The sequence below is a fragment of the Acomys minous genome (assembly GCF_964271855.1).
Source record: "Acomys minous genome assembly, chromosome: 10".
NCBI classification, from domain to species: domain Eukaryota; kingdom Metazoa; phylum Chordata; class Mammalia; order Rodentia; family Muridae; genus Acomys; species Acomys minous.
In genome coordinates, this window is record NC_140491.1 from 87,440,652 (window position 1) to 87,512,740 (window position 72,089).

The 72,089-nt window shown below is 40.8% G+C and overlaps 1 long non-coding RNA gene and 1 pseudogene across 2 annotated transcripts; one reads left to right on the forward strand and one right to left on the reverse strand.

Moving 5' to 3' along the window:
* Positions 1-18,795: 18,795 nt before the first annotated feature.
* Positions 18,796-19,354, forward strand: LOC311607212 (high mobility group protein B3-like; annotated as a pseudogene). The gene has a single exon. The product of its transcript is annotated as a high mobility group protein B3-like (transcript).
* Positions 19,355-37,405: 18,051 nt separating this feature from the next.
* LOC311607217 lies at positions 37,406-56,551 on the reverse strand. Its single transcript, XR_014782559.1, has 3 exons — positions 56,525-56,551; positions 38,225-38,399; positions 37,406-37,523 (listed from the first exon to the last, which is right to left on the reverse strand). It is a non-coding gene; the product is annotated as an uncharacterized lncRNA (long non-coding RNA).
* Between the last annotated feature and the right edge of the window lie 15,538 nt (positions 56,552-72,089).

Consider the following 72,089-nt stretch of genomic DNA (forward strand, 5'->3'; position numbering starts at 1 on the left):
AGAGTAATGAGCCAATGGTAGTAAGAGAAAATAAGATTCAAGTCAATGTTTTCACCATGTACTCAAAACTGTCATTATATAACTTCAGCTTTATTTAGTGAGTGAAACAAACAACCAGAAATGAGAATTGTACAAGGCTTTTATTCTTATTGACTGAAAGCATGGCATGTCATAGAGGGTGTCTGCTGTAAATGTTTTTGGTTTTTTCCTCATATGACCTCTGAGACGAGAGCCACTCCCAAGCCTTTCGAGCTCTCTTTGAACTCTGGCTGGCCAGTTCAACTTAGCTGCTCTATCCCAAACTCTTCTCCATGATGACTGATTATAAAATGCTTCTCTTGGCTTCTGACTGAATTGCTCTGTTCGGCCTCATACTAACTTTGGTAATATGTTTTACTCCGCTGGCTCCTTCTCACTCTCTGGTTTGTTCTGTCTTCATCTGTGGCTAGCTTGTTCTCTGTGCAGCCTGTCTCTGTAAAAACATCCTGGTTTTTTTAAAAAAAAAAAAACTCTCTTCTTTCTTCCTTGTTGCTTTTGAGTAGCCTCTCTTTCCTGTGCTGTTATCTTGAGAGTTAGGCATATCCTATCTCTAACTCATTCTGTCAAATCTTTCTCTGACTCGTCACTTTGTCTGCTCCTCAATTAGATGTCACTTTTAGACATGGCTGCTTCTTTCTATAAAGTAACCTTAACTTCATTGGTTGGGTTTAAAGGTGTGTACTAAGGGTGTGTTGGCATTCCAGCTGGATCACATAGACCTAGATGGTCTTTGGATGTGATCCGATGTTAGAGCAACCATGTTGCTGGATTAAAATTCCTCTACAGCCTGCCTTGCCTCCATGCATAAGGCAAGTATAATCAAAGGGAAGTCAGAAGGGGGAAAAGATCCTAACACATTGGAGTCAATATCTCTCACATTTGAAAATCTCCTTATAAAGTATGTTTTTAGTGATATTAGGGACTTCAAGGAGGCACACATGAGGAACCCTGGCAGGACATCCTTGTTATTTTCATGGCTAAGGGCACCCCTTGGTGGCATTCTCTTAGGACAATAGCTATTTCCTTTTGAAACATGCAACTGATATATACTTACTGCTAGTACCTATACACTTTTTAGTCAGATATGAATACCATTTAAGATTAAAATATTTTGTTCTAATTTTTCTCTTCTCTTTATATACCTAACTATGCCTGTGCTGTGTGCTCCTTGGCAACTTTTCTCAATGATGTCACAAGTTATATTATAAATTGTCTACATTTTATTAGAAATTCTCCTTAGGGTGAAAAACTGCACAAAGCACTCAGAGTTATGATTTTAGGAAGTTTAGATGAACCAACTGTACTCATCTAAGATTTCCCACAATCTCTTTTGGGTTTTGTGAAAAGTGACTAGAGGCAGGAAGCATGTAAAAACATGAGGAAGAGCTCATGCCAGGATGCAATTCCAAATGGGCCTCTGGAAATGCCCTCTTAGGTGTACTTACTGACGTAGTCTTGGTTATTCCAGCATCCATTTGCATACCAATTAGTAAGTTATATACTCTCTAGCTATACCCTTGCGACAGTTCAATGGACTGTGAATGATTTTATCTCCCAAAATCAACATGCTGAAATTCCAACCCTCATGGGATGGCTTTAGGAAGTACATCTATTGGGAGGTAATTAGTATCCTGGGCTGCTTGCTCATGGATGGGATATCTGTCTTTATGGAAGACACCTCAGAGAACTTTTGTTTTCTATTTCTAGAAAGTCAGGACAGAGCAAGAATATAGCAGTTTGCCACTGGCAAGAGGGCTTCAGCAGAACCCAACTGTGCTATACTCTGATTCCAGACTTCTAGCCTTTAAAAGCAAAAGAAATAAATTTCTGGTTTTTTAAAAAGATTTATTTATTTATTTATTTATATAGTATTCGGCCTGCATGTGAGCAGAGGGCACCAGATCTCATTATAGATAGTTGTGAACCACCATGTGGTTGCTGGGAATCAAACTCAAGACCTTTGGAAGAACAGCTAGTGTTCTTAACCTCTGAGCCATCTCTTGAGCCCATTTCTGTTGTTTCTATGTCACTCCATCTATAGTACTTTGTGATGGCAGCCTGGCCTGACCAAGTTCACACAGCAGTCTGTTAAAGATTATTACCATTATCTATATTTTTAGATAAAGAACTGGCTACTTAGATGAATAACTTTCTCACCATCCCTTTCATGCCATCCCTATTCATTAATAATTGTACATATCTATAACAGATCCAAGCTCCAAAAATAGGGATGTGAATGCAGTGTGCCAATTCCAAAATCCTAAATAAATAAAACAACTGTGATGCCAGCACCATCATTCGTGTTACAAACCTGAAGGATTCTGAGTCAGTCTATTACATGGCTCATATACTTTTGGAGCCCATGCTCCCAGCAGAAGTCAAGGGATTATCATAAGGACCAGTGTCTTACTCATTGTTCTATTGCTGTGAAGATACACCAAGACCAGGACAACTCTCATAAAAGAAAGCATTTAACTGAGGTCTTACTTAGAGTTTCAGAGATTAGCTGGTTATCATCGTGTTATAAGCATGGTGTAAATGCATGGCACTCAGAAATAGCTGAGAGCTAAATCCTGAACCCCAGGGAAAGGGAGAGAGAGAGAGAGAGAGAGAGAGAGAGAGAGAGAGACAGACAGACAGACAGACAGACAGACAGACAGACACAGACACAGACACTGACACAGAGACACAGAGGCTAGGCCTACCTTGAGCTTTTGAAACCACAAAGCCCACCCCTAGGAACACAATTTATCTAACAAGGCCACACCTAACCCAACAATGCCACAGCTCGTAATCCTTGTAATCCTTTCAAATAAATAGTTCTACTCCATAGTGAACTCAAATATATCAGCCAGTAGAAACCACTTTTATTCAATCCACTGTAACCACATTCCAGTTAAAGGATGATCAGCAACTTGGAGCTTTTGTCAAGTGAAATGTCCAAAGTTCTCTCAATGGTGCATTTTCATCAAAATGTATGGTATAGCTTCTGTCTTGACAACTTCTGAATAACGCCTTCTGTTGCCCCCTCACCCTCTCAAGAGTCTGCTTTTTGAGTAGCTGCCTCCTCAAGCGTCTTCATAGAAAACTAAATCACTTAATTCTTCTTTCTATAAAATTATTTCAAAACATGAAACACAAAATAGTCCACTTAAGCGCTTGAGATTAGAAGAAAGGACAGTCTGCATTATGCCTGAGGCCCTGAGATTTGCAGGGAAGTTGCTCCCTGTTGTCCACTTAGCGTCTTAGCCAATCTCGTTGTATCTTAACTACTTGACCAAAATGATCTGCACTTAAATAAGTGAAATGTTGTAAATTTCTATGGAAAAGTGAATCTGGAACATTCTCCCTCTGTGCTTGAAGACCTGTCTTTGCTAGAAACATATTCCCCCTAAGGTAGCTTGTACCGGCTCGTGACATTTCCGAGAAGAGAACTGAAGCAGAAACCAAGCCATTTTTGTTTCCTCCCCGCCCCCCCCTCTGCCCCCCTTTCCTGGAGTGTGGAAGTGAGATCTCTTCCATGGTTTAAAAGACACTAGAGAAATTCGTATATAACTGCTAATTCTGACTATTTTCCACGAATCTCTGAGAAAACACAGGGCAAGTTTTCAGTGTGGTCCTTGGGGATACGGAACTTGGAAGCCTGAGGTATCATGAGATGCAGCAGAGATGTGTTGGCCCACAGGACCCCTTTTCTCATACGAGCTCCCTGATGTGCCAGCTTCACGCTTCCTTGGTGGCCCTAGGGTGAAGCAGACCTATCCCAGGAGACAGACGACATAGCACTAATGCCTCAGAAAGCAGACTCTAGCTCTCCATTTCCCCTGTGCTGTGACAAACCAAGATGACCCTTCCAGGCTGTTCTAACACAATTCATTTCCGTTTGGAAAGCGTCAGTTTTTAGAGATCCTGAGTAAAATTTCTTTTTAGTTGTCTATTTCTCATGAACGTGGGATATTTAATGAGATCTCCTTAGCTACTACTAAAACCATATTGATGAAAACAATATGACTATCTTTTTATACCAAGTGCACTCTGGAAAGACTACCCCTTCTGTGAGGTGCAGACTGTGCCTCTCATGGAGCACCCTTGGCTGCTCGAATTTCTGGGCTCAGATAGCTTGCTTGCCATTCTTCCTTTCTCAGTTTCTCTGCTGCATCACATCTGTTCCTCTTTGTGTTCCAGACCCAGAAGTGGCCTCTCCAGAAACAGACTTGCTAAGTGTGACTCTGTTTTCATGGATATAATACTGAGGATCTGTGGCGCTTCATTACATCCCTACGGTATTTTTGCCCCACCATTATCCTTCACTTACTGGAAATGTGCTTGTTTCTTGCACACAGAAAGACTTTTAAAGCTACAAAGTTGGGAACCATTAGCCCAATAGTTATGTGGGTAAGGAACTTGGTACTAATTTAAGAAGACACATTCTTGGTATCTATTGTCTACGCACTCTGCTGGTTTTCATGATAACAGTTTATTCTGAACATATCATATATTTTGATCATATTCTGTCTATGATCCTCCCTTTTTCCTCCCTCTTTCTTCCTCCACTCTGCTTGTCTCTTTTCTTCACCTACTCTCTAATTTCATGTCATTTATATACATTAATGGTTTTACTCATCTATTAAAAAATTCTAGGCATTATATGTGAGAATGTAAATTAGTCCATCTGCTGTGAAAATTTTTATGGCAATTCTTTTAAGGAAGCTAAAAATAGAATGACTATGATCCAGCTGTCTCACGTGTGTGTGCACATGTACATGCATGTGTGTGTGTGTGTGTGTGTGTGTGAGAGAGAGAGAGAGAGAGAGAGAGAGAGAGAGAGAGAGAGAGAGAGAGAAGGAATTTGACTCAGCATATCACAGAGATACACTCACTTTTATTTTGTTGTAATAGCTAAGGATTGACATCCATGATGGCTGAGTCGAACACACATCTTATTTTATCAGCAGGACCGTGACTGTACAGCAACCTAAGGACCAAAATGAGAAAAAAAAAAAAACAATGCTGTTGATTCCCCAGGTGAGAAGGGTGCAAACTATGTGGAGCACAGGAGGCTCTGGCCTCAGGCCACCCAGCAAATCCACAGAAAACTCCCTGGGTTTTTTTTGGGGGGTAATTAATTTTACTCCTTCTCAAGTCTCTGATGACATTGAAGACCAGATAGTTTAGTTTTACAATTAAGCCTAGTTGTTTAAGGGTTAAGATGTTTTTAGGTTTAGACAGATGTTTTAAGTTGATAAAGATGAGATATGATAGATATTGATTCAGATTCAGAATTTTAGTCATACCAAGATAGGAAAGATGTTTTCTTCAAGGTTGCCAAATACAAATGGCCAAAATACTATGAATATAACATTTATATAATTCCTGATTATTTTGTGTAGGTAGTTTATTGTATATATGTGTAATAATATAAATGTACACGTAAAAAAAAAAAGAAAAACAATAATACTTTTAATAGGCAAGGTCTGGAATCAGCCGGGGCATCCAGTATTGAATTCTAACAGTAGAGCAGTTCTGAGCAGGGGAGGAGGTTGCTGTGGAAACCAGGTAGCACATGGAGTGAGGTCTGAGGTCTGAGTTAGCTGTAAGACTTCCTAAATGAGAGACATTCTATCAGGCAGACTTATCTGAGCCACAGGTGCTACTGGGGGAGTCCAGACAAGGCAGACTCAGTACCTGGTGGACTGGTAGCTCTCTAGTGTTTCAAGCTTTCCTTTAGTGCCAAGAGAAGATGGTAGCCACCACAATTCATAGGCCCAGAGCCTAAGGAGTTGGGGCCAAACTAAAGAAAGTTAAATTCTGAAATACTAAAGCCTTAACATTAAAAGAGGTAACAGAGATGTTCACCACACATACTCTGAACTGAACACAGTTAACTGTTAGAGCAGCAACTCACAACCTGTGGGGTCACGACCCCTTTGGAAGCCGCATATTAGACATCCTGCATATCAGATAGTTGTATTCTGATTCACAACGGTAGCAAAATGACAGTTATTAAATAGCAATGAAACTAATTTTATTGGTGGGGATCACAACAGGAGGAACTGTATTGAAGGGTCGCAGGATTAGGGAGGCTGCGAACCACTGAAGCAGAGGAAGCAGGTAGCACGGTGAAAGAAGGCACAAAAGATGAGAGATGAGTGCACACTCTCAGGAGCAGCACGGCTCATGATTTCTCACAGCTTCCCTCGTTCACTTATTTATTTACCCCACAGAAGTGAATCCACATCAGAAGACTCACCCACTCCCTGCAGTGTTCTAAGGAATGCATTAGAGACAGGCAACTGTTTAAAGCACTCAGAGCTCCCCTGTGCTGCCTCTCCTGCTTTCAGTAGCACTGGCTTTTGCTCAGAGTTGTTGGCTGGGGTTGCCAGGACAACCTTCCACTGTGGAACTTAGCCCATGGGATGGACAAGGACAGGAATGCCTTAAGGAAGATGGAGTAGCAGCAATGGCACAGGGAATTACCTTCCCCAGGCCATAGGCCAGACAGCTCTTGGGGGGGATGGGGGGCAGGTGTCTGACTGAAGAAGTAACTTTTCTCCTCTTTCCATTCTCACTACCCAACTGTTCCACACCTGGGGGTCTCCAACCAGCCAAGGAAGTGTAAAAAAGGAATTTAAGACCTGTTGAGTGGCTTCCCAGTGGGGAAGAGGAAACGGAGGTTGGGAAACCAGGACTGGAACAAATTGTGCCTTTTCAAGGGGCCTGAAGGGCTGCATTTATCTGTGAGTGGTCTCGTGTGGAGGAGTTTGCGGGAGAGTTTTAGCCAGCTTTGTGTGCTCTAGGGTGAATGCCTGCATCCTTGTAAGTGTCTGTGCCATTCCCACATGTTTACAGCTGCTGTGCCTCCACACTGGGGTCATGTGATGCATATTAACACATACACTGGGAGTGTGAGCCCAGAGCAGCTGCCCAGCATTCGCTTCCAACAGTCTAGGGAAAGGTTTAGCCAAAGGGTGAGCACAGGAGTCTAGTGAAACACTCCACCCTTCTTTCCTTTCAGTCGCTGTGGATACGTGAAGGTGGGACTTGTGAGCTGCCTGGGGAAGAGGGGTGGTGAAACGAAACCTGCGTGAGGAGAGATGCGGGCTGTTCGGATGTCTAAGAGGAGAGGGAAACTACCCATCTTCTAGTGGGGCGGGGGGCCAATGGGCCATTTAGTGGAGGTTTGTGAGGCTTGAGGAACGGCCACCAGTGCCTTCAATGGTGAGACTTTTTTTTATGAGTAAATTATTATTTTTTATTAATTTATTCATATTACATCTCGATTGTTAGCCCTTCCCCTGTTTCCTCCCATTCTTCCCTCCCGCCCGCTTCCCCCCTTCTCCCCTCCCCTATGTCTGTGATTGAGGGAGACCTCCTCCCCCTATATATGCTCTTAGGATATCGAGTCTCTTCTTGGTAACTTGCTATCCCTCCTCTGAGACTTTTAAACGTTTGCTTGGCCTGTGACTGTGGTCGAACCCCAGTAAGTATTAAGTTCTCTTCCTTTTTCTCTCCTTCCTCCTTCTTCTACAATTTTTTATCTCTTTCCTGTCCTTTACTCCAACCCCCCGCCCCCGCCACTCATCCACTCACCCCTACTTTGGGTCCAGACTCATGTTCCAACTCAGGAGTGTGTCAGAAAGTCCACGTTGCCATGGAGCACCTGCCTCTGCTAAGCTTTACTTCATCATGAAGGCAAAATCATCCAATTCCCTCTTGCACCGCAGAAACAATCAAGCTATTAGCATTTATTGAAGTTGTTTCTTTTTTTTAAAAAAAATCCTTTTTAACATTTATTTTGAAATACTTGTTGAGAAAAGCATCAACTTCTGTGTGGCCACTAAACACAAAGTTGTGGTAGTGGTGCACATTGCTAGCCTCTCCTTGCTACTTCAGATCTCCTAAGATTTTGTTAGCCTTACTGTCCTCCCCACCCAGGATTGCTGCCACGTGCACAGGCATCACGCTTGCTTCATCTCGAATGCCATCTAGAGTAACTGGTATGACTTACAAATATATTCCCAACAAGTTAAGCTCTGGAGTTATTGGACTGTGTTGTCATGCCCTATGCATTTAACAAACTGTGTAAAACAAATCTTGTTGGCTTATTTCCCAAAACACATCTTACTGATTTTGTCCGTTAATAAAGGCATATCTGTTTGCAACAGGAAAGGGGCATTAAAGACAAGACAATTAAAATATGATAGATCAGGTTGGGGAGGTGCTGCAATCAGAAAAAAAAAATGATTGCTTTGCTAACTTGAGTTCCTGAGCTCTGTCCTTAGAACTCATGCAGCAGTATCTGTGTGGTGTCACGTGCTTGTAATCTCACTGCTGGCAGATAGAGACTAGCAGATTTTTGCAGCCTTCTAACAAGCCATTCTAGTCCACTTGGTGAGCTACAGACTAATAAGAGACCATTAATAAAAAATAATGTGACCTAATAAGAGACCTAAAAAGTAAAAGTAAGGTGGGCAATGCTTGAGAAAAGACACCTGAGGCTGTTCGCTGGCACATTCATGCACATACTTACACATGCACCTTTTCTTCACCACACAAATTCATACACACATACACATACACATACATGCATATATACACAATTACATGCAAATACACAATAGGTGGATGATAGATAGATAGATAGATAGATAGATAGATAGATAGATGATAGATAGATAGATAGATGATAGATAGATATATATATACTTAAAAGATACATAGATTATAGATAGATAGATAGATAGATAGATAGATAGATAGATAGATAGATACCTGAGATCTCTAATACTCTGCTATTGCTGTGGGAACTAGCAAAATGTGCACACATTGTTCTCTTTGAGACTTTACAAATTTATTTTTGAGTGTCAAAATAATTCTTACATAGGGACTGGGGATGCAGCTCAGTGGTGGCGCGCTTGGCTAACATACACAGTGGGTGCTAGCCAAGTGATCTACTGTGAATCGGTCCCTAGCATGACAAACTAGAGGAAAACTATCATTCCTGTTGTTGTTGCAGTTATTAAAGAGTAGCAGTGTTATTTAAACATGGTAGTTAAGAAGTTCATGCTACAATATCAGCCAGTCATGAGTAAACTGAAGTCAGCAAACAGGAAAGTCTTTTGCTTTCTTTCATATATTGTTTGGCATTTTCACTTTCAAGTTCTTTATGCCTCTCAATTCACAAAGGCTGTGAGATTATCTAATACCACAACACTACAGCATAGCATAGTAGAGTTAAAAAGGAACATATGAATTATTTCCCTAATGATTAATTCATAATTAATAGTCCCATCTTACAGATAAACTGAGCTCAAGGCTTCACAAGTGGATTGCATGAGGCTTGTTCTGCTTCCACCCTGAAGCAACAGAGTGCTGGACCTCGTGGCCCTAAACACAGGGCTAATCTAGGGCTTGAGGTGATTCGTCTTGGGTAATTTGTATTGCAATGCCATAATATCACTGACTGGATAACCATCACAATGAGAAGTCCAATATGGAGCACTGGTGCCAGTGTTTTCTGACAAATGCTGAGTCCTTAAATTCTGAAGGAGAAGGGGAAGAGGAAGGAGGAGGGGGAGGGAAAGAGGGAGGAGGAGGAGGAGGGGGGAGCGGAAGGAGAAGAGGAGGGGAGCATGTTCATTAGCTCTTTGGTAGCACATCAGTGTGGCAGAGCTTGCATGGCCTGAATGCTTCCTGTTAGGCTCTGCCACCCAGCACCAAGGCAGTGTGGACTAGGTTTCCAGAGATGGGGATGTTGAGGAACCATACAATGTTTGAAGTGCCCATAGCTGTGAAGCCTCCTTAAACAAATAGAACATCTTAATCTACAAGCAAAACAGTCACATTTATTAGATAGATAGATAGATGATAGATAGATAGATAGATAGATAGATAGATAGATAGATAGATAGGATAGATGGATGGATGGATGGATGGATGGACGGACGGACAGACAGACAGACAAACACCAGGAAGGCCCTTATGCAGACATGGCTCCAAGGCCTTTTGTGACTTAGTAAGCAAGTCTCCAATAACAGAAACAGCAAACCTCACTTGAAGTTCCGTCAATCAGAAACTGCCAAATGATCCTAAGCTAGGAATTAGCCACATCATCCAGTCATCCTTCTGCTATGAAGACACAGAATGTCTTCCTCTTCCTGTCTTGCCTTTGGAGTGTTCGTGTACCTGTGGCCTGTGTGCCTGCCCAATTCATGAATGGCTGGTTCTCAAATAAACCCTTCAAAAATATTTCCATACACAGACCCCAAACACCCTTATAAGAGTCTAGTACATAAGTCAGTGCCCTGGGATTACCTTCCATTTTCTGAAATCTAATAAATTTTCCTTTGATTAATACCCTTCTTTAAACATGAGCTGAATTCTTTTTGGACTTGTGTTTGAATGACAGTCACCTCTACCTACCTCAGATGAAAGCCCTTGCTATACCCTTTTCTCAGAAATCCTTTTAAAAATAATCTTTATGAGTCATTTCCCTTCAGATGTCTTAAGAATGTTCAGAAGTCCTAGAGCAGAGGCAGGCGTACCTGATGGGAACTAAGAATTCCCACTGCATTCAAGGCCATGGCCTCCTTGAGTCATCGTACTTAAGGCTCAGGGGTAGGTGAATGCAGTCCCCATCTGCTGATGTGTTCCCATCTCCATTCATCAGCCCCATGTCTCTCCTGTCCATTTTTATCTCCGAGAAAGGCAAGGCTACCCAAATAAATAGCAGAAGAGCCCATTATTTCTTTTCACTCTATAATAACCTCTACAGTGAATTAAGTTTCCTCTGACATTCCAGACAATATATGAGTCCTCAAACAACAAAAGGATGTGCTCCTGGCTTTTGTGCAGAGGAGAGGCTTTAAATCCAGAGACCAACCATTTCCTCGGCTACAGGAAAGAAATAAGTAGGCATGAAACATACATAACCCCCATATAGTCTCATTCCTACCCTCTGCATATATGAGTGTGAGTGAAAGCTGAATGTATAAATGTGTGTCAATGTATATAAGTATGTTGAGTATATGTGTATGTAAGTATATATAAGTGTGTGTGTAGTGTGACAGAGTACATGTGTGACTGTGTATGAGTGTATGTGTGAGGATGTGATTATGTCTACATATAAGGAGTACATACATTTATGTGTATGTGTGCACACATAATACAAATGCATTATATGTACACACATATAAATATACAACACATGCATATAAACACACACATATACATGGAGAGAGAGAGAGAGAGTTTACTATATTAACAGAAGAGCAGGACAATTCTTATCCATGGCAAATAAATACTTCCATGTTCACAAATTAGGTTAATTCCTAGAAATCTGTACCTTATACTTCCCACAGAACTTTCATAATGAAATTATGTATTTTGGTTTTTTGTCATTCTAAGTATTTGGTTTTTCTTCATCATAAGACAGCGTTGACTAAGGGTGCCATTGGATCTGTTAGGACCTTTGCCCAGAGCCACTTTCATTTCTTATACGGTTTTAAGAAAAGAAGATAACATGGCAGAGTGAAGAGATGGCACACTGAGGAAAAGGTGGCCTTGTGTTGAGCGCTCTCTGCTATTCACTTATATTGCCAGGAGTATGAGCATTTGCTGTGAGGTGAGTTGGAAAGAGCACCCACAGCTGCTGACACACACTAGGCTCTTAGTAATGCCGCCTCTGTAACCTCAGAACCCTTGCTCAGGGTTTTCGAGACAACTAAGTTCAGGGGCAGATTAATTAATTCTTCTTACCCCCGCTGGACCAGTGTCCTTCCTGAATATATCCCTCAGCACGGATGGAAGTCGCCAACGTAACAGTGTTGGCGCTGAGGTACACAGCTGTGCACCTGTTCCTCGAGCTCATCAACTACCCGGCAGGGACTTTCAGGGGAGCACTGTGCTGCCCTAACAGCCCCTATCTGCAGTGCGTGTTCTGAGACCCCTGGATTTGAAAGGTGCGATGCAAGGAGAATTGACAGGTAGGAAGGGAGGGGCAGTTGTCATAGCTCTTTAAGTTGTAACAATAGCACCTAATATAAATGTGTTCTTATGAAAAATACATTCTTGGTGCTTATGACAGAAGAAAATAAGGCACTGGGATACAGAAATAGTGACATGGATAAGTCCAGAGAGTGCCAAGAGAACAAGAGAGAATGAGAGAGAGAGAGAGAGAGAGAGAGAGAGAGAGAGAGAGAGAGAGAGAGAGAGATTCTTTTCATTTTAACAAAAGATTTATTTGCTACTGCTTTGGTTTATTGATTTGTCTGCCTGTGAAAAAAATCAGCAGGACTCAAAAGAATACCTCATCACTCAGGTGGATGCACTCAGCTTCATCCAAAGCCAAAGACGTTGTGGAGAAAGGGGAGCATTCCAGGAGGTGCCTTCATATGGGGCATAGCAGCTTACAGCTGTTCATTGTAGAGGCCCTCCTCTTGTTGCACTGGACTTGCCTCCAAGCCTAAGCTATTCTCCTGGAGCCAACACACAGCCTGGCCAGGCGTTTTTTATGAAGACACTCTCCCAGTCTCTGGCACTAAAGCCTCCTTTCGTTCCAGCCCATATCTAGTGCCTAAACCAGGAGCAAGGGCATACATTTATTTTCACCTATTTCCCACCATGGCTTCTGGCTTAGTTAGGGTTTTTATTGCTATGATAAAACACCATGACACCCCTAAACTAGGGGAAGAAAGGGTTTATTTCATCTTATACTTCCATCATGGAAGTCAGGGTATGAACTCAAACAAAGCAAGAAGTTGGGGGTGACTGCTGAAGCAGGGGCCCCCCGCACAGAGGAATGTTTTGTGTGGGCTTTTTTCTTCATGGATTGCTCAGCCTGTTTTCTTATACACCCCAGATCCAGCTACCCAGGGGTGGCACCACTCACAAATGGCAAGGCCCTCCAACAGCACTCACGAATTAAGAAAATGCCCCCACAGGCTTGCTTACAGGTCAATCTGGGCGTTAGAAAGTTCCTCTTTCTAAACAACTCTATCATGCTTCAGGTTGACATAAAAACTAATCAGCACAGATCTTTTCTTTCCTACTTCCAGCCAACCCACATAGGCTTACAAAAAGCTCCCCTTAGCAAAAGGGGAAAATAGCTGGACAATCTCCTTTTGTGTGTAAAACTAAGGAGCAACCAGTAGACACATACTTGAAAAAAATGTCACATGGCCTATGTGTGTGTGTGTGTGTGTGTGTGTGTGTGTGTGTGTGTGTGTGTGTGTGTGTGTGTGTGTATCCAAGGGAAGCTTGTTTGGGTTTTTCCTCAATATCATCTCACAATTATTGTTTGCTTGTTACTATCAAAGTGTGTGGGCTCTCACAGTAATCCACTCTAAATTGTAGTATAGTGTGCCATGCCAGACTTGCATATGGAAGCATACCTAAGGATCTTAGCAACATCTAGGACTGCTGGGGGTTGGGGAGTGAAGGAGGGAGAACAATTGCCACTGTGGGAACAGATTATATAAGACAATGGTCACCTTCTCTTTGAATGGAACCCCAGAAAGGAGGTAGTCACCGTGCTTCCCTGTGGAAGAGGAGTGTGGCTTCCCCAAAGTGGCTTGAGCCATCCAGAGCACAGGAGCCTTTCACCACCAAGCTCCCACTGCACCGGAGGGGGGAAACCTAGGCAGCTTTCCTGGCTCCTATTTGACCTTCAGCAACACAGGGTATGCTCTCATGAGCTGTTGCTTTACACCTGACTCCTAAGGGACAGGCTGAGGCGCTACCATGAATAAAGGGAGAAAATGCTCTCCTTTCTGCATTCTCAGAGATAACATTCCTGAGCCAAAGAGGAAAATTGAGCTCATTCAGAGGAATATTTAACAAGAACTACATTATTCCCCCAAAGGCTACATTCCATTTCCTTAGAAAAAGGCTTAATCCATGATATGATTGCTCTCGGAGCAATGTACGTTTTGCTGACCATGGCACATGAATCAGAAACCTTATACACTGCAAACTCAAATTCCAACAAATTTGACTAGGGATAGCAACAGAATTTGACACTACCTCCTTATTCAATAGAGGCCATTTACCTTCTGCTTGGAACAGGAACCCTGCCTGAAGTGGGGGAAAAAAAAGAATTGGCAATATCGTCTCAATAAAGCTATTTTATAAGAAGCAGAGAACAGACCCAGTGGGGTTCCTTGGATGTCTCTGATCATAACAACTATAAATACACAGTGGAGTGTATTTGTGCATTAGAAAGCTTCCAGAATCAAGATAATAGAACGGCTTTTTCTGTCTGGGCCGTCTCAGTATACAGGCACTGAGTTCATTCTTGGTATACTGTTATATGTTGAGGCATCCTTTAGACTTGTTTCCTCAGGATAAGGGAGAAAGTAACAGGTTATAGGATAGACAGGTTTTGAAGGTGTCTTATTGACAGGGACCCCCCCCAAGAACTTTTAAAGATCCAATCAATTATTCGCCTGTCAACTTATACTCAACCTGAAGTTATTGCTAGTGCATTGGAATTCATCAAAATGATTTACAGAAAACATTATTAATGGCCTGTGTTGACTCTGAAATTTTAGGTGTGTAATTAAGAAAAAATTTTGATGTGCTTTAAAAGAAAGATTGAATTCCTGACCACATGGTCTGCTTGGCTAAAGAAAACTATCTCAGTGCCTTTTATAATGAGCCCCTTGTTTTAACAAGGAATCTTAATCACAGTGCCTAGAAATATCCCTGGCCTGCATGTCTTTGTATTTTGATGAGCTTGAATTAAATTATTGGTATTTTTTATCACATTTATACATGTATGTGCACATGAAAATAGAGGGTTTTTTTTAAAGCAAGATCCATTTTTTCAAAGAGGCCACTGGTCAGCAGTCTCAGAAAAATCCATTTTGGGTTATGTGGCAACATTCTCAATCAACTTTGCAGTCAATTGATCCAGTGCCCAAAAGTCCTTAGTCCTTTGATGAAACACCCAAGTTAAATGGCCATTTGATTGAAATATATGGCTGAAGCATTAGGGATTTGGCAAAGTCACAAGACTGACAGCATGACACTCTCAGACACATAAAAGAGGCAAAATAAAAAGATACATGTGTGTAGATTTCTATCCAAAACAGAAGTTTAGTCTCAAGTGGAAGGATAGCCAAGGGTTTCCCAGAGATGCAAAAAGTCCTGTAAATGGGGCCATTGTTTAATATCCACAAATGCAACCAGGCCGAACACATGCCAGCAAACACTCAGGCCAGCAGAGAGATGATTAAACTCTGCCCCGAGGACACAACTCACACAGCTTCTTATTTCTATTTTATTTATTTTACACTGGTTGATTTCGGCTTTGTAACACCATATCCCTGAGTCTTCCATGTCTTTCACACACATACACACACACATTAAAAAATAAAACCTGCTTAAGTTGGTGATAGCTGTGACGCCTTGATAGTGGTAATTTGTTCATTCAGTTTTTTTTGTCCTATGAATGGCTGATTGCCAGGAATCAATCACCTCACCATGCAGCCAACCTAATATCGTAATTATTTCAAAATAGAAGCTACGTGATTAGTTCATTAGTTGCCAGTGTGCAAATGGTCTGTGCTTGTAGACGTGAGTGTGTCCCCAGCATGGAGAAAGTGCTGGGTGGATTATGAAATTTTTGTTATTTGAAAAACTTATTTAGTTTCATTTACTTATTCAACCTGGACTTTCAATGAATGCTACTTTAGCTTAGCGTCCTTTGCTTGTTTGTATGTCTTCAAAGCCATTGGTTTCTGCGTACTTTTAAGCAGTCCTCTGAAAGTAAGATGGTTTGGCTTCTCTTGCTATTATTAGTTTATCATATCTCCTCGAACACTTAAAGTATTTTTACAGTTGTTTCAATTGAAAGAGACCACGAAGATGCAGCCAGTTGTACCTATAAAATCATAACTCATGTGTCTTCTCAAATGTTGGTAAGGGCTCTTCTCTACGTTTTTTAGGGGCAAGCATTTTCACTTAGTGTTACATTTGTAGGAAGAATATCTTCAGACTGAAATATCCCTTTTATAAAGGAAATTTGCTGGTAATAGACTTCTCAGCAGACAGTTGCTTGCTTCGCTTTCTGATTCTCAACCTGTCATCCATCACCTTTGATTTCTGTAGTTTCTGTTAAGTGGTGGCCTCTTTCATCTCCTCTCTAGAGGCCTCCTCTTCTTATTTACTCTTTCTCTAGCTCCCACTCAAAAAATGCACATATTAAATTATCTCTGATAAACTCTTTAGTTTCTATTTTACCTATTAACCTATGGTCTGGTGTTGATGGTTACTTTAAGCTGTGCAGCTGATTGCTCTGAGAGCTTTACTTGATCCTTCTGTTCTGTACGAGTGGTTATTTTCCTTTGACGGATGATGATAAGTCTTATCGGCTTTGAAAGCCATACAGTCTCTGCTGTTAGTGCTCGAGTTTAGCACTGTAGTGTGAAAGTTGACACAGGCCGTAAGCAAATGAACAGAGGAGTCTGGAATGTTTCAATAAATCCTCATTTAAAAAGCATGAGTCACCTAAATTTGGGGTCAGAGATCACCAGTTTCATGGGATGGGTCACAACTACCATACAGCCGGAGCTACTGGTCTACAATGTAGCCCATCAGGCAACCTGTGGGCCCTTCAGTGCTTAGATGAACACTGTCTTTCCTCTCAAGGGCACAGGCCTGTGAGCTTGAAAGCTGTGCCTCAGATCTCAACTTCCAGTCACTTCTTCAAAGCAAGATAGCAGCACTCACATAAGCCTCCACCTTCCAGAAGTCCCTTTCCTCTGTGATCCGAGCCAACAGCTGGGTGAGTTTCTTGAGCATCTTTCCTGCTTTCTACTTTAGATCATATTTAAGTTTAATTCTCTCTTACTAGTTTAGGTAAAACTCTCAATATATAATGGACTTCTCCTTTAAAAGCATAGGTAGTTGAACACAGGGAAAGGGTGCTATAATTTCATGAACTCTATTCAGGTTTGCCTTTCATTAAATGTAATTTGCAATGGATATAAAAAAAAGAAGTACTGATTAATTTTTCAATATATTTAAAAATAGATTCTAGTTATACTAAACATGAAGTTGCATTATAGAACTTTTCTATGCACATTAATTAGTTAATTCTGAAGTTATTATCAAACTTAAAAAATTAAATTATTCAATTTCCTTGGGAAAGATGAAGAGCTATATTCCTAAATTGACTTTAAAAAGCCTACATTTAATTGAATCTTGATATAATTTATTTGTTAATCATAATTTAGTATTAAATAAAATATCCAGCTCATTTGAGAGTATATTTCAATGAACAAAAATTACTTAAGTTAAAATTTTTAAGAAAAATTAAGCTTTTGGATTTTTTTCCCTTAGGATAATGTTATTTGATTGTGTTAAAGAGTTTTAGTTATGCAATTGCAGCATTTTTCATGTATCTGATTTTTTAAGTGAAAAACTTGGTGGCCATGATCTGGTTACTTGGGCTTTCTCTTGGAAGCCCAGTTTTATGCCTATTAAAGTCAGTGCTAATAAAAATCTTTAAAATATTTAATTCATGCACTGTTTGATATAGTTTATATTTATCAGTGAGTACTTCTGATAGTAAGCCACATAAGGTTAGTTCCATAACTATGTCTATTTGACAGACAAGAAATAAAGTCTTTATATTTATGATCATATATTATATATATATACCTTTTATATGAAACAAAAGATATATGTAGATAAAGAATTACATAAAGATACATAGATAAATACATAATATATTATCTATGTTACGTATAGATAAGATATATTATATAACATATATATTTCTTTTGCTTCATATAATAGGAATAAAGAATAGAATCAGGCATTGAGCACAATGGATTCCATGTAACTACTAAGCAAATGTTAAATATCTGTAGAACTGTATGTAATATTGTGAAGTCTCATCCTATATTTGAAAAAGAGCCTTGAAAAGTACCTTGGCCGACGATAGCTTGGCCCACCATTGTCCTTAAACACTTAGTTATACCCACACTCCTTTAATCCTACTCAAATGTTACTGCCTGTAAGGAAAATCTGAGCCAATATATGTCAAAGTAGTTCCTATATAATAACCTTAATCATTGTGGTGGCCTGACTAAGAATGACCCCAATAGCTCATATATTTGAGAGCCTGGTTATTGGGGAGTGGTGCTGCTTGACAGGGTTAGGAGGTGCAGCCATGTTGGAAGAATCGTGTCACTGGGGGGGGGGGGGTTGGGATTTCAAATGCTCAAGCCAGGTATAATGTCTCAGTCTCTTTCTGCTGCCTGGTGATTCAGATGTAGAACTCTCAGCTACCTCTTCAGCGCCATTTTTGCCGGCATGCCGCCCTGCTTCCCACAATGACAATAATGGACTAAGCCTCTGCATATAAGCCAGGCACAATTAAATTCTTCCTTTTATAAGAGTTGATATGGTTATGGCATTTCTTCATAGCAACTGACTAAGACAATAATGAGGCTTTTTTGTTGTTGTTGTTCTTGTTCACATTAGAGATTTTGACTAATATATGACAATTCATCATGAATATTATTTGAACATGTCCTGTGATCCTGTGAATGTGTTTCAAATGATTCCAATTTTTTTTTCTTTCTTAGTCAATTTTTTAGAAATAAGTTAAAGTTAGAAAATTATGTTTAGAGGTGGCTCTCGTGGAGGCAGCTAGTGCGAGGCTGGGGAATGCTGAGTTGCATGTCGTGCCCTGAGCTGGCCAGACTAGAGAACAGCAGTCAGAATAGCTAAAGGTGACTCCAAGAAACCAAAGGGCAAGATGTCTGCTTATGCCTTCTTCCTGCAGACATGCAGGGAAGAAGATAAGAAGAAAAACCTAGAGGTCCCAGTCAACTTTGCTGAGTTTTCCAAGTACACTGAGAGGTGGAAGACAATGTCTGGCAAAGAGAAATCCAAGTTTGATGAAATGGCAAAGGCAGATAAAGTTCCCTATGATGGGGAAATGAAAGACTATGGACCAGCTAAAGGAGGCAAGAAGAAGAAGGACCCTAATGCTCCCAAAAGACCTCCGTCTGGATCTTTCTTATTCTGCTTTGAATTCTGCCCCAAGATCAAATCCACAAGCCCTGGCATCTCCATTGGAGATGTGGCCAAAAAGCTGGATGAGATGTGGAATAACTTAAGTGACGGTGAAAAGCAGCTGTGCGTTACCAAGGCAGCAAAGCTGAGGGAGAAATATGAGAAGGATGCTGCTGACTATAAGTCTAAAGGAAATTTGATGGCGCCAAGGGTCCTCCTGCTAAAGTTGCCCAGAAAAAAGGTGGAAGAAGAGAAGGAGGAGGAGGAGGAAGAGGAAGAGGAATAAAATTTGTCTCCTTGTGAATACCACAGTGATGGACACATCTCTTATTTGAGCTGTGTCTATTGCTTTTGTTAGGTTTAATTACAAAATTTGATCACTATTATATTGTAGTTTCTCAAAGTATCAGTGATTTACATGAAGTGGCCCTGGGTGTCTGGAGCGCCCTGAAACTGTATCAAAGTTGTACATAGCTCCAAACATTTTTAAAATGAAAAAGCACTCTCCTATTCTCCTCACTCTGTGCTCTTTGTTGGTGTGACAAGGCATTTGAAGATGTTCTGGCATTTTGTTTTCAACGCATAAGGCAGTGTTGACTATATGGTTATTGGCTAGAAATCCTGAGTTGTCATCTGTTCATATCTATAGTTTGTAAAGAGAATAAAGCAACCCAGACAGATGCTCAGTGTTCCTTGTTTGGTGTGGAGGCTGTGAGGGAGAGATGACTTTTGGAGGGGACTGTAGCTCAGGGCATGCACTGTGAGGCTGGACCTGCTGATACCGTGGTGGGCATCCATTTACCTTCAGGCTGTCTTGTTTTTGTATATAGTGGCATAGCACTCTGATATTCTTAGTGGTGGAAAAGGGGGTAGAGATCAGCTGGCATGAGAAGTGTTTGGATTTTTTCCTTAGTTAAGTGTGGTAGAGTTTAAACTGTTTTTAAACAAACTGTAAAACTCATTGTTGTCAGAAAAAAATAAAAACAAAAAAACAAAACAAAACAAAAAACTACTGCATCCATGAGAGTTCAAAAACCCTCTGTACTTAAGCACAATTTGCAACATTCTGTTGTTTTTTGTACGTTTAGAATGCTGAGATGTTTTTGAAGTTGAATAAACAGTATTACATTTTTTAAAAAAAAAGAAAATCGTGTTTATAAAAGTATACTTATTATCATTTCATAACAAAAATCATCAAAATTAGGTATATAGCTTAAATATATGTATGTTCAGGGTACAGCTTTTTTTAGCTATCCCGTGAAAAGTAAATCTACTCTTGTATTTCCCTGAAAGTAAACACCTGAAATAAGATAGTCTTTTGAAAGCAACCTGTTGTATGACTCAGGTGGCCCATCAGCCAGAAAAATAAAGATACCAAGACCTTTTAATATTTCAAAGCTTAGGCCTTTGGTGGGCAGACTCTCAACTAGCTCATCTAAGTTAACTCCACGACCTAGCCCGATCTAGCCACATGGCTAGCAACACATCCCAGGCCTGTAGTCATGTCAGTCTTCTCTACTGTCTCCTCACGAAAAAGATCTTCCTCTTTCTTCTTCCCAGAATGCCTTTCTCCATCCCAGGAAGTCCTGCCTCCCCTTCTCTCTCTGGCCAACTGTAGGTTGACAGCATCTGTTACTATCGAATCGGAGACTATTTGGAAGGCAAGGATCCACAAGTCATCCTGAAATCATGAGAATCTGCCCATAGGACAACATGGATCCAGGAGGACAAGGAACCAACACTTGAACACATAGTAAGTAGCTCCAGATCAACCCTAACAAAAACTAAAGAAAATGAATTTAAAAGACTAGTTTTTTTAGAAGAATTTTACACCATCTTATGTATAGTATACTTTTAGCTCAGTGGCTTCCTTTCAATGGAACTATTTGTGTGTTTATGGGTACGTCCATATGTGTGTTGGCAGGTGTGTGTGTGAATGCATATCTGTGCTATTGGAGTTATAAGCCCAGCATTGATGCCAGGTGTCTCCTTTCTAGCCTTCTCCATTTTCCTCCTCCAGGCAGGCTCTCCCTCTGACCCTAGAGCTCATTGATCACAAGTGGTCTTAGCTCTATAGCTGATGCAGAGATTCCCCTGTCTGTGCCATGAGTTCAGGTGCCACCATGTCTGCTCAGCTTCTACCTGGGCTCTAAGGATTAGAACTCTGGTCTTTGTGTTCCAAGAGTCACGTTCCCAGTCCTCATATTTTATGACTTTGCTCAGGGATTGTTCTTGCAGTGCTTCATGGTTTCATGGCAACATTTAGCCAGAGAAGTTTTTAATTCGATGCATACTAGATTCAAAAAGCAGTTTTCACAAATGACTTTAAATATTACTTAGGGGGAAAAATTCAAAATCTTGGCAATCAGCTGTCCATGTAACTGTTGACTTCTTTTCTTTTCAAAATGCCCCACAGGTTCTAATGTTCACCCGCTTGAGTCCTGTACCGTACACTGTGGGATATACAATAGTATACTTGGTACCAGCTCTTTTCTCAAACTCTGATAGTAAAGTGGTTGAAAAGCCTTTGGGGTATTATAAATGCTTAAAAACCTGGCTATCTGAAAAAAAAAAAAACCAAAAAAGTATATTTTGTAGGATTAGCCAATTTCACTTTGGTCCTTCGCAAGCCTGCAGCACAACTCACCAACCACAGAGTTGGGGAGAGATGTGACACAGCACTCCACCACCCAGTACCGTGCTTCTAATAGACACCCAGCAGATTTAAACTATCTAAACAGCACAGGCATAATAAAATATAGTAAAGTAATTTTAGCAAGCCATGTGTTTTGATTGTGTGCCACACATATTTTAGCCTAATTTATTTAGTTTTACGTTTACATAACTTAATCCTCCATAATGAGTGTGTGTTTTACAGTCAGATTGTGATATCCTTGAAAGAGCTTACAAATTAATTCTTGTGAGAAGGGCAGAGTCCCCCGCAGCACCCCTCCACATGTGATTGTGTATTAAGCATAATAGAAAACTGGAAGTAAATAGGCAACGGGAAGGCCACTGCTTCCTTTACTGCTGAAAACTACATAACAAAGGGGAAGAAGCACACATTGTCCCCTTTCATCCTGCGAATATAAAATCTTACAGACATTCCAATTTGTACACTCTTGACTAAGCCACAGACCTGAATCAGTATTTAGTCATCGGTTTCCACTCAGAGCCTGTCTCAGTGCCTGACCAACAGCAAATCAGACAGGAAAGAATCTGTCTAGCTTACATGTCTACCTCACTGTAGACTACATCCAACTCATCACTGGAGGAAATCAAGATAAGAACTTTAGTAGGGCAGAAACCTGGAGGCAGGAGCTGATATGGAGGCCATGCTTATTGGCTCCCTCTGGCTTACTCAACCTGCTTTCTTCTGGGACCCAGGAACACTGGCCCAAGATGGCCACATACACAGAATGGGCCAGGCCCTCCCCCAGCAATCAGTAAATAAGAAAATGCCCTACAGGCTTGTCTACAGTCTGATCTTATAGAGGCATTTTCTTCTTCTTTTTCTTTTTTCCTTTCTCTCTTTTTTGCATCTTTATTTGCTTGATTGTTTCTTTAAATTTATTTATTTACTGTACATCCTGATTGTAGCCCCTTCCTTCCTCTCCTCCTGATCCAATCCTCCCTCCCTCTTCTCCTTTCCACTTCCCTGTCCCTCAAAAAAGGGGACTTGCCCCCACTACCAACCTACCACAGCACATCAAGTCGAATCAAGACTGAATGCATTCTTGTTCCCTATGGCCTGGTGAGGCAACCTAACCAGGATAAAATGATCAAAAAGCAGGCAACAGAGTCCATTTTGGAGACAGACCTTGCTCCCCTTACTAGGGAACCCACATAAAACCTGACCTGTCCACTGGCTACATCTATGTAGAAGGCCTAGGTCCAGACCAGGTATAGTCCTTGGTTGGTGCTTAAGTCTTTATGGTTGGTGCTTAAGTCTATACAAGCCTCCCTATGCCTAGTTAGTTGGCTCTGTTGGTCTTCTTGTAAAGCTCTTGTCCCATCTAGGTACTTCTATCCTTCCCCTCACTTTTCCACAAGACTCCCTATGCTTCACTCAATGAGTCTCAGTATCTGTTTTGATCTGTGGCTGGGAAGAGGAGCCTCTCAGAGGGCAGCTGTGTTAGATTCCTGTCTGCAAGCATAACAAAGTATCATTAATAGTGTCAGAGGTTAGCTCTCCACCATGGGGTAGGTCTTAAGTTGGGCCAGGCATTAGTTGGACATTCTCTCAATCTCTGCTCCATCTTTATCCCTGCATATATTGTAGGCAGGGTACATTTTGGGTTGAAGTTTTTGTGGGTTGGTTGGTTTTTCCCATCCCATCTCTGGAAATCGAGTGACAACACATGCTGGCTAGGATGCGAAGAAAGTAGAGGCATTTTCTGAATTGAGGTTATTCTCCTTTCAGAGAACTTTGACTCATGTCAAGTTGCCATAAAACTATACATTGCTTCTATGGATATGCCTTTTGAGATCATCCAAGAAACAAAAAAACACATTTGGAGAACAGTTTTGAAAAAGGATTTAGTTACTAACTACAATGAATTAGACCTTAAATGTCCCCAAAGCCATGTGTCATGACTGTGATACAATTAAAAGATGGCACTACCTTTAGGAGATAGGCGTAGCCCAAGGATGCAAATTCATTGGATACATTCCTTTTAAGGAAATTTGGAGCCTGGCCTCCCTTTCTCTCTCCCTGGCTGCCATCCATTTTGGCTTCATAAGTTCAATGTCATGGTGTTCTGCTCCATGGTCCAAAATATGGCAGGCAAAGACTGCGATGAAAGCTCTGAAGTTGTGAACTGCTATCAACCTTTCCTCCCATTGTTTGTCACATGTATTTTGTCATAGCAACAGATGACTCCCACTGGAGTCAAAAGTTGTTTGAGCCAATCCTAAATGAACCTAAAAATGATTTTCTTGCTATATTCATTTTGGGGATAATATTTCACTCACAGTCTGTCTATAAGAAAAATAATAAATATTCTATAATAACTCCACAGGGGGCTTCTTCTACAACTGCAAGGACCACTGATAGAGTGCAAGCTTCAGTCTCTACACTCTGAAAAGCTTTTGTTTTTGTTGACCTCTTAAGATAATGAAACAGAGCAGATCAACTCAGTGCTTTGAAATGAACCTGCTAATGTACTGTAAGGAAGCACCACCTGTCAATAAAAAGCTGGTAGTGGGATGTCTGGCAGACAGAGATGAATTCTGGAATAAAACTAGGAGGAGATTCACCCTGGACTCTCAGTAAGAAGGATGCCTGAAACTAAGGAAAGGTAACCAGCCATGTGGCACTCATAGAATAGAATAAACTGGTTATATAAGTTATGAGCTAGTTGGGGAACAAGCCATAGCTTAGGGCCTAGGCATTTATTCATAAATAATAAAGTCTCAGAGGTGTTATTTCAGGAAGTAGGGTACTGGTGGAAAGCCCATGGTTACAGACTAATTTTTGATAGAAAGGTAAACGTGTAAGTCAGAGAATGTGCAAGAGGTCGCGTTTAACAAAGGAGAGGGGACATGAGAAGCACTTCTAAAAGGGCTATCTGGGGCAGCTGGGGATGCTTCGTTTCCTTCTTCCTCATACCTGACAGTAAATACTGTAGACATTGAATTCTGGTATAGCCCTGTCTGGTATCTCAGTTTTGTTCCTGGTCTGAGTCACTGGGCTTTTTGTAAAACAAAGTTGAATATCTGTAAGCTAAAATTTCCCCTGCTTTCTTTCACCTTGTTAAAAGAGCATTATCTAATGAAGGCCTCCTTACTGTGAGGACTGAGTCCAGTCTTCCTGTACCTGCCTTTTCACCTCTGTTTTTAACACCTTGTCTGATTTATGGTAGGCATGTAATAGTGGTAGACACAGGAAACGGTTTGGGATCAATCAGAAAAGCCTAGCTCCAAGGTACACATAAAGACAAAGAACCAGATCACCAATGAATATTTGAAAGTGTGAAAATGATTCAGGTTTTGAAAGCTAAGCCATCATCAAAATACCAAATACGTATCCTATGATCTCAAGCTGTTACTCAATTATGATAACCAAAATGCATTATATTTCATATTCCTTAGCTATTGTTATTCACCTTATACGTCATCCATCCTAGAAATAGTCAGTTTAATCAAGCATCAAGTCAAACCTAAAAGGTGCTGATCTCTGTATTAGCACAGCCACACACATACACACACTCACTATGCACCCAGGAGTACAGTAGGAAGCAGGAGCTACATTTTGTGTACTGAGTCAGAGTGACCTTTCCATTATTATAGTTAGGCCGTCTGCATAGTCCTTAAGAGCTCTTTGATCAGAGTGATAGAAACCCAAGTTTATTACTGATGTATCAGCTTAGCAATCTTTTAGTCATGAACAAGTTAACTGATGTTCTGAAGCTTAATGTTATATGAAAGGGGAAAAAAAGCAGCAGAAGAAGAAGAGTTGGAGTTTGCCATGGTAATTAATGCAAAGTATCCAACATTTAATGTGCTTATTAAAAATCCATATGTAACTAAGTATATAAACATAACTATATACGAAATGTAGCAGAAGCAGAGCACACAAGAAACAACACAATTTCTCAATGAAGCAAGGAAGTCAGCCAACAGTAGATTCAATGAGAACAGGAGATAACTGTTTTAAAATAGCTACATTGTATCTCTCGGAGACTGTGCAGTAAAAGAAAAACCAATCTGAGGGTTGATCATCAGGAATTGAATAGAAACAGTGCTTTAAACTGTGTGTGAAGAATGAGAAAGCAAAATGGGACCTCTGGAAGAAGGATGCCCAGAGAAGTGGCTGACTGCTCAGCAGAAACACTGGATGCTAGCCACGATGAAATGACCTCTTCAAAGCAATCAGAACGAGTAATTGCAAACTTGGAATTCTACCATCACTGAAAATATCCTTCAGAAATTGATTTTTTTTTCAGATAAATGAAAACACACGGTCTGCATCGGCAGTAGGCATGCACAGAGGCAAAGCACACGTGGTCTTCCAACGACGGAAGGAAAACGACCTTCGACAATAGATTGTGTCGTGGCTAATATTGGTTGTCCACTTGACACATCTGGGAAGAGGGAACTTGAACTGAGAAATTGCCTAGATCTTATTTATCCTGTATCTTAATGTCTGTGGGGGCATTTTCTTGATGCTAATAATGCAAGAAGATCTACCCCCACTGCTGGTAGACCCTCCCTTAGGCAAGTAGGTCTGGGCTGCATAAGAGGACTAACTGGTCGGGAGGCAGAGGGAGCAAGCCAGGAAGTAGTATTCTTCTGGGGGTTTCCCCTTCATGTGCCTGCCTTGAGTTCCTGTCTTAGCTGCCCTTAGTAATGGACTATATATATATAACCTGTAAACTAAGATAATCCTTTTCTTACACCAGGTATGCTTTGGTTATGGAATTTACCATAGCAACAGAAAATTAAACTAATACAGCTTAGCTATGTAAGAGGTAAAGAAAATCAAAGAGAGAATGCTGAAATAAACATTACCTGTATAAAGGAATAATCATAATAATAACAATAACAACAACAACAACAACAACAACAATAATAATAATAATAATAATATATTCAGAAGTCTAGAAAAAACACATAGCCATGAAAGCAATACCTTATATAGAGAAGTGGTTAATGGTTTGTGCAGGAAGGCATTTCCACCAGTGGAATGTTACAGTGTAACTATCCTGACTCCTCCTTCCTTTTCTTTTTACAGTTCATCCCCAGTTTTGTGTCCTAACTCCATTCCAGAGTCTGTTCCCTGGACACACTAACAGTGTGATGAGTCTGGCCTCTTTAGGAGTTAATACTCCCATTTTTCCAGGGCACAGTTGGGTCACACTTACTCTCACAAACACTTGATTCCATCCGTCTTAGTACTTTGGTATTGTTGGTGGAAAGAAGTACTGTGTCATTGAGGTTACCCTGCACATTTCCCTGTTACGAATGCTGTTCAACATCTTGTCATGTGTTCTTTTCAGTTATTGCAACGTCTCTGCTCATATCTGTCACCTTTTTATTTTTACAGGTTTGTGTTTTGTGGGTTTTGTATCTTTTAAACTGTTACTCATGGGATTTTTTTTATATATTTATATATATAGCTGGGAATCATCCATGAGAGAGCATGGGCCTTTGCATGTGCTGTAGGCCTCTTCACAGATACTGAAGATAGGGCTTGAGCTGCACGGTCTGGGGCTAAGCGAGATATCTCAAGTCCAAGGCTGAACTGAGCTTATATTTGTGGAGAGAATCTCTTGAGGATTGGCCTTTGATGGTTTGTTCCAAATTTTCCTCAGTTCTGCAAGTTAAAGGTATGCCAGACAAATACTCTGGATGCTTTTCCGGGAGAATAAGCTCATTTTCCTCAATTGACGCCAAGAAGCATGTCACCAGCTGGAGGAATCTGCAGTTCGTTCGGTCCTTTCCCGACAGACTCAGCCTTTGTGGCCTTTCTACCCAGGTGTGGTTATTACAGCAGATCTCAGCTACCAGAGACTGGGAGGTACCCTCCAGGGGAATTCCCAGCTCTCTGTGGCTCATAAATTAGTGGAGCCCTACTTTCTTCTTGTATTTTGCTGGGTGGTAGTGTAGTTGGTAAATGTTTAACGACCAGGACTTAAGAAAGGAAGGAGGAAAGTAGCATGAAAACACAGGTGCTGCAGATCAGGTCTGTGGTGTTTACTAGTTGCCTCTGTGGAAATATTTGTACCTTGGCCAATGTCGCCTCACTGAACACAGGGAGGAAGGAATGTGCACTGTCATACCAGGACCCAGCACTTCTACAATGTGAGGAGAGTACATGCCAGTGACTTGCCCAAGTGGTATGGTCACTGATAAAACAACCAGAAAAAAAAATATGAGATTTTAGTATTAGCTTCATTTTATACACATTTCATTCACTTATAAATTTATGTACTTTATTAATGGCAGAGCTTAAAAACTGGCTTTCAGTTTCTAAATTTCAAAGACAGCCCTCTGTAAATACACAGTCCAATTCACCACACAACCGAGTATGGGGGCTTCTTACTACTTAATCCCATGGACATTTGCATGTGGGATATATGACCATACTGTATCTTGAATAGCAAGGGCACATGATGCTTTTCAAGGAAGTTTCTGCAATGTATCTTGAGTGTCTTATGTTATGTGATCCACACCATACCCTTAGAGTTTTTGTACTGTCTTTGGTCCCATTTCAAGGATGAAAGATTGAAGCTCTTGAGAGATTAAGTTGCCTCCAAATTTACACGAAGAAACTAACAGAGCCAGGCCTTAGACTCATATTCAGGCCCCATTCTTTTAACTCAGTGTTGTCTTTCATCAACTATGGTAGACATGTTTGTTGAGAAATCTAAAGGAAGTGGATACATTGAAGTAGGCTCAAACACAGAGAAGTGAACTCCACACTTATGGCTGTTTGTGACCTAAAGCTAATCTTGAGAAATCATCAGCTAGACCCAACCAAGGGCCGTCGTGTAAAATGGCTTCTCTGAATGAGAAGGCATGAATGGGAGGAGGTGGGGAAGCAGACAGTTGGAAATAGTAGGAGTCAACAGCAGATCAAAATACATTGTATGAGATGCTCTAAGGGTTAATAACGATCATTTAAAATTGTGCATCAATGAAATACAAAGAAAGTGTTTCAGTTTAAGGGAGGCTACAGAGATGCCACAATAAGATGTATTTCATGGATTGCTGCTCCCGTTTGCCATGAAAGACACTAGTGGGACTATTGGAAAAATCTGGATAAGAAGGACTCATCAAATAATGTTATCACTCCCTGCTTAGTTCTTAATCTTGATAACTTCATAAGAGAATTATTTGTTTATAGGAAAAAGAAAGACCTTCAAGTGCTAAAAGGATATGAGAAGATGACTTACACTTATATTCAGAAAATATATATACACACGTAAAAAATGCAGATGCATATATATATATAGGATGGGTTGAACATGCAAGAGAAAGTGTAAAAGGCTAGGCTTGGGCAGCTGAGGGTGAAAGGTGTTTTACTACTGCTGGAAATGTTCTGTAATTCCAAAGAAGTGTCCAAATTTTTAAAAAATGAGAAAAAAAAATAAAAAAAGACCCAGTAGGGGCCTGTTCCAATATTCTATCCTGAGTGTGCCTCTGCCTCTCAATGTCTGATCTCTGCCCTTGTGTCCTGTTCAGCTTCTTTCCCAGCCCTCTTTCTCTCTCTCTGGACTTCCAGCCTTTCCCAATCTGAGAAGGCTTCCAATTGGGCCTCTGAACAACTTCAGATGATGCTGCCTGCCAGGTGTCTAGCCTAGCTGCCATGTTGTTGATGCCAGGCCTGCACAGCAGAGGTGGCGGCAGAGCGGTCTTCCACACCACAGGCCATACGCTGATAATCGACATTGACTGGCAGGCCAGATACAGACAAGAAAGTGATAGAACTGCAAAAGGAAAAGTATGAGGGCTTGCTGGCAGTATTCAGGGGTGAGTTAGGGGTGGTACCAACTTAGATTACTCTTTTCAGAGCAACAAGTGATTTTTCTGACTCCACAGAATGTGACACCAAACCACAATGCATGCGAAGGAAAAAAAAAAAAACAGTTTTACTATACTACAAACAAAATGGATTATTTACATTTATAAATATACACATATATGTGATATATATATCACATAGACTTTCAGGTAGATTTTTAAATTTTGTATGTATGGCCATTTTGCTTGTATAGATTCTGTATATCATGTATGTACAGTGCCTGTAAAGGCCAGAAGAGGATGTCAGATATCCTATAACTTGAGTTATAGACAGTTGTGAGCTGCCATGTGGGTGCTGGTGATGGTCCCCGGTCCTCTGGAGGAGCGGCCAGTGCTCCTAACCACTAAACCCTCTCTTCAGTCCAACAAAGTGGCTTCTCCGGAAGATACTGTGTTAAGCCTGGTGTGATGACACATGCATTTAATCCCAGCAGTCCTGAAGCAGAGACAGGAAGATCTCTGAGTCTGAGAGCAGCCTGCTCTAAAGACAGCATTGCAGGATAGCCAGGACTACAAAGAGAAACTCTGTTCTTGAAGAACCAAGAACGTAGGCAATGGCTTTATTTAATATAGTAACTCCATAGACATGCCCCAAAGTTATCTTTTCTCTTAATGAATTTTATGTCTTTTTGCTTTTGAACTCACTAAGTAGCAAGTGATCAGAAGTGTAAGTTCAAAGGTCAAAAGCTTGGTATTGTTTCATTGGAAAGTTGCTGTTGTTGTTGTTGTTGTTGTTGTTGTTGTTGTTGAGAAGGAGCTCACTAAGTAGCTCAGGCTGGCCCCAAACTCCCAGCAATCCTCCTGCTTCATCCTCCTAAGTACTAAGATTACAGTTTTGCAGCACTCAGTTCATTTCTTGTTCATTAGACACAACTTAAAAGAGCGAGGAGAACCGTTTTCCTATCCCTAAAGCAAAAGTATGCGATGATACCAACAGCTTTCATAACTTTTTCCATCAGATTTACTCTAAAGAAAAGTCATCTCCTCTTATTTAGGTCACTGAGTCAGAAAGCAAACCATTTGTCTTTGATCATGCCCTTGCCAGAAGATCCCTAACTCATTAGTGTGCTATTAATGAGGCTGGATTTTTAAAGCAGGTGTTGTTAAGTGCAATCAGAGCAGCTTTATTAAGCTGCAAATTGTCTTGAGATGACAAAGGAAGTCAGATTGGTCCGTGCACAGTTAACCTTTGTCTATATGCATGACTTGGCTGATTAAACAGCAATTGATAATGACCTTCAGCCTGGCAAAGCCGGAAATGGTGATGCCTGATGTTGCTATTCATTGTATGCGATGTGAGTGACAGGCCGGCAGTCTCTTTAATTTAGAAATCTATAATGCAATTTCAAAATTAACTAATATTGCAGTGCAATGAACCACTAATTTGTGTGTATTAAGCTGATATTTTCATGTGCATGTTATTTTTAGATGAGAATATTATCGCTGGGAATTGACTTCAAGTTGAAGTTGTGTTGACTGACCAGCTTTAGTGACTTGCAGAAGAGGATTGTGGAAGACAAAGAGAAGTGGCTTGGGGAGACCTAGCTCTTTAACAAATAGACTAGCCACCTGATACTTTAAGGCTGGCCTGGCGGGTTCGATGCAGGCCCTGCTTGTGAAGAGGCCTCAGTGGGTTGGCAGACAAGAACTCTGATTTGAGTGGTTTATTCAGTGTGGCAGTAGTTTACCATTAGCACCCAAGAAACACCAGGACATTCACTAAGTCCAGAACACTGTGTGGAGGGAGATGCCGGGAGTGACAGGAACATCACTGCAGCTAATGCACTGTGTGTGCCAGGCCTGATTCCTTGCTCGTATTTCCTCACTGACTCCGAGTAATAATTCTGAAGTCAAAATGGCCTCACTTTACAGAGAACATAACACAGTTCTGAATCAGAGTTATTTGCCTGAACTCAGTTAAGTAGTGTGGATCTGAACTCACACCGTTTACTTCTGAAACTGACATTATGTGAAAACACTGTGTGGTAACATACTAGATAAATAGGGTGAGCAAATACCTTTGTCATTTGCACTTAGCATACACACATGCATGTGTAATGCACACAGTGTGTTCAAGTGCATATGTGTCATGTTTATGTTCTCGTTTGAATGTTTCCTGGTCGGAGAAACAGAACACTGGTTATGGTACTGTGAAATTAGTGTTGAGCAATGGCTTCTGCCTCATGGAATGACACATGTCTGTGATTTCGTTGTATTTCCTTGCAAGTTCATGTTCAGGAACTGGCATTAAACAACTTCACAATTCGTCACAGTCCCTCCTCTTTGCATTTAAAGCCTTTAAAAAGTGCTCTACTAAAATAGACGTATTCAAGGTAGTTATTACTTGAACTTTTGCTACTGCTTCTATTTCCTAGTTTGGGGGTCAAGGATGTTGTATTCTGGGGGTAGGGTTCTGTGCCTGGCTCAGACAGATTTGTTTTAACTTTCAAGCAGAGTTAGAGAGGTTCCTTTCTTAGGGCAGGAGCTTTCAGAGCCTTTAATATGCTAATGATACGGTGACTTTGCAGAGAGAATTTACTGTTCCGCATTTCCCAAGCTTTCTTGACCATGAGGCTCTTTGTTCCTTAAGCACCAATTAACACTCACAAAAATTAGTGTGTGCAGAGCACAGAGCGCTTCTGCTCCATGTAACAACGTCAGCAGCCAGGAAGAGCCTTGAGCAAGCAAAGCAGGGCAGTGGAGAAACGGGAGAGATGCAGTCAACGATAGATTTACCTTTACACAGATTTGCTGGGATGTGTTTTGATTATTTAGACACTAGAACAATTGTACCGAATGTGGTGATCATTGACCATATAAATATGAATGATCTCATCTAAATCGCCTGAAACAAACACAAATAGTTACTATTAATATCAGTGGAGTTTTCCTGACTCTTACATGCATCTCTTCTGAATGGCACTTAAATGCACTCTTTATTTCCAGATTATACAAAAGTAATTAAAAGTTTAATTGGGGTAAATGGAATGTGAGATTTTGATATAAGCCCTGCAAATTTGCTAAGAATTGACTAAAACCCATAAAGAATTAATCATCTGTGCTTTATTAGTTGTATTGCTCTGAGAAAATGGCAGTTGTGCTATCAGAATCATCTTTCTTCAAAAGTCCATTTTCAAAATTGTTTTTCCAAGATCACAATTTCTGCTGGCAGTCAGGGGTCAGTCCCTCCCTGTGAGCAGGAGAGTGCCCCGTGGTCCTGACGAGGGTTCTCCGTTGTCTTTGCTTGGAGCTGTCCCTTCTCTGCCGTGTTCATTCTGCATGTTACCTCTTGGTAACACCATGCTGTGAGACTCCTAAACTGAACTCTTAAACATCCACAAGTGAGAGCCTTCAATTATAGGTTGTCGCCACAACTCCAAATCCATGTGCCCTGTTATTCTTGTCATTGCTATGGGATAACTTGCTCTGGTCTGCAACTGCACCCTTCTAAGTGTCACAGTAACCATGGGATCTGCCCTACCCTGCTGTTCCCCCTGGAAGCCCCTGGAATGTGTTCAAGTGTGCTATACACTAGTAGCCTTGCCTAGAAATGCCTGTGCTCCCAGAGCAAAAAGGATGGTGCTCTGAGGAGCACTGAGTTTAAAAAGACATGAACTTGATTTGCTGTGGTGTCACAATTATTCCCATGTCACAATTATTTTGTTCATTCAAATGTTTTCTAGAATCCCTTGGAAGATCACCTAATTTCAATAAAATCTAACGTCTTCCTATCTCCAAAACTGCACTTTGCCACCAACAGATTCCCAAAATAGCAAATGATTTTAAAAAAAAATCATTGGCACTCACAGCAATGAGGTCACCTGTTCAGCTTGATGACAACCTTGAGTGGCTTTCACATTCAGCTGGTGATGAGCAGATAGTGAGAGGACCTGGTCATCTGGCCATTGGTGCAGAGCAGGCATCGTCTGCTTCTTCCTCCAAGGAGGCTGACTTGTTCATCCACTAACAACAGTGGGGTCCGGTTATTTTCCAGACAGGCAGCTACAGTTGTAACTTGGATAGATGAATATTATTTTGCTGATGAGGATAAGAAAAGTGAACTTTGGCTGATGTTTCAATCTTCCTGAGAAAAGAAATGTATTTACCGGATCCTAATCATGTTGAGAAATTGCATTGTGATGCTAGGCATCTGCACACCCTTTGGAGGATAAACTAAACAGCTGTATTATTCAAGTCTCTGCTCTGAAAATGGTGTACAAGGAACTGTGAAGGGACCTCGGTCCACAGGGGGAGGCCTCTGGGCTTCATAGTTTTCCTTAAAGGGGGCAATGAGTCCAGAAGGCTTAGAAATAACCTGCCTGAAACACTTGCTCTGGAAATCACATTGCTGGAAAGGAATAGCTTCTTATAGACTCCACCAAAATTGTGACAGAGGCCATCAGGTAGATGAGGGGACAGTATTTAATAAGGCACTACCGGAGCACATTTGAATAGAATAGATTGTAAATATTCTGTTTAGCTCTGCTCATTTTCCTCTTCATCGGTTCCTCTGCTTTCTTACTTATTTATTTCAGTTTAGGACCATGCTGTACTCTGGGACTGTGGCTTGTAACACCTGTTTCCCAGGAAGGCAACACAGGGATCAGCTATGAAGTTGCTGGTGACGCCGGTGTTCAAACTCTACTACAGGTGCTGACACAGAAGCTGCTGTGCTCCCCCCCCCCCCCATCTACGCATAAGCTGGCTTCCACTTATAAAAGTGGTAAATGGCATAGGTATTAGCTACTTCTGCATCCCAGAGCACCAAAAGACCTGAGGGAAACAACTCAAAGATCTCTGGGCCTGTTTTATCTCAGTGTTTTACAAGGCTCAATCGAGGGCTGATTGAATCAAGATACTTAGGCAGGATGTCACAGCAGTGGGAGTACGTGCAGAACTGTTCACATCATGGCTGACCAGGAGGAAAGAGGAGAAGAAGGAAGAACAACACAGGTACTGAGCTCGCTTTCATCTTTTATTTGGTCTGCTCTGTCCATGGGACCTTCTATGGAATCTTCTATGGAAATACCTACAACACACACACACACACACACACACACACACACACACACTCACTCATACATTTTGCTAATTTTACTAATCTCCTAGGTGACTGTAAATCAAACCAAGTTGACAACAAAAATAGGCCAATGGAATTGTGGATAGAGCCACGTCATTGTTTTATACCTTCTTACTAAAATCTCCTTTAAAAAAAAAAAAGACTACAATTCACCGATACTATGTATGAACATAAAAACCAAACATATGACCTCTGTAGATCTGTTTCCTTCCTGCCAATTGAAGCATGTAGGTGTTTGAAGCATGTTCCATTCTGTAACTCTGTACGAATATTTACACATTAAAACTTAGCATCTACCATAATGCTAGAAACTCGCAAAGCCCAGACTTCAAACCTGTCTTCCTTAACAGCTGTGTCCTCTTCTTCTGCTTAGCCTCTCAGAACCTTAGTTCCCCCGTTTTTAAGTTGCTGATGATAAAAAACACTTATTATATAGATGCTCAGAGGTGAAGGAGGCTCTGGGTGGGGCGTGCTCAGCAGCAGACAGCTGATAGACTTGGACTCGGTGGCAAGGAATGCTTGCCACTCTTTGGAACTAGAATTCTGAGAAACGATGCCCAGCCTTCAAAGTTGAGTCCATAAAGGCAGAAGATAACATTAAAAGCCTCTATCCAGCCATGAGAAAAGCAAATGGGTAAGTCTGTCCCAGTTGCTTGTAACTGAATTGGGCTACAGAAAAGTCATTGGCACTTAACAAACACAAAAACAAAAAAACAACAAACATACAAACAAACAAACCAAAGCCTAGGGTCTGGGAATACGAAGTGGCAGGTAAGACTACTTGAGGCAAAAGCGTGAAGACTTGAGTCAAATTTCCAGAACTCCAAGTAAAGGCAGGCATCGCCATGTTGGAGCCTGTAGCAGGACGACCATCAAGGTGTTCTAGCTCCAAGGCTAGCTCTTGTGGAGACTTGGTCATGGGAATAAAGTGCAGGGATGGAGCAGGACAGCTGGCATCTTCCGCCAGCCTCCACCAAAGGACCTGTTCACAGATGTGTGCATCCATCAACCCACGCACACATACAAAAGATGCTCACATTGCTTTATTAAAGTATACTCATCTTCAAATATGGGAGCGATTTGGCGATCCTCTGGTGCAACAGTGAGACAGATGCCAGTACAGCATTTTTCAAAAAGCCTTCCTGGTATTATTTTTGTTTGGCCCAAACAAAGAAAACACAATTGTTTGCACTGTATTTGCAAACAGTCAACAAGGAAACCATGCGTTAATCCGACAGATGAAAGCACGATGCTATCCCCATTTCTCTGTGTTTATCGCAGCAGCAGACGGTCTGATTGGGAAAGCTCTCCCTCACAGGCTAGCCAGAGAGGCCGCCTGGAAGTGGATGCTGCTTTGCTGGGAGGTGTCGGGCTATCACGCCGGGCTTTGTTGACCCTGTTCCTAAGCACAATGAGTCTGTGTGGAGGGCTGTGTGCGGCAGTGCCTGGGCCTCTGTTTTACTTCTTAATTTCTTTCACAGCATCAAAAGGCTTTTCTTTTCCAAAGCTTTTCTTTCTCTTTTACCCCCGAGCCTCTGCAATTGAGGCACAGGCGCAATCTACCAGCAGCACCCTTTGTTATGGGCTGAGGAACAGTGTGAGTCCTTCCTAATTAGCCTGTGGACCAATGAAATACTTCGCTAAGCCAGGAGCGGCTGCAATCCCACAGCCCAAGTGGTAGGAAAGGGGGGCAGAAAGGCCTCTTTAATTAAGGCCCAACAAAGCTGGCTGAAAAAAAAATTGTATTTTCCTCTCTACAGATGCCTTTTTTAAAAAAAAATCCCTGTAAATGCTGGCACATGCTCAGGATTTTAAACAGTGCCTATGCTTGTGCCAGCGAGCAGGAGGCTCTGCCTTGGCTTTGGGCTGAAGAATTCCTGGCCTGTGAGTTTGGGCACCCACAGCCTTCACTTTGCCTGGGTCTGCGTCTGCATTGAAGAGACGCAACTGAGAATGAGGAGTTGGGCTCCACTGACAGAAGCCGTGCAAGACAGCCTACCCTAGAAGCTTGACATTTACACGGGACATTCACAAATGTCACACGCAAAAAAAAACCTCGCCTCCAGCACAGAAGTGTTAATTTATTGCTTTTCTCCATTGTTTGTCCCACTTCTACATCTTTTAATTGTAACACATTGATTATTTCTTTCTCCAGTGATTTCATCAGCGGGTTAACAGAGGCCGGGGTCAGAAGCCCGTTTTGCGCAGGCCTCTCTGCCTGTGCTCTTTCTTGCCCACCTTCTTTCTGTGCCATAACTATATCTTACTACAAGTGCGAGCAATGAGCAATGAGCAATGAGCTTTGCCTCTGAGTTGTCAGACTAAAATACTCCCCCTTCGTTTTAAAAAGTTATGATCATTCATTACAAAATATTAGGGAGGTGTATCATGCAGAGAGAGCCATACCAAGAAAAAAAGTTTTTAAATCCTGCAAAATGCACCATTTCAGGACAACACTTGATGATGATGTCAGTCTGTCCGCGTATTCCATGTGCATTTATGTAGGTGTTCTCCACTTGGCAGCGTGTGTAAATACACACTAGAGTCAGTACGCCTAGCTACATTGTCATTTTCCTTGGCAGTATACCACTAATCGTTTAAAGATTAAGAAGACCCCACTGGGCACCTGTTTAACTAGCTTACAGAGTACAAGATTTCCCTTGGACCATCACACACACTCCCCTCCCCCACCTGCTGCTCCCTCCACACCCACTTAAATCTCTCTGCCCCAAGTAATTCCTCTTCCACATTCATATCCTGTGCGTTCTATTAAATTCCCAGCTTTCCCGCTTCTCATGGACCCCTTAGCCCAGGTAAATATACCTATATAAAAATTTAGGATCCACATCTGAGGAAAAAAAAAAAGAAAGAAAACATGTGATGCTTGGTTTTCTGAGCTTTTGTTACCTCACTTACTATAATATTTTCCCATTTCATCCTTTTTTTTTTTTCTGGCAAAATGCATGACTTAATTTTTCTTTATTGCTAAGTAAAATTACATTGGGTATGTAGCACATTTTCACTGTTCACTCATCTGTATGGGTATTTAGGCTGATTCTGCTTCCTTGACACCGTGAACAGAGCATCATTAAAGGCTGATGAGCAAGGACCTCAAGGAAAATCAAGAGTCCTGTGGGGATCACCCAAGGCCACATGGTCATGTGGTCAAGTGTTAGTGTTCTCGCTTTTGTTGTGGCTGCCGCAGTTTACACCCCAACCAGCAGCAAATTTAAAGCTCCTTTTCCTCCACACACTCAACAGTCTTCGTTGTCATTTGTTTTCCTGATAATAACCATTCTGACTGGGGAGAGATGGAGTCTCAAAGTGGTTATCGTTTTCATTTCTCTATCTATGGCTAAGGATACTGAACACTTTCAAAATATTTTCCAGCTACTTATATTTCTTATTTTGAGAACTGTCTTCTTTTTAGCTCTGTTTCTCCTTTCATTTTTTTTTTTAACTTTTTAGCTGCTTGCATATTCTAGATATTTACCTCCTGTCCAATATATAGCTGAAAAACTCTCTCCCACGCCATACGTTTGGTCTTACCTCATGTTTTCTATCATGTGCAGAAGCTTTTTAATTTCACTAATTCTCATTTCCTTGTTTGAGCTCCTGAAGTCTCATTCGTAAAGCCCTTGCATGCCTCTATTTTGAAGATGTCATCCTCGGTGAATTTCCGAGTATCATCTTACATCAAGGCCTTTGATCTGCTAGGGGTTGACTTTCATGCAGAATGAGAGAAAAAGGATCTGGTTTCACTCATAGACATGTAGAAATCCAGTTTTCCCAGAACAACATGTTCAAAAGGCTGTCTGCTATGCGATGATCATGCCATTTTTTCCCAAAAATCAGTGGCGTAGGTTTATGTCTGTATATGTTCTGTTTCATTATGTACATGTATATTTTAGTCCAGCCCATACTGCTTTTAGTATTAAAGCTTTGCAGTATAGCCTGCAATCAGGTATGTTGATACCTTCATCATCTTCTTCTTCAGGATCATTGTTATTTTACTCAGGATACACTGACTATTTTTCATGCTTCCAAATAAGTTTTAAGTATTTCTCTGAAGAACAGAATTGGGACTTGGATAAGAATTGCACCAGATATGCAGACTGCTCTGGTAGACACTGATCTTTCCAATCCATGAGCAGGAGGGTCTGTCCATCTTCCAGTGTCTTCTCCAATTCCTCTTGAGCATTCCGAAGTTTTCTTGTACTCCTTCCTTTGATCATATTTATTCCATATATAAAACTTAAGTGCTCTTCTGAACACATCACATCAGTGGACCATTTCAAGTTCCCATTTCCAAGGAGGTTTTTTGTCTTTGGAGGCAATATATACTAGGCTGGACAGAAATATACATGATAAGATGATAAGCTAGAATCTCTATTCTTATTTTACATGATGGGAGTGAGAAATGGACATACGCATAAATAACATTGTTTCCTTTGACTTTCTACTACAGAGAATTACTTTGTCAACAGAACAGGTTAGATAGTGTGCCCTCAGTGAGTGAATCCAAGCACCTTTTTTTTTTTTTGCCTAGATGTCCTGATGTTTCAATTTGTTACAAAAATAGCCTGTCTAGACGACATAAAATATTCAGACAACCCACTGCAGAGGTGCTTGAAATTTGGAAGTGTTTAGCATTTTTAGAGATTCAGTGTCTTCATGCCTAGAATCCATATTGAGCAAAAGCTGGAGTTAAAGCAGCCCCACGCACTCTTCTCTGTTTCACCATTTATACTTACTTTGAAAGATATATGCCTCTGTCAAAGATGACAAAAATAAGCAACGTGATTCCCAAGGAGAAAGACTGAGCCATTTATAAGCATTGTTCCTATACATAATCACTCCATACATCAAGGCCTCAGCATTATTAACTATAAAGAAAGAAATGTTTCCTTGGAATGTCATGAGAACCAAGGAACACAATGCCAAAGAGCTTGTGGTTCACACTGTCCTTCCACTTCGGAAAGTTTCTTTAAGGACTTACTAGTTCAGGCTCTAAGAGAAACACAAACTCTTTCATTTTATGGCATAGCTTCTTTTCACATCCATTGTGATTTTTGTTACGAAAGTTCTTCAAGTCATTATAATTATCACCCCACTCTAAGCTGAGCAAGTAGGAATTTTGAGCAGACAGCACGTATCAAATGTCAGAATTGAACCAACCTTAAATCTTCACATTGCTAGGTCCACCGTTTCTTCTCTCAGGGCTCTTGTCCAAGATTGTAAAACATGAGTCTTAAATGGTGGATTCATGGGTGTTTAGTCATTTTTATCACATGACTATCTCATTAATGAAGATTTAATGACCTAAGTTATAGAGACCCACCAAACATTATCTAGTGGTTGGGTGGAAATGTGGCCGAGTGCTTGGGGAAGTGGTACAGTGTGGGCTCCATGTGCCTACAGTAGTGCCTGGAGCTCTCGGAGCATATGAGATAAATCCAAAAAATCACTTTAGCACGTATGGTGGTTTGAATGGGAATGACGTATGTAGGCTCATGTGCTTGAATGCTTGATCCCCAGTTAGCGGAACTGTGTAGGAAGAATTAGGAGGTGTGGCCTTGTTGAAGGAGGCATGGTATTATTGGAGGAGATGTGGCCATGTAGGAGCCGGTGTGACCTTGTTTGAAGAGGAGGTTTCAAGGGCGCATGCCAGGCACAGTCACTCTCTCTTTACCTGCAGACCAGGATGTAAAGCTATCCGCTGCTGCCCCAGCAGAATGCTTCTCTGCTTTCTGCCGTGATGATTATGGGCTAACCCTGTAAACCTGTAAGCAAGCCACCAATTAAATGCATCCTCTTATAAGATGTTTCTTCGTAGCAACTGAGCAATAACTATGATACTTCAGATGTAACATTATTATTATTATTTTCATCGAAGCTGCTGAATACCTAACAATATTTTTTAAGTCCAAGAGCTCCCTATAAGCCTAAGGTTGGTGCTGATGAAGGAAGAGTCTAAGGAACAGATGTTGGTCTTCTTGTGCATTATGCATCCAACAGTGATTGGCATTGGTAGCTGTGAGTCACCAGTAGGAAAGCATTGTATAGACAGTAATGATGTTCGCTCCTCAGTCTCTTTTTCCCTAGTAACTGAGTCCAGGTGAAATGCTTTGACAAGCGAGGATATGAGCAAGTCTAAGACAACATTCTTTGATGCCTGAGTCAAGGTAGAGTAGCATCAACAGTCCTGTGTTGAAGCCGTCTCCCACTGCTTCCAATACCAGAACAAATCACCAGAAGACGTGATAAAAGCGATATGTAGTCAAGGCTCTCAAGACACTGAGTTTCTAGAGTGACATGCCAATATGGTCCTAAAGTAATGGAGCTGTCTCTCCACTGCCTAGAGAGTGGAGAGTGGAATTTGACTGCAGTTCCAACAAGTAAAGCTGCTTCTGTTGGGACAGAAACAATTGTCACAGGAAGGCTGCGGAGAAAAGCATGGCAGTAGGGCCCATCTCTATGCAGGCAAATGTATGTCAGCCTGTAGAAGAGAAGTTGGAGGCCAATGGAGGCCGTGTGCGAAAACTGCTTAGGTCACAGGCTGTTTCTGTGGTATTGGACTCCAGATGTGCTAGGGTGAGCTGGGCTCCTTACAGCAAGAGCAGCCTCTTTGTTGTTTTTAATTTAAATTCTTCGTTCCGTGCTTCTGTGTGCTTCATTTTTGGTCCACTCCTTTCTGGCCTTTCTATATCTGTGTCCTGTCTTGGTTTTGTTTTCTATTTTGTGTATTTAAATTGAAAAAAATCATTTTCGCCCAACTCAAAAGTAGGAACGGTGGAATACACTATTATTCCCCCAAGAATAGCAAGGAATGGAACTGAATTGTAGTTTTCAGTTTCTGACTAAGACCACATTGGAAAATGGAGCATTTGCTGTATCCTGGTGACTCTCTTTAAATTGAAATAAGTATGTAACCAGAGAGAAAGATTAATGATAAAACTGAGATTGGCCAAAGGAAGGCCAAATGAGCTTTTTCACGACTGTCTGTCAAAGTAGTAATTGATAGAAAATGTGGGAAAACTGTCAGAAGTTTGCAAGAGAAACCCAAACACATTTCAAGGTAAATTTGGAAACTAGTAAAGAAAAATTCGAGTCTTGAAGCATTTCAAAGTGCTGTGTGGTTGTTGCTGCTTTTACTCTGTAGTTTTTCATTTCAACTGCTGTCTCAAGTCACACCTGTCTTTCACCTATTCTAACATAATTCAGTACTGATGCCATAAAGAGATTTTTCTGGGGCACATCTTGTGATTGAAGTGGTAAATCTTTGTGTCCTTAGACATGTGTATACGATAGTCAGTAAATGTCTGTTGGACACATAGCTATATGCAAATGTATAAAGAGAGGAATGGAGGCCTAGTATATTAGTCAAGGTTTTCTGGAGAAAGAGAACCAATAGAAAAGACAGAGAACCAATACAAGGAGATTTGTTACAGGAACTGGCTTATGAAATTCCAGAGGCTGAGAAGTCACATGGTCTGCCACAGGCAAACTGGAGACCTGGGAGAGCCAGTGGTATATTTCTGTCCGAGCACAAAGGCCTGAAAGACCAGGAAGGCTTCTCAGTAAATGTAATGGACTAAATGACTCACAAACCAGCAGCTTTGATGTCCAAGGATAGGACAGGACATCTCCATTCAAGGAAAGAATGACAGAGAGAAGCACAGAAGCATGAACTTGACTGCCTTGTGCCTTTTTACAAGCCAGCACAGGACTAGAGAGTGCTATACCATCTGTGAAGGTTGTCTTATTTACTTCCTATTGCTGTGGGGAAACACCATGACCAAAAGCAACCTGGCTTATAGATTGCAGTCTGTCAACAGAAAAAGCCAAAGCAGGCACTCAAAGCAGCAACCTGGAGCTAGGGACTGAATCAGAAGACCATGGAGGAATGCTGCTTACTGGCTTGCTCTCCATGGCTTGTTCAGTCTGCTTTCTTATACAAGCCAGGATCAACTGTGCAGAGGCTGCCCTGCCCACACTGAGCTGTGATATCCTATATCAACCAGTAATTGAGAAAATACCTCTACAGACATGGTCCCAGGCCAATCTGATGGAGGCCATTTCTCAATTGAGGTGATCTTCCCAGGTGATCTTAGCTTATGTTAAATTGACCAAAAGCTAGTGAGCACAAAGTGAGATCCTTTTTCTACTGGTTGAAATGCTGATTTCTTCCAGAGACCTCTCACAGACACTTTCAGAAATATCATTACTGGGTATCTAGGTATCCCTTTGCTTAGCCACATTGACGCACAAAAGTAATTACCACAGATGGTTTTATTGAACAGTTCGAAAATAATTATTGGAAATATTTTCCACCTTCTGACCATGTATAACTCCCGTTTTCTCTTTGCCTCCTCTCTCCCTCATCTCTTTCCCCTCTTTCCTCCTTTTCTTTTCTATCCTTTTTAATTCTTCAATTCTATTTTTCCTTTCTTTCTCTTTTCTCCTTTTTCCCCTTTGTGTTTCCTCTCATTTCTTTTTCTGCCCAACTTTCAAATACTTTCTGTTTATCTGCTTATAATTTGAATTTCGGCACCTCACTGACTAAAGCGGATGCTCAGCATTCTAAATGGAGACACTTGGCAGTCATAAAGCAAGGTGCCACATTTCCACAAGCTATATATGAAGAGAATGTTCAACACTAAACTGACACTCTAGACGTTGAGCATGTTTGCTTGTGTTCTAAAAGCTATTTACACCTTATCCGCACTGAAATTCTGGAGAGATTATGAAAACTGAAATAATACAGGGCAAAACAGCACATTTCACAGGGCATTAGACCTTACAAATGGCACAAAGTATTTATTACATTATGGTTTTGTGTTCTCTAAGGAGTGTCTGAAATCTCTGAGATATTTCTATATTCACATTTACACTGGACTCATAAGGTCTCTCTGAAGGCATTAATTGCAAAGAAGAACAAGGTATCCCCCTGATTCCATTGTTTTTGCAGCAAGTGCTCTGGGAGATTACATTTCTCTGGCTCACATCACAGAAAGCCTGAGATTGACATTCACCACAAGGGCTAGTCAGTCCTTGGAGAGTTTGGCCTATGAATTTTTGAATTGCAAGGGGCAGGGAAAATAGATTGTGTTTACTCAGAAGCTCACATGCAAGATCTACTCTAAATAGGACTGGTGCTCAATGGCACTCCATGCCTATAGCTCATTTTCTTCCCTTTCTGCTCTTCCTGACACCCTCTGAGTGACTTGGACCTCCATCGGTCTCCTCGGAGGTTTGAGTGCAATGCTAATCATCAGCTCTGAGAACCTAACGTCCTAACCCTGTTCACATTAACCACCACAGTGCAAACTGAGCTCCTCATTTTGTATCTTAAAATCGACTTCACTCTTCTTAATTTGAAATACAGCTGAATTTAATATTTCACATTTCCCTTTCTCTGAAAAAGTACCCTCAAGCTAGAATAGAGTTCCCTTTCTCTCACAACCATGAGTCAGTAACTCTAAGTAGGGGAAAAATTGATGAAGAAATGGTACAATCACTTTGGAAGATAATGGTTTAATACTAAACATACTCTAGCCATACAAGCCAGCAACCATGTTCCTTACTCATTGTAGCCCAGACTGTCATCCACATACCAAAAGCCATCTTGATTACTTCCTTAGAAAGACTCTGTAGTACATCCTGAATATTATCAGTAAAGGAAAGTGAGATGTCAATAGATGAATATCGAGTGACTGAGAAACACTTAAAGAAATGCTCAGTGTCTTTAGTCATCAGAGAAATGCAAATCAAAACGACTCTGAGATTCCATCTTACACCCATCAGAATGGCTAGATCAAAAATTCAAGTGACACCACATGCTGGCGAGAATGTGGAGAAGGAGGAACACTCCTTCATTGCTCGTGGGAATGCAAACTAGTAAAACCACTTTGGAAATCTATCTGGCACTATCTCAGAAAACTGGGAATAGGGCTTCCTCAAGACCCAGCTATTCCACTCCTTGGAATATACCCAGAAGACGCTCCAGCACAAAACAAGAACATTTGCTCAACCATTTTCAGAGTGGCCTTACTCATAATAGCCAGAACATGGAAACAGCCTCAGTGTCCCTCAGTCAAAGAATGGATAAAGAAACTGTGGTACATTTACACTATGGAATACTACTCAGCTATTAAAAACAAGGAATTCTGGAAATTTGTGGACAAATGGATTGAACTAGAAATTATCATAATGAGTTAACCCAGAAGCAGGAAGACTCAAATGGTATATACTCACTTATAACTGGACACTAGCCCAAGGGGCATGTCCCATGAAAGTCTTCACTTACCAGGAAAGTGGGATAGATGTGATGATATTCTATTGGGTCTCTCGGTGAGAGAAGTATGGGAGAATAGGGAAATAGAAGGATCCAGAGTGTCCTAGAAACCTACAAGAAGAACATTATGATGGGCAGATCTAAGCCCAGGGGTCCTGCTCAAACTATGGCACCAGCCAAGGACAATACGCACAGTAAACATCGCACCCCTACCCAGATCTAGCCAATGGACAGGACATTCTCCACAGATGAGTGAAGAGTAGGGACTGACTTTCACATGAACTCTGGTGCCCCATATTTGACCATGTCCCCTTGATGGGGAGGCCCGGTGGTACTCAGGGGAAGGATAGCAGGCTACTAAGGAGAGACTTGATACCCTATGAGCACATACAGAGAGAGGAGGTCCCCCTCAGTCACAGTCATAAGGGAAAGGAATAGGGTGAAACTGAGAGGGAGGGAGGAATGGGAGGATACAAGGGATGGGATAACAATTGAGATGTAATATGAATGAATTAATAAATAATAAAAAAGTGAAAAAAAGAAAAGTGATATATTAAGCAATGAAAAGACACAGAAGTAATGTATATATTGCTAAGTTTAAAAAAAAAGCCATACAATCTGATTTCAGCTATGTGGCCCTGGATAACACAGATTTGGGGATACAATAAAAGACATCAATGGTGATGGGATCGGTGGGAAAGGATGAAAAAGCAGAATACTCAGGGTTCTGTCATGAGTAAAATCCATCTTTATATATCCGTCCAAATCTCAAACATGCACAATAACAAGCAGAAACACTCAGATAAACTATGGGATCTGCATAATAATAAAATGTCCCTGTGGAGTCATCAGATAGCAACTGTACCACTTCAGAGAGGATGTTGGTAATGAGGCGGCTGTGTGTATATGAGAAAAGGTGTGTACAAATTTTCCGTTTCTTATCCTTATTTTTGCTGTAAACCCAGACACAATCTGAAAAAAACAATGATCTGATTGCTACACATGTAATGAAGAAAGTCCATATTATAGTACATACTGCTCAGTAGAACTTACTATGAGAAAAACTCAGTGATGAGTACATCCAACAAACCAACACACACACACACACACACACACACACACACACACACACACACACACGCTGCTGAGCACAGTGCATGAAATGATGTTCCTCATCTTTTTGTTTTTGTGTAGTAGAATTAAATTCAAGTAAAGAGGAAGAAAACTATTCCCAGACCCCCCAAAAAATTGTTTGTGAAGCTGCCTTCCAGTGGCATGTAGTACAATCAAAGAAAGGTCTGGAAGAATATTTTTCAGTAATAGAATTCTATTAAGACCTAAATAGAGATGCTAGAACAAGCAGAAAATAGATTAAAAACAAACATCGAGCTTTTAATACATTCAGTTCTGCTCAATAGTTGGTTTTGGTAAACAACCAAATTTAGCCATGGTCAATTGGTATTTTGATAAACTCAACCAAGCCAGATCACACCTATGAGACCAATTTAGAAGCTATGAAAAAGTTGTCATTTAAAAAAAAATAGTGATTATAATAAAACATTGTAGACTCCAGTGTAGCACAAAGTGACAGCCTTACCAGAGGGGCTAATACTGCATAATTGCCCTTTGCTTAACACAAAATCTAAAATAAGGGCATAGGTGCTTTTGACAACATTCAGGTAAGTGATTTCACTGCCACAAAGCATGTAGTATTGAAATCTCTACAACTTGTTCATAAAATAAGACCCAAAGGTTCCCAACTTGTGGAGTTCTTGCATCTTTTGAAAAAGTAGTCTCACACCTCTTTAACACTAATGCTCTTCTGATAACAATGGGATTTTAAGCTTAAAAACAGTGGCTTATGCCTGCATGTGTGTGTGTGTGTTCTATGTGCTCTAAGTTGGCTTGTTAAACGTTTGGGTAAATAACTGGTGCAGTTTAGACTGAGGTGTAGGCAGGACGGGGTAAACTTTCATTGTTGCTCAGGGAATAAGGTTAAGTCTGGGAAAGTCATTCAGCATTTCCAGTATTCAATGTCCTCCTTTGTAAGGTAGAACATAAACTAAGTTAGTGGCCCACAGATTCTTTGTTTTATTATCCAGCAGTAACTCAAGTAGATATGAGGCTGTGATGACTAATACTGATGGTCAGCTTAGCAACATCTGCACTCACCTACCAGACGAACCTCTGGACAAGTCTATGATGCAATTCCAGATTGTGTTCATCGGGACAGGAAGACCCACTCTAAATATGGGCTCTTCTGGGTCCTAGACTGCATAGCAATGAGAAGGGGAGCCGTGCACTCTGCCGTCCAGCTTTCTCTGCTTCCGGACTGTGGATATTATGTGACCAGCTGCCTCAAGCTTCAGCTGCCGTGATGGGCTGTAGCATCCAACTGTGAGCCCACATAGATTTTTGTTTTTCCTTCTTTAAATTGCCTTTGTCTGTCACAGCAAAGAGAAAAGTAAGTGATAAAGAGATGTGCCATCAATTTTCAGTTTTGTCAAGTAAGGGTATTCGAAATGTGCCACGTCCTGTCACTCAGCATGGTTTCATAAAGAAAGGGGAACTTTAGCACCCTGGAAGCAGATTTGTGTTCCTGATTAGGCATCCTCTGTATGCTGTTTTGTTACTTTAAGGCAAATGGACTAAGACACTGAGCACAAACAGCTGTGTGCAATGTTTATTCCCTGTCTGTTTACTGACGCCTTGTTTGGCATGTTCCTATAGTTGAGAAATGCTACCTACCCTCAACACTTACTTCACACTACCCTGAACTTAGGCTTGCTAAGGGTTTTTTTTCTTCCTCTTACTCTAGAGCTTCCTTATTAAGCTTTGTTCGATTATAACAACAAAAAAGTCCAACCTCAATTCAAGGACTCAGTTGTGACCTGTTAGGGGGTGGACAGGAATATTCCCATGCACAATCTTATTTAAGTGGGTAAATCAAGGACTATGAGCTTCCTCCCTCCTACCCCCCCCCAAACAATTATTGAATAAGGACTTTGGAAAGAAAGGGGAAATGTAAAGTTCATCACTCACAGACCGAATTCTAGTGAAAAGAAGCAGGTTTTGTTTAGGAGTTTTTCCAACTTAGATTAAGGCTGTGGTTAGCCGGAACATTCTCCTCGTGTATCTTTGTTTGTCTGCTTTCTTGCTGTGTTACTGGGACAAGGAAAAAGTACATTATTGATTTTGATGTCTTGCAACCCAGTTCCAGGTTCTAATATCAAATGTTGTTAGAGTAAGAGTGAAGAGTGTGTGGGAAATGTCTGCTTGGTCTGGACAGGGCTCCCTTTTCCAAGCCTCCTCTCTCCGCCGCCTCCCCTCACTCTCTCTGTTTCGTCAGTGGAAGAGGCAAGCCCGCCAAACAGGCTCCAATGGGCTCCTTCTGCTCACTATCTAATCTCTATTTAAATCAAGCTAAGTAAACATGTTCTTCTCTGGGAACACTGGGCACATTTCTGTAGCAGAATTGTATGGAAACATCTCAACTCCCATCTTCCACAGCATTCAGTCAGTAATGGGGTTTGTTAGTCTCTGAGCTCTTTTAAAACCCTGCTGTGATGAGCACTACAGCTTTTAGTTATTTTTCAGATGATGATCATCATCTGTATGCAAAAAAGAGACACAGAGAGAGAGAGAGAGAGAGAGAGAGAGAGAGAGAGAGAGAGAGGGAGGGAGGGAGAGAGAGGGAGAGAGAGGAGAGAGAAAGGCAAAGCCTGTGGTTATTTGGTTAATTAAGTCAGGAAAGTGAGCCATAGCACAATATTACACTTGTCTTATGAGGAAGTCAGAGAGTAACTAACTTGACCCGGTACCTGCCCTGACCTCATCCTTCAGGTGGCCGGAACTCCTATGCACTCCTTCTAGGAAAGGGAACTATGCCTCTTTGCTAAGACCTGCCCTTCCTGTTCTGTCTGCCCAATTCTCCCAATGAATTAAGGAAAATGGAGCTAACATTACCAGTCTGACCCCTGACATTGTAAATGGACAGAGGAAAAAGTGTATGGTGTAGAAATCAAAGAGAATTTTAGCTGTTTTCAGGAAGTTGGCCCAATAATCAATATCTAATGAACCTTGGATTTGAACCATCAATCTATATTTTTAATCATAATAATCTTTGCAAGTCATGCATACACACACTGTGTGTGTGGTTAATTTTTCTTCAGAGAGTATTTATTGTAACTTATTCCGGTCCCAGAGAATACAGAGTGTCTGTCTAGTATATATAATGAAATCAAAAGACTGTAAAGTTGTGTATAATCAGAAGCTGTAGATGAGCTCTGACCTTTGCTTGTTGACTTCTGATAAGTGCTCAGCTCTGCCCTGATGCAGTAGTATCATACTGTCTCCCCTTGCACTGTCTGGTGCACTTTAGACATCAGTAGGCTTGTGGCTGGGCTCGTCTTACTCCCTTGCTTTTCCTTAGCATTATTTCCCTCCATGAGCACCATCTTCTAATGTGGTATTCAATACTCAATATTTCTTTAGACAGTCAAGAAAAGTTGGCCAGGTTATTGTCGTCAACAAGCGATGGCTCCCCGTGTGCTTTGGTGTCACTACAAATACGGAACCACATTAACTAACACTATGTCTCAGATTCCTAGTTACTGACATAGGCAAAGTGATTGCTCTTTTGACTTATACTAAAAATACATACAAGTATAAGAAGGCTGATAATCCCTTGTGTTTGAATGCCTCTTGGGACTGGGGAAAAAATAGAATAGTACCAGCGCCCAAAGACTTGGTCTCTGCTCTGGCCCTGCCACTTTTGAACATGTGACGTTGGATGGATTCATTAGCTTTTCTGGCCTGAGAATTTATCCATTTAACAAAAGAATATAGTGAGCTGTGTCTCCTAGAGGTATGACATGAGGAAAAATGATAGTAGCCTCTGAAGACAAGGATCCTCTGTCATCCTAGTCTATCCATTTCTATCACTCAGGACTGCAGTTGGAAAGGAGGTCGGAATTAAATTGAATCTACAAATCTATAAGAAAGGACAAGAGCTCATGGCTAGGCCAATTAGTATAACACACACACACACACACACACACACACACACACACACACACACACACTCCTCTATACCAAGATCCTGAGGTGTTTGGTTTGAGTTTGGGTTTTTTAGTTATATCAAAACAAAAGGCACAAATTCAGAGGAAAAGATTTAAAAGTCTAGACAGGAATTTGCCTCCACAGAACCTGGCCTGGGCTTGCCTTAGAACAGATATCTGAATGTTGACTGAGTTAATTAATGATGGAGCACATTTGTAAATGACACTTTCAATCACTCTAAAGAGCTCAGTAGAAAATAATGCTCTGTTCCTCATCCCCTTAGCTAATCTCCAATGCTCAGACAATCCCATGGCTAAGGGCACTGTCCTTCTTAAGACCCTGGATCCTACAGGGTAAAAGGAGAGAACAGATTACTAAAAGTTGTCTCCTGACTGCCACGTGTGCCCTGTGATGTATAAATAATTTTTAAACTTCTGGTTCTTTTATCAAAGTCAATTTTAGAAACCTCAAGAAACATCATTTAGACTATGATGGAAATTAGAAGAGAGTAAAATACTCTCACTTGAAAACTATAGATACTAGTGATTTTTTTATAATGCTCTATTTTTTTAATTTCAAGAATCTATAAGGAAATTCCCCGATAACAAGAGAAAAATGCTGAAACTAACTGATGTTATGAACCACATAGATCTAACAGATATTGAATGAATGTTTCACTCAGACACAAAAGAGTATCCCTTCTTTTTAGTACCTCATGAAACATTGTCCAAAACTGTCCCACCCACTTAGATGCAAAGCAAGTCTCAACAGACACAAGAAATCTGAAGTAAAACCCAGCATCATATCTGATGACCACAGATTAAACCTGGATATGAACAACAACAGACACATCAGAAAGCTTACAATCTCATAAAAACTGAACAGCTCACTATTAAATGGGTTAGGATAAAAATTAAGGAAGAATTTTCAGATTTTTCTAGTATTGAATGAAATGAGTACACAACATGCCCAAACGTACAGGACACAATGAAGGTGGTCCTAAGAGGCAGCTCTTTAGCACTAAGAGCCTACATGGAAAAACTGGAAAGATGTTATACTAGTAACCTAACAGCACACCTCAGAACTTTCAAACAAAAAGAAGAAAGAATACGCAAAAGAAATTGATGATTAGAAATAATTAAACCAAAAGATCAAATCAACACAATAAAAACAAACAGAACAGTAAATCAATGCAACAGAGTTGGTTTTTTGAGAAAATCAATAATATTTACAAATTATTACCCAAATTAACTAAAAGGCAGGCATAAAATATCTACATTAGCAAAGTAGAGCTAAAAGGGACATAACAATAGATACTGACGGAATCCATGGTCATAAAGACATACTTTTAAGACCTATACTCCACTAAATTGGAAAATGTATAATGGAATGATAACTTTCTTGATACATACCACTTACCAAAGTTAAATCAAGATCAGATAAACTATTTAAATAGATCTATAGTCCCTACTGAAATAGAAGCAGTCATTAAATCTCTCCCAACACCACACACACACACACCAAAAAAAAAAAAACCACTGGTTTTAGTGCAGAATTCTACTATACTTTCAAAGAAGAATTAATGCCAATGCTCTTCAAATTATTTCACAAAGTAAGAACAGAAAAAATATTGCCCAATTCATTTTATGAGACCATAGTTACTCTAATACCCAAAGAAAGAAAATCAACAAAGAAAAAGAATTATAGACCAATTTCCCTCGTGAACCCAGATGAAAAAAAATCTCAATAAAATACTTGTGAACAGAATCCAAGAAGATATGAAAAATATCAGCCCCCATGATCCAGTAGGCTTCATCCTAGAGTTGCAGGGATGGTTCAACAAATGGAAATGCTTCAATGCAATCCACCATATAAATAAACTGAAAGTCAAAAACTGCATGATCATCTCATTAGATGCAGAAAGACCTTTTACAGAATCCAACACCCCTTCATGATAAAAGTCCTAGAGGGCTTAGGGATACGTGGGACATACCTCAATACAAAAACGCAATTCATAGCAAGCCCATAACCAACATCAACTTAAATGGAGAGAAATTGAAAGAAATTCCACTAAAATCAGGAATAAGACAGAATTTCCTCTCTCTCCACACCTGTTCCATATAGTACTTAAAGTCTTAGCTAGAACAATAAGACAAATGAAGGACTGGACATCAAAGGGATACCAATTGGAAAGGAAGAAGTCAAAGTACCTTTATTTGCAGATGCTATGACATTATATATGTGACCCTAAAATGCCACTAGAAAATTCCTACAGCAGATAAATTCTTTTAGAGAAATAGTTGAATACAAAATTAACGCACAAAAGTCAGTAGTAGCCCTTCTATATACAAATGACAAGTGGAACGAAAAAGAAATCAAGCAAGCAATACCTTTCACAATAGCATCAAATAACATAAAATATCTTGGGATAACACTAACCAAAGAAGTGAACAACTTGTATGGTAAAAACTTTGAGTCAGCAGGGCTTGGTGGTGCACGTCTTTAATACCAGCACTCTAATAACAGAGGCAGGCAGATCTCTGTGAGTTCAAGACCAGCCTGCTCTTCAAAGTGAGTTCCAGAACAGTGGGCCAGGGACATTCACCCTTTCTCAAAAGCCAAACCAAACCAAACAAAAACTTCATGTCACCGAAGAAGATAACAGAAGATGGAAAGCTCTTCCGTGCTCATGGATCAATAGGATTAACATAGTTAAAAATGGTCATCCTACCAAAAACAATCTCCAGATTCTATGCAATCCCCATCAAAATTCCAACACAGTTCTTCACAGATCTTGAAAGGACAACTTTCAGCTTCATATGGAAACACAAAAAGCACAGGACAGCTAGAACAGTCTTGAACACTAAAAGAACTGCTGGAAGTATCAGCAGCCCCCTGGTTAAGTTGTGCTACAGAGCTATAATAATGAAGGCAGCCTATTCACTATTGTGAATTTGCCCTTTTCTTTATTCCCTAATTCAAGGCTCCCTCCTCCTTACCTGTACTAAATTTGAACTTCCTCACAGTTACTCTTCTGTGTCCAGGAAGAAAGGTGACAGTGTATCCTGAAGGTTTATGGGATTTTACAAGCCAGATCCCTCTCAAATCATCTGTGGGGAAGCAGGAGGAAGCTGTGGCCGTTCATAGGGAGAAGTCAGGCATTTGTGGAACCACAAAGTCAGGGACCTAGAGGTTGAATGTATTCAATGAAATGTTTCTACTTCAATTTCAGGCTTCTCTTCCGTGCCTGACCTAAGCTGCTGAGGTAGGCTACTCAGCCTGCGCTGGAGTTCTGTTCTAGTGAAGCCGTGGCCCAGATCCCCACTTCCTCCTACCATGTGGTAGCAGATGAGGGTCTCGTTGCTGTCAGGAAAATCTTCTGGCTTTCCCACTTCACCTCGAATTACAGACCTATCAGCCCATAGTGATAACTTTCCCCAGTTGCTATTAGCAACCATCCTTTCATCCCATAGTTCGTTAATCATGTCCTGGCCAAGCTGTCCCAGGCTGAGGACACTGCGCAGACCACATTTTCATGCACTCGGTCCCCATCCGGGCCCGCGAGTGATGGCAGTTGCACCATTGCAGAAGACCAGGCTAGCCACTTCTCCACTTAGCCCAAAGTGCTGCCTGCCATCCAGCTGTGCTGCCTGCCATCCAGCTGTAAGCAGCCCCTAGAGCCTATTCTTACTTCCCTCTCTTTCTTTTTTCTTTCTTTTTTTTTTTCCTCTTTAAATATATTTAAAAGAATTTTCTGGAAGGAAATTTGTAAGTAGCCATTAGTTTTCATTACATGATTAACAGTTTTTGAGGACCCACATCTTTTCACTAAGAACATCTGGGTTGCGGCAGTGATTTCCTGATAGAATCACTACAGTACATCTAAGCCATCGGTTCTGCCTCTTCCATCACCCTTTACCCACAGGGATTCTGGCTACATCACGAGGGCTGCTGATCGCTGTGAGGGAATGACAATTGGCCTCTACTCTAATGCCACATCTAGGACCCTCTTGCACAACTGGATTTCTGGTGAATACAGACTGGTGTGGAATTTTGCCTTTAGGGCACTCTTCGTCACTCCTTCTCAGGGGCTTCACTGTGAGTAAACGAAAAGACGACTAAACAGAGAAGCCAGATGTAATGCTCAGTGGTAACGTTCATGTTTGCCTAGGGTGAGCAAGGCTCCGAGTTTAACCTCCAGTACAAACAAACAAACAAACAAACAAACAAGCTACATTAGCCCAACAGCAAAGATAGCAAACTACAACTTCTTTAAGTCTCAAGTGATCCTGGACTAGGTCAGCAGTTTCTATTTTTTCCACATTAAGTCCAGGGAGCAGTAGCTTTACCCTGCTATTAAAGCCACCAGATGCTCCAAGTGGCTGCAGGCACCTCGGCTCTCTCTCTGCAGGTGAGAGCAACTCAGGATGCCCTGGGGGTGAGTACGGGTCCTTCCTCTAATGTTCTCAGAAACACCAGTCATCTGCCTGTAAATTTCTGTAGGAAGGCAGTGTGTCTCACGCAGTATATTTGTAAAGTCACCTCTAACATGCGGTCTGGCATACAGTAGATGTAAAATAAATGCAGAAGGCTCAAAGAAGTTTCAAGAAGGAAATCAAGAACAAAATGGAGCTGCTTAGGGATGAACCTTGTGAATGTAAGAGCTCGTTTTGACTTTGGAGTGCCACGTCCAGCAGATATCTGTACAAATGATTTCAAGCCCAGAAGACCCCTAGGGATAAAAGCAACAGTTTTGCATCAAAAGATTACAAATATTTCAACACCTACTGTGAGAACTACTTTTTAAAAACTAAACAATATTTCTATGTCTCTTTTGAAGGTACTGATAGCTATTTTAGCAGAATGTATATTATTATTTTTTGTTTCTGTTTGTTTGTTTAAGAGACAAGGTTTCTCTGTGTGGCCTTGGCTGTCCTGGAGCCACTTTGTAGACCAGGCTGGCCTCAAACTCACAGAGCTCTGCCTGCCTCTGACTCCCAGAGTGCTGGGATTACAGGCGTGCACCACCCCGCCCAGCTCAGATAGTATATTATTAAGCAGAGATATTTTAGCTGTACTGAAGAAAAATGGCAGACTCGGCTATCTCATATTTCCGCCCCCCCCCCCCATATTCCTGATGCCTGGGTACTTACAGACAAGTCCCAAGAAGGAATGGCAGTCACTGACTGGCCAAAGGAGAGGACAGTCGGCGTCAGCCATCATTCTTGGGCCATCAGTCTGAGCTCTCATTGAAAAGAGTGTAAAGTCCTATTCTGTGCACACCTTTTTTTCCAGAGTCTCTCACGTGTTGCCTGTAGTCTATGAGTGACACTGACACTGGATAAGGTGGTCCAGGAAGGAATTTAGAACAGGAAGGTTGAGTGCTGTGAGGAAGCAAAGGAGGACACTTGCATTTAAGGAAGAAGAGAGCAAGCCATGAAGCACTAGAAGGTGACAGAAACCAGTTGTGGACACAAGAAGGGGCCTTGACCAGAGTGGTATCATTGATATTGAAAAATGTACATCACCAACACTCAAAGACTGCAGAGCACACCAACAAGAGTAACACACATCCATTGTATTTGATATGTAGGGATCAATATACCTTAGGGCCTCAAAAGAGATGGTAATTGACAAATTATTCCTGACATTATTTAATAGTGATTCATTTGTCCCACAAATGACAAGTGAGCCCAAACTAATATAAGCCACTATGTGTGCAGTGATAACCAAAGCGGATTACCAAGAGCCTAGAATGTCATTACTATGAATAAGCTCCCCACTCCACCAATGAAAACATGAACCTTCACAACCATGGCTTATTGAAATTCCTTTCCCTTATGAGATCTTTTAACAGGCATCACAGGTACAGCCAGTGCTGTGCAAATAACTCTCCATGCTCTTCATAAAAGCCATACCTTTTACCACAATGCAGATGCTGAACATAGCCATGAACAGTCATAGGGTGGGGGTGGGGAGCTTAGACATATGCTTACAGAGCTACACGTTGCATCATCAGTCTATACCTACTCAACCAGATGCTATTGACTCTGTGCTGTTCTAACTATGTTGTGCAAGTAACTGAAATAACAGAAAAGATACATTTCATTCAAACAACACGTGTATGCATGTAGAAAACTGTATCAGAGGTAGACAAATACAGGTACAGCATTTTAGACACGGACAGATAGACTGTCATTAGACACATAGGAAATCTGTTTTCATTTTTCACTCATGTACTTTTATGTAAATGGATAGCATGAGGCTGCAAAAAGAAAGTCAAACACATAGCTAGTGACAGACTTAACATCCAAACCTCATTTCACCCATTATTGGAATTCACTGTGGCTCATAGTAAAGCAAAAATAAAAGCAAAACCACTACCACAACAAAAAGCCCAGTTGACTGAGTCAACGTTGTTGCCACACTTCTTTGCATCACATGTGCAGAAGCCAAATCCCACTTGAGGGGAGTCGGGTTTCTGGGCTTACCTCTGCTATACAATGAGTGGATTTCCATTCTCTCCCCGGGCTTCTCCAGTTCTGCTGATCAGTAACACTGTTGATTTAGAAGTGGTTTCAAAGCAAGCCACAGCCACAATAGAAGTGAGTTATTCCAGAAGAGAAATGAAAGGGGCTGAAAAGATTAAACACATAGGCTGAAAAATACATATTATTGTGCACACTGGGTTTGCTGGCTACAGATCCGAGAGGGCATGAGAAACGGTGGGAATGAAGAAAGATAAACAGACCTCAACTACTCATGGGTACCTGTTGAGATAGATGGGCAAGAATTGCTTCTGTGCGGGTCACTATAACTTCAATTTCTAGCCTTTCAAGCTCAACAAGAGCAAACACGAAGGGCTTCACGGAATACAAATGCATTTCGCGAGTTTTGCAGGACCCAGATTCCTTAAGGCATTCGGCTGCTGTGGTTGTTGACGTGTATGGAAAACACAGCATCAGGGGGAGTTTCAGATAGCTTGCCACTTTTTCTTAAGGTATATTTTTATTTCTCATTTAGTAGCCACGAAAAAAAAAGGGATGAAGTCAAAGAGTCTTGTGCAAAACACAATGCATACTCAAATGGACAGATAAAACGCAATCATAGTTTGGTACTCCGAATGCCATCTAAGAAAATGACTAACATAAAATACGTGTGTCATGTGAGACATGCTAGGGATATGAATGACAAAATGTGTGGAAGCATATATGGGCACCATCACACACATGGATTGGGAGTCAATAAATAATGCTTAAACCTAGACAATAAGGCAGAAATGCAATCATACTATCAATAACTAATAAAGCAAAGGCTGAGACAAGCAGCCAAAGGTTGTTTAAGTGGCTACAACAGACAAGAATTAGAGTTTTTATGTGGAATCCACTGTTTGCTCAGCAAGCTCTGAGGAACAGAGGTTTATAATTTTGATTTTAAAAATACTATTTAAATCTAAAGTGCATGTTCTGATAGATAACCTATAATGAACAAATCCTTTTTTGTATTTTTATGAGATCTATGTGAAGTAATATTATTTAATAATAGCTACATAATATTTCTAAGGAGTGGGATTATAGCATTGGAGAAGAAAAGAGGACTTTTATCTATGTATTATATCTGATTTAATATTGTATTTTCCGTCATTCTTTGAGACTTTTACATATGCTTACAACCGATTCTGATTATATTCACGCCCACCCACTGAAGTTCTTCCCAAGTGCCCCCACAGCGCTTCTGTACCAGCTTTATTTCCTTTTTAATTTGATTTTTGAATTAGAACATGTTGTTTTGTGAAAGCAATATTTACACATAAATTAAAATTCATGGGGCTATACAGATAGCTCAGTGCTTAAGAGCACTGACTGCTCTTCCAGAGGACTCAATTTCAGTTGCCAGCATCTACACGTCAGCTCACTATTGTCTGTAACTCCAGGATCTACACAGATAGATACACATGCAGGCAAACACCAATGCACATAAATAAAAATAAGTACATTTAAAACTTTTGTATCAATGAAAATAAAGGCATATTAGTAAATAAATAGTGATTCAACTTATTTTAAAGTTTTGATTTGTACAAAATATTAAACACTGTGCCTCAACTTGAAACTGAAAGGAATTGACTGAATTCTCCATTTTTGTCATTTGGAAAGTGGGAACAAAACAATGGTGAAACGTACAGGGGCTGAGGCTGATGGAGTGGCTTTTTTTGATGAGGCCAGGTGACATCATTACATAGAAAAACATATTGCACATTTTAAAGTACAGAGCAAACACATGCATGCATTTTCATGTCTGGAGCAGATGTAGACACATGATAACCCACAATGGGCAATCGTCAGCCCAGAGACTTGGCAATTTTTCACAATGACCCCAAACTACAGTTTTCCAGGACTGATTATCATTCAGATACATGCCCACATTACTAAATGCTTGGCTACTGTGAGTCTTAGACTAAAGTGTAGCATAAATGGCATTCTGTCTCCCTGGGGCGAGATTAATTGGTATACGAGAAGCATATGTGGTTAGCTAGGTTGCCCAGAGAACTCCCAGAGTACGGCCAAGTTTCTAGCTTTGATCTTCAAGTGCGCTGCCCGGCTTGGTTCTGTGCTTGCACCGCAGACAGTTTTCCCAAACCCACCCACTGTTGTAAATGGCTAACCCATCACCACAAAGGCGATTAGGCAGGGGAGTGTGGTTAATCCATGCAAAGCCGCTGTGGGCTGGCTGCAGAGTTCCAAGAAGGCTTCTCTCCATAAGGTAGCAAGGGATGAAGTGTAGAGCGGGCAACAATGCTGTTTCATGGTAATGTTGCTTTACTCTTGCTATTGAATTGGAAGGTCTGAGAACACGTCTGCCTTCCCAGGCTAAGGCACTTAGGGCCTCAAACTTGATAGAGAGCCTACAGATGATTTACTCTCCTCTGCTGTGTGATTAAAAAAAAATACAAGTAAACAAACAAACAAAAAAGCATTAAACAACACTGGAAAAAAATGGTTTTCCGAGACTGATCATTGCTGGTATTTGTGGGAGTAGGTATGGCTCTATATATTGACTAGCAGCCTTCTATATTATGAGACAATTATAGTTGTTGGAATGGTATCCTCTCCTGGACTCGTATTCCTGTTTTGCTCTTTGATGGAACATAGAATAATCTCAAAATGTCTTTGAAGGGCATCACACTGTGTTCTTTCCTAACTTTCCTAGTCCAGACATAGTAGTTTTTACCTCCAAAAAAGCTTCCTGTCGAACACTTTATAATTTGAGTGTGTTCAGTTGTTAGTGTCCCTCGGAATGTTGACGCTGAAAAGTAAAGAAATAGCAAGCTGTTCCCCAAGACCACAAGCCTCGGCCTCTGTGGACGTCTCCCATACATAGTTCTACAAAACAACATAAGAAGAGCTGTGGCCTGGCTCCTGCAGTTCCCAGTGTGGCCTATGTTGGTCTCCCATCCTCCAGGGCAGGAAGACTACAGGGCCACAAACCAAAGACCAAATTGAAATGCATAGTCTAGCTTTAGAAAGCGAAGAACTCTAGTGGCATTTAATGAATTCTTTTGCTAGTTATGCAATCTCCCATCATCGTTTGCACCCAAATGGAGGGCTTAATCCAATTAACAAAGCAATATCCTGAGAAACGATTATTTCATGGTTGATAACTACGCCATTATATGATTCAGAAAATGTGAAAGGGATTGCTGTGGCTTGAGTGTTTATCCTTTTGGCCAAATCACATTGAGAGTTAACCTCAATTGTATCAGTTACAATTGTATCAGTAGTCAATTGAATACAGTATGAGGGAGGCAGTGTCTTCCAGAGGAGATTTGGACATCAGAACTCTAGCCTCATAAGTGATTTCACTCCATTTTTATGAGAGGAAGTTAGTTATTGTAGGATAGAGTCCTTGTACAAGGACACATCCGAGCCATATGTGCCGTTTCCTTTGTCTTTGTCCTTCTGCATGAATGATATACGAAAAATGCCCTCATGCCTTCCCAGCCTCATAGTGAGGCCTCCAGGACCACTCTCCAGGACCATGAATCCATACATTTCTGCTCATTATAAGTGAGGTACATTATGGTTTTCCACAAGTACATGTTAAATGTTTGTGGTATTCACAAAGGGAAGTGGACTAAGAGATTAGGTAATATTTTTACAATAAAATTCATTTTATCCTCATTTATTACTTTATGTGAATAACTTTTCTTAACACCATCTGAACCAAACAGTGATCTTAAGGCTGCATCCTGTTTACCATGGCAGTTAGCAATAGTTGTCTGTGGACTTATAAACAGCTTTTTCAAAGCAAATTCATCCTGTTAAGAGCTACAGCTTCACTAAAGTTGTTATGCTTAATAAATATGGATTCAAAATTATAATAATTAATGCTTCTGGTCAATTATATGTTACTGCTAATTGTCTTAGTTTAAGCTGGACTATGTTAAACATTGAGCTGGTATTCCCTTACTGGCTGAGTAGGAGTCATATATTGTATGCTTGCATCTCAGGCTTAGAAGAATATATTAAGCATAGTTCCAGAAGAACATAGCTTCCACTTAGTTCTGTGCCTTTAAATTGTCTAAGACTTACTGGCTCTCAGAATTCCACCCAGGGCCTCCTTGTGGCCAATTTCAATCCTGCTGGACTAAACTGGATGAAACCACTCCCTGGCTGCTTATACTTTTCAGACCACATGAAATGAAACCCTGTCTTCACCACGTTTTTTTAAAAAAAATCAAAAAGAGATGCTGCCACAACCCCTAACTGAATTGGAGGGCCTCGCTTCCTGCCTGATTGAGTTCATGCACTTCTGTGAAGAATTACTCAGTTCCCTGAGAATGTCTCAACCCTCTGAGGGAAGCTGGCGTGGGTCACAAAGGAGTTCCTGCCCAAGTACATATAGATGTGCTGTGCCAGGGCCCAGTGAGGAGAGGGCAGGTCTGGGGAAAAAAATGGTTTGTAACATTAAAAAAAGTAAATTTTTTAAAAAGGGTAAGAAATTACCTGATTTGCTACCAAGAAGAGACTTGGTACCCTATGAGCATATACAGGGGGAGGAGGGCCCCCTCAGTCACAGTCATAGGGGAGGGGAGTAGGGGGAAAGCAGGAGGGAGAGAGGAATGGGAGGATACAAGGGATGGGATAACTATTGAGATGTAATATGAATGAATTAATTTTAAAAAAGGAAAAACAGAGAGAGAAAAAGAAATTACCTGATTCTTACCCAATTTTACAATTGCTTTAAAAAATAAACCTATAGCTATCTCAAGGATTGGCTTTATGACAGCAAGTTCAAGTTCCTTTGAAATCAAAAGTATTGTCTGTTCCCCCAAAATATTTGGCCCAACATCACCCAAGCCCTGTCCTCTGCTTGCTGGGTCCTGCCATAGCACATGTGTGAGCCATGGAGTAAGAGACAGTTCCTGCCCCACCCCACTTTTCCTCACATGACTGAACCATTCTCCTTGAAAAGTTGTACCCTGGAAGATCCCAAGAAAGCTCAGAGCTGCACTCCACTTCCACCAGGCAACCTATAAATGTCCACATACTTGTATCTATGTGCATGATGAGTGGGAAATTGTCCTACTCCTCCGATCTGATTTTGGGTTCTGAACCATCCTCCTAAATGCATGTAAATCTTTATCATTTAGCTAGAGTGAGGAGGAAAAAAAAAAGGAAGAGTTTAGCAAATTCACTAAGTAACTCATTCATCACTAGTCATTTAATTTTAAATGCCCTCAGCACCCAGTGTGGCCCCTACTGTAACAGCATTAATTAACTGAAGAAATGCTAATTCAAATGATGAGTTGTTTAGCAAACTCGTAATTCCTTACCGTCAGAACAATCAACTGAAATCTCAGTGATAAAACTACACAATTAATTATATAAGCGATGATAGTACATTTAATAAAATTAGAAAAAAATAGTTAATTGTATAGATTAGAGTTAGTAATTATTATAAATAATAGTTCTACACTTAGAGTTTACTGCTATGCATAGGATGTGCTAATGCAATTATTTATTATTATTATATGAGGTTTATTATATGAGCATGGAGAGAGAAGGAAAGGGGGAGAGGGATAAGAGAGAGAGAGAGAGAGAGAGAGAGAGAGAGAGAGAGAGAGAGAGGAAGAAAGAGGTAGGTAAGAGAGTTAAGAGAGAGAAGTAGGAAGAAGAGAACAGGACTAATGCAATCCTTATAAAGGAAGTAAGAATAAGCCTTAAGTCTAACACATACAATAAAAGTTTTTCTAGTTACCCAAATGATCCAGTAAGCATAAAATTGTATCTTTCCAATCAAATGAAATTCTTCAGGAACAGCTATTATTTGTAAAGAAAAGGCAAAGAGGTTTATGTTATCTGGGTTGACAGAATATTTTTTCCTTTTATTGAAAATAGTTTTTTTTCCCCTCACACATTATATCTTGGTTACAAATTTCCCTCCCTCTACTCTTCCCAGCCCCTCTCACCTCCACTGTGTTCTGTCTCTCATTAGTAAACAAACAGGTTTCTAAGAGATAATACTAAGATAAAATATAATAAGATAAAGCAAGAACTAACACGTTGGAATAGGACAAAACAAATAAGCCAGGAGAAAAGAGCTGGAAAAAAAGGCATGAAGAACTACAGAGAAACACTCATCCACACACTCAAGAATCCCATAAAAGCACTAAATTGGAAGCCATAATATATACTCAAAGGACCTGTAGGGTAGAAAGAGAAAAATTAATAAATAAATAAAACCCTGACATGACGTTATGAGAAAAGGAACTTCCAAAGATGCCATTAAGTTAGTTTTCTGGTGGCTGTCTAATTGCTGAGCATGCAGCCTACACTTGGAAGCAGTGAGACTCCCTTGAAGAAAACTCAATGCTCAGGAAGTGGGAATCAATTGGAAACAGCTTCTGGGTGAGGGATGGGGGCATGTGGCCACTTCTCCTTTCAGCTCTAGGACTCCATCTGGTGTGTAGCCTTGCAGGCTCTCTGCGTGCTGCCTCAGTCTCAGTGAGTTCGTATGTGCATCAGCCCTGCTGATTTAGAGGGTCTTGTTTTCCTGATGTCCTGTCCCCTCTCCGAGCTTTACAGTCATTCTGTCTCCTCTTCCTGTGGTGGAGGTTCTCTGAGCCTGCGGGAAGGGATTAAATGAAGTTTCCCCATTTAGGGCTGAGTGTTCCAAGGTCTGGCTGCAGGTCCCTGTATTTGTTCCTATCTGCCTCAGGAGGAAGCTTCTCTGATGACGGCTGAGCAAAGGCACTGATCTGGGAGTGTAGGAGAATGTCGTCAGGAGTCATGGTATTGCTATGTTCATTTAGTAGAACAGTAGTGTTTGGTTTTTACCCTAGGTCCCTGGGCTATTTCATCCCAGGTTCTTAGTCACTCAAGCAGTGTCAGGTATGGGTTCTAACTAACTCACGGAGTCGGCCTTCAGTCACATCAGTTGATGGTTGGTTAACACCCACAAGTTTTTGTCCCACCATTGCACTAGCAAACAGGACGCCACCGTAGATCAAAGGGTGTGTGGACGGCTTGGTGTTTACATTTCTCCTTTGGACCTTTGTGTCGAGTGCTTCCCCACACCAAAGATGCTAGAACATAGAGGTGAAGACTCTATGTAGACACAAGCCTGCCTTCCCCATGTTTGCATGAGTTGTATAGTCAGTGTCTTCAGCAATGGAACCTTGACAGCAGTTTGTGGGGGAACAACCTATAGTCTTGGCAAAAGCCAGGGTTGTTTGGATGTTCCCATGGCCTTCTTTGGCCAACAACTCAATTAGATGTCACTCACTTCAGGTCCTGGAAATTTTATTTGGTGACAAGAAACATTCAGTTATGGCCCTGTCTGCTCCATTATTTGGTGAACTCGTTTAGATCACCTTCATATCTGCATATGTTTTAGGAAGCTTCTACTGTAGTAGATTTCCATACTATTCCTCAAATAACCATTAGTTTTAGCTGTCTCTCCTCATAGTTCTCCTTTTTCCCCTTTCTCTTCCCACTCTTCACTTTATCCTCCACATTCTAGCCCAATCTGTTTCCTAAGGAGATCTATCTACACCTCCTAGTCCCTTACTCACAAAGCCTAACCTCTGTGGTTCTATGGACTGCAGTTTGGTTATAATTGACTTAACAGCTAATAGCTACATACAAGCAAATGCATTCCTTATTTGTCTTTCTGAGTCTGGGTTACCTCACTCAGGATGATTTTTTTTCTTTAGTTCCACCCATTTATCTATAATTTTCAGTCTTTTTATTATTTTTAAAGGCTGTATAGTATTCCATTGTGTAAGTATACCATTTATCCATTCATCTTTTGATGGATATCTAGTTTATTTCCAATTTCTGGATATTATGAATGGAGCAGTTATGAAAATGGTTGAGCAAGTGCCTCTGTGGTAGGAGGAAGCTTCTTTTGGATATATGCCTGAGTGGTTTGGCTGATCTTGAGATAGATCCACTCCCATCTTCCTGAGGAACCAACACATTGATTTCCATAGTGGCTATGTAAGTTTGTAGTACCAGGAATAATGGATGTTTCCCTTACTCCACATCCTCACCAGCTTAAGCTGTCACTTGTTTTACTGATCTGAGTTATTCAGAAGGGGATAAAAATGAAATTCAAAGTAGTTTTGGTTTGCATTTCCCTGATAACTAAGGATGTTAAAAATTTGTTTCTCAGCCTTTGAGAATTCTGTTTAGATATGTAATCTGTTTTAATTGAATTATTTGTTTTGTTAGTATCTAGGGTTTTTTTCTTTTAGTTCTGTATGTATTTTGGGTATCAGCCCTCTATCTGATGTGCAGTGGCTAAATATCTTTTCCCATTCTGTATGCTGCTGCTTTGTTCAAATGATGGTGTCCTTTGCCGTGCAGACACTTTTCAGTTTCATGAGGTTCCTTTTATTAATCGTTGATCTTAATGCCTGTGCCAATAACTTCAAGACTATTCTCCACTTTCTCTTCTTTGAGGTTCAGTTTGCTGAGGGTCTTTCTTCCATTTGGGGTTGGGTTTTGTGCAGGGTGATAAGTATGCAACTATTTAGATTCTTCTACATGTAGTCATCCAGTTTGACAAGTACAATTTATTGAAGATACTTTCTTTTTTCCAGATTGCCTTTCTGGCTTCTTTATCAAAAGTCAGGTGTCCATAGGTGTATGGATTGCTGTCTGGGACTTCAATTTGATTCCATTAATCAACATGTCTGTTTTTGAGCCAGTATCATGGTATCTTTATTACTATAGCTCTGTAGTACAACTCCAGAGTTTCTTTTATTATTCAGGATAGTTTTAGATATCTTGAGTGTTTGTGTGTTACCATATGAGGCTGAAAATATTCCTTTCAAGATCAGTGAAGAATTGCAGTGGAATTTTGATGGAGATTGCGTTGAATCAGTATATTGCTTTTGGTAGTATGTAAGGCACGGCCGCACTCGATAATGGCGGCGACCGTTACTACTTGGCAGCGACCGTTAACGCTCCCGCGCATACACAGACATAAGCCCTCTCAATGCACCCCTCCCGAACAGGGGCATACAAATGAAGCACTCAGGTGCGGCCCTCTCCACTGCGGGTATGCTAATGAGGCATCCAACTACAGCCTATGAGACTTTGACACGCCACTTACGGAGTGCTTTCCATCTTATAATACCTTCTTTAGTTTCTTTCTTCAATTACTTGACATTTGTATTATACAACTATTTCACTTGCTTGTTTAGAGCTACTCCAAGAAATTTTATATTATTTGAGGCTACTGTGAAGGGTGTTTTTCCCTGATTTTTTTAATCTCATTCTATTTGTCATTTATATATAGGAGGACTGCTGACTTTTGTGAGCTAATTTTGTATCCAGCTACTTTTCTGAAAGCATTTATCAGCATTTATCACCTCTGTGTCTATCATGTCATCTGTAAATAATGATACTGTGTATTCTGCCCCCAATTTCCTTCAGTTTTCAGTTGTTTATGCTCTAGCTAAGATTTCAAGTATTATATTGAATAGGGATGGAGAGAGCAGACAATCTTTTCCTGTTCCTGATTTTAGTGAAATTTTATTTGAGTTTCTCTCCACTTAAGTTGACATTGGCCATAAGATCGCTGCACATTGCCTTTTTTTATATTTATATGTGTCTCTTGTACCCTAATCTCTCCAGGACATTTATCATGAAGGGGTGTTAGATTTTGTCAAAGGCCTTTTCTAGCATTTAATAAGACAAGAGTGTAGCTTTTGTCGTTTGTATGGTAGCTTGTTTGCACTTACTGTTAGTTATAGAACCACTCCTATATCTCTAGGATAAAGGACACTTGATCGGAATGGATGCTCTTTTTCTGATGCATTTTTGGATCCAGTTTGCAAGTATTTTATTCAGGTTTTTTTTTCATCTATGTTCATGAGAATAATTGGTCTGAATTCTCTTTCTTTGTTGGATCTTCTTGTGGTTTTGGGTATTAGGTTAACTTGGGCATCATAAAATGAATTGGGCAATGTTTTTCCTCTTCCTATTTTGTAGAATAACTTAAGTAGTATTTAATTTTTGCGGTGTTCTAAGTAATATATCTCATAGCATCTAATTCTATCTTACAAACATGTGACCTTTCCTTGTACCTAGGATCCAGAATAAATAAATTATTTGCCCCTTAATCACTTTCTAGCAGTCTGTCAGGATCAAACATACTTGTATTTACGAACCTCTAATTGTGTTTAATAATGCCCCCAAAGTGTAAGAGAGGTGATTTTATTGATTCTTTTGTACAAAATAAAAGTTACTATTTTTTCCTGAGTTAAAAGGGTAAGTATAGTAAAATATTTTGTGAGTCCACAATCAAATTATTTCCATTACAGTACTTATGGTATTTGCTCTGTTTTATATTTCCTTTGATCTCTTTCTGTTCCTAGTTTACAAATTCATCTTTATTATGAATACACATATATAGGGGAAATACAGTGTTTATTTATAATTCAGTACTACCTGCAGATTCAGTTATCCATTGGAAGTTTCAATATGTCCCTCACATATAAGGGAAGACCACTACATTTCAGTTATAATATTCCAGGTGCCTACTTTGTCTTCACAGAACATTTGACTTATTATTAGGCTCTAAGAAGAAATGGTTACCTATTAATGACTCAAAAAGCATGAAGATATTTGTAACAAGTAAAATATAGATAAAGTAATGTGCCACAGCCAGCTATAGAAATGAAACTGGAACCCGTACATTGTGAGTCCTTGATCAGTAAATAATTTCTGATCCCTTCAGGAAAAAAGAGAGAGAGAGAGAGAGAGAGAGAGGAGGAGGAGGAGGAGGAGGAAAAGATGCATATATATATATATATATATATATATATATATATATATATATATATATATATAAAGGAATGCAGATGACAGATATTACTAGTTAACAAGAAAACCCAGCCTTCTGTGGATGGGAACTCTTCTGTTCCAGAATGAGACTTATGTCAATGCGGAAAGAGGATTCTGGGGTTTAGAGTTGTGCCTAGCAAATCAAAAGCCACGGGAAGGCTAAATGGCCATGCATACCCTCCATAAAGACACATGAGTCTCTCTATTATTTACATTTTCCAACTGTGCAAATCAAATGTTTCATCGCTGTGAGGGAAGAAAAGAAAAAACATAAAGGAAGAAAGATCTGTAGAACTCAGTGTTTCAGCCATTCCGGTCCAGTCTGCGTGTTCCACTGTCCTGGATCTCAGGTGAGAGGAGCTCATGGCAGAAGAGACTCTTCACTTGACAGAAGCTAAGGAAAGAGGGAGGGCTGAGGATGGGGCACATCTTTCCAGCGTGTATGCTGTCTGACCTCCTAGGCTCCGCTACCAAATAATAACACCAAGCTAGGACTCCATCAAAAGATGAATCAAGTGCTTCTGACTCAATCATTTCCCCATATACCCTGTTCTGAAGACAGCTGTATTAAGAACCAGACCTCCCACTCTCGAGTTTTGGGGAAAAACACTTCATAATTTAAACCTTGGTGCTATCATTTTACTGATGAATAAATCCCAAACATGTACTTCAAGAGCACAGTGCTGACTTAGCTGCATTCCTGACTTAGCTCAGTAAGCCAATTGAGTCAGAACACAAAAGATACTGTTGGGTGATAGTTGATGGAGGGGACTAGAATTCATCTTCCCACCATGACATTCCATACACAGTGAGCATTTTTCTACATTTCCTGAGCATCACTAAAGGGTCTATTGGTTTATATACGGTAGATAATCAAGCTTCTACAGTTGGTTGGGTAATGAGCTTGTTCATTCATTCATTCATTCATTCACTCAACAAATATTGTTTGAGAACTTCTGGCTGGGGCAAAAATGGATGGGAACCAACATTAAAGTTGGAAAAAGAAAATTTGAGTCATTGGAGTAGGAATGCATAGAAGGAAATAGTTAATCTTACTTGAGGGAGTTGTCTCCCCCCAAAAAAGTACACTTTAACTATAAGGAAATAAAAGCAAAAGGAATGTTGCTAAAGACAAGAAAAGGCATGTGCAGGGCACCAGTAGGCAACAGTTTCTGAGCACTTCCTACATCCCGGAGCTGTTCTTAACATTCCCTTTTATTGACTCATGTAGTTTCTACAACAAAGCTATGAGGTGAGCACCATTTTTTAAAAATAGCATATGAGAAAGTGGGTGCAGAAAGGCCATGTCTCTTACCAAGGTTTCAGAGGTGGTGGCGACCCAGCTGAGATTCCATGGCTATCACAGCCTACCCCCACCACACCCTGACTGAGTGTAGTGTAGGGGTGCAGAGGGTTTTTATATGGCTAAAGCAGCATAGTATGAAGCACTGTGGAAGCAGCCCAAAGCAGAAAAGGCACTCAGATGGGACTTCATTCCAGCTCCGGGCCTCACAGCTGCCACGTGAAGATAGTCAGAAGGGCAGCTGTGAGGAACAGCCATTGTTTGGAGCCCTTCTATCAGTATGCCTGGGAAGCATAAAACAAGTACCAAGAAACATTCATCACTTGCCACGGGCTCCTGTAATTGCGCACAGATGAATGAGGCTCAGCCACCTCAGTGTAACAACACTGGTTTTTGTTCTTTTGTGACATTCTTATTCTGTAGCCAGCCCCCCCCTCCCCTTTTCAAGTGTTACATGACATGCATTCATTTTCGGTACAGATTTTGTATTGGGAATTTTATGACATTGCTTCACGGGAGCTGCCGGAGGTGTGACAATTACCAGAAGGGCTTGTGCAGTGGTTTTCCGGCTCTGCTTGTGCAGCATAACACATATGCCCATGGTTTCCTTCCCCTCTTGGCATTTCTCATTCCTTGTCACCAAGGAACAGAGGCAGCTAGCAGAACACTTGATGGCAGTCAGTGCCAGTGCCACCAGGCTCAGTGCTTGTTGAAAGCCACCCTGAATGGGTGACTATATCAGAATCCAAGCAAGATGTCACTTTTCCTAGAAGAGGCCGTCAATGGCTTTTCATATTCACTTACCGTTTCTACCTACGGTAAGTTTCTATTATATTTTGGTCATGAGCCAAGCCTTTCGGAGCTGAGCCATCTCCCCAGCCCTTTACCTACAATCTCTCAAACAATGTTTACCCACAATCTTCCCTATGGTTTCTGACACTGCTGGCAATTATAAAATTATATGTGTATTTTATGTCACTTAATCGTCAAAACAAATATATGACATAAGTCGTTAGGGCCTCAGAGAGTTCAGAGTGCTTGCATCTGGGCTGTGGAATTGTTGAAGCTCCAGAGGGAAGATTCGAACTCAGACCCAATGTTATGCTTACAGAACAAGCTGTGGAAGCCCTCATGTCACTCTTCATCATCAGTACATTTTACTTAGTACAACTTTGGAGTTGTTGTTGCAAATATTATAGCAACAAGTCTGAAATGGAATTAAGTAAGATATCTGTTGCTCACCTACTTTTATGAGTACTACTAAATGAAAAATCATCATGTAATGGTTGGAGCCAGCACATAGGCATGAACATAAATGAACTTTAGACTTCAAAATGAAATACAAAATAAAGCACCCCCCCCCAAAATGTAGTAAAACAATGAATAATGGAGGAAGTGGTATATGCCTTTAGTCCCAGCACCAGGGAGGCAGAATCAGGCAGACCTCTTTGAATCGAAGGACAGCCAAGTCTACAGAGTTGACACTATGTCTCAAAACAAAACAAAAAGTTCCTTTCATTTGGAACTTGACCTTTTAACACTGATACATAGGCAGGTGGATCGCTGTAAGTTCGAGGCCAGCCTGGTCTACAAAGCAAGTCCAGGACAACAAAAAACAAACAAAAAAAGAAAAAAGAAAAGAAAAGAAAAAGAAGAGAAAAGAAAACACTGAGACATAAAGTTATTAAACTCCTGTTGCTTCCTAACTGCTAAATCATTCCCCAGTATGGCAGCAAAATCTTCACATCAGAGCATTGTTCTCCCACCTTTGTTAGCTACACCAAGGGTCAGTGTCGGTACCGTGGCATCCTCAGGAATAAACAAGGGAAGACAGTAGGCACCCCTGTCAGTCCTATGAGCTGGTTAACTTTCAGTTGATTTATTTACCTATGTCATATGACAGTGCCAACATCTAGAGTTCCTTGTAGTTTCCACAGCTCGTGTGCTCTCTTCCTGTCCTAGTGAGGCTTTCTATTGCTGTAAGGAGACACTATGACCACAGCAACTCTTCCAAAGAAAAACATTTCATTGGGGCTGGCTTACAGCTTCAGAGGTTTAGTCCACTATTGTCATGGTAGGAAGCATGGCAGTCTGCAGGCAGACACGGCGTGGGAGGGAAGAGCTGAGAGTTCTGCATCTTGATCCACAGGCAGCAGAAGGAGACTGTGTGCCACACTGAGCATAGCTTGAGCATATATGACTTCAAAACCCGCCTTCACAGTGACACACTTCCTATATCGTGGCCACACCTCCTAATAATGCCACTCCCTATGGATCAAGCATTCAGACACATACGCCTATGGAGGCTATTCCTATTCAAGCCACCACATTTCCTTTACTTTGTAGTAGCAGTGGGATCTAGGGGTAAGATACAGTAATAGACTATTTGTCAGAATGGCTGGTGGCCATCCTACCTCACACATGGACCTTGGAACTCGAAATCATGAGTTTGCTGTTCCAGACTTTAAACATGGAGCAACATTAGTCTAATGTTCTTCTGGTTTACATTTCTTCATGTGTTATCTGCTTAAATGCAATGACTAAAGAAAAAAAACATACTCTATCGCTTGATTAAGCAGACTTATTTTGGGGGCCCCAAGTATAATGCTTCCTTCCCATTTTCAAGAGTCAAGATTCAAAAAACATAACACAATGGTGATTTCTAAGTTACATTGCTTGGATTGATTGTTTTTACTCTAATAATGTCCCAGGCTGGTCACTGTCACACTCTGCACCTCCCACCGCCATTGCATTCTGCTCTCCTTTGGCAAAGTGCCTGACACTGGCATGTTGGCTCTACTAGATCCCAAACTCTGAGGTGATTGGAACCCATGAATGACCCTTGTGTGGAACACACTTTAGGGCTGATGTTCAGCAGAAAGTAGCATTTCCATATAGTGGCCAGGAGCCTCCCCAACACACTGACCAGAGAACTCCCCAAACTTTAGAGTACTCCATAGGGTCTCTCTTTACTTTGCTTCAAGGGACTGCTAATGGCAGAAACAGAAGAATTGCCAGCCACCTCCCTTGTTACAGTGTCTTAGTGGAAGACTGCCCATAGCAGATGTTTGATAAAATACTTATCAAGCAAATACATGAGCAAGCTTCCTCTTCTTATAAATCCTATGCTTTGTTCCAGCTTACACATTGGTGTTGTGGGCTTAAATGTCTCCTCCAATTCATATGTTGAAGTCCTAATTCTCAATTGCATGGGTTGATTATTAAAATGATTTGAAAAAAGAGGATCACAATTTGTAGTTAGTTGAATTCTTGAGTGGGTCATAAAGTTATTTGACTCATATCTTATTAGCAGATAAACTGTGGACACAGGTACATGTGCTGGACACATGTATGTGGACATGAGAAAAGCCAGCTCCAAGCTAAGGCCAGAATCTG